The sequence below is a fragment of the Pinus tabuliformis genome, chromosome 2_1 (assembly GCF_031772625.1).
Source record: "Pinus tabuliformis cultivar Carrire ecotype Pingquan chromosome 2_1, CPIR1, whole genome shotgun sequence".
Lineage (NCBI taxonomy): Eukaryota > Viridiplantae > Streptophyta > Pinopsida > Pinales > Pinaceae > Pinus > Pinus tabuliformis.
In genome coordinates this window covers 688,269,113-688,341,201 of record NC_142299.1, presented here as the reverse complement: position 1 = coordinate 688,341,201, position 72,089 = coordinate 688,269,113, and the positions used below count along the sequence as shown (strand labels likewise).

Below are 72,089 nucleotides of genomic sequence, written 5' to 3'. Positions count from 1 at the left end.
GCTTCAGAATTCTTACCTTTTATACCTGTGGTTGCAATGGTTGTTTCATCTCCCGAGTCTGAATCCAAATCTTTCTGAATAGATGCAGCAGTCTTCTTCTTCTTGCCCTCGAACTTCTTAGGTCTCAGCTCTGGATGCAGAATCCAACAATGCTCATCACCATGCCCATCCTTTTTAAAGTGAGTGCATGAAGCTTTGCTTTTCTGTACAGTGTTAGCCTTTCTTGCTTTCCACTTCTACTTTCTTTTCTCCTTGCTCTTGCTTGCAGTGGGTTGGGATGGTCCTCCAATTTTTGGATTCCCATTCTTTCCTCTAGCTTCTAGATGAGTAGCTTGTACAGATACCTCATCTATACTAGTGGAATTAAACATGAGGATGGTATGCCTCATGTAGCTGTGTAGACCACCAATGTACTTCAAAAGAGTCTTTGGTGAGTCTAATGAGATCCCTAGAATCAGTGCTCTCTTTCTAAACTCTTGAGTGTACCCTTGCACACTTTTCCCTTTCAACTGTCGAAGAGTTTGCCAACTCATCATGGCTTGTTGCATGTAGATCAATGGATAGAATTGCTTCTTGATTGCAGAAACAAATTCATTCTAGACAGAGATACTCTTACCATGCCTTTTCATATTAGCTTGGGTTCTTCTTTCCCACCAAACCAAGGCAGTGCCTCTGAGGCGTAGGCTTTCCAAATGAATCTTGCTCTTATCTGAGTCGATGTTTTGTACTTTGCAATACACATCAATTTGTCTAATCCAATTGTCCAAGTTTTCAATATTTAGCTCTCCATCATATATAGGCAAGTCAAATTTAACATCTAGCTTGATCAAAGATGCTTTCTTATTATGCACAGGGCTATTAAGAGGTGTGAGAAAGATTTCCTCTTTCCCTTTTCCCTTAGAGTGGTCATGGAAGTGAGACTCATCTTCTTCTTTATCTTGTTTAGAACGTGAGGAATCTTCATCCTTATGCTTTCTAAAGTCCCTATAGATTTCTTCTACCATAGAGTTTATAGCTAGGAAACTTTCGATGAATTGAGGGTCTGGGCCCACAGAACCTTCCTCTGACATTGTCTTCTAAGGATAGACTCTCCCAATTTCAGGATTAATTTCAACCAACTCTCCTTCTCCTAATTTGAGCTTTGATCTAGTGAGCATTCAACAACTAAAGCAACACAAGCTTGTCTAACCTTACAGCGTAAAGCTCTGATACCACTTGATCTGATAATCACCCTAGGAGTGACCTCAGTTAAAAGATTTATTGAATAAAGGTATTACAGACTCATGTGCTGGTGTGTGTGTCTATGTTATTTAGGGAACGGATCGATCAGATTTTAAATACACAAACACTTGAAATGGAAAGACGACAGAGAAATACAGTAAAAGAATACAAGAACAGAAAAAATTAATAAGGAGTTCACCCTATCCTCCAGGGCTATATCTCTGGTCCAACTCTCAGTGGTGGCCTTATTTTATTGTGTCTTAAGCAGAGAATTACAATGCAGGAGCTCAATATGAGTGTACTGAAATAGATTTGCTTGGCAGGGTGGTTTTTGGATTCCCCAAGCCATTAGAATGCACAAACTCTTTTCCTACTAGCTCTTTGACCTCTCTGGTCTGACAAATCCTCTCGGGGATGGCTTGAATCTCTCAAGCTCTCTGGTGCTTGACGCTGCCTTTGGTCAGCTCGGCCCTCTATCTCCTTTCTGCTTTGTTTCATTATCCTCTTCACTGTCTTCTGTCTTCTTTCTCTGACTTCCTCTCTGTTTGTTTTCTGTTCTTTGTTCATGGCTTTAAGGCCATTCAAGGTCATGGTTGTTCAGTTCCTCTTCCACCTCCGTCGAATTGCCTACCACAGCTGTGATTGGAGTTCCCTATTCGGCGTCATCATCAGGCTCACAGGTAGTGGCCACATGTCCTCTTGTACACTGTGTTAGCCTGCTTTGTCGGTACAATTCTTCGGTTACGTCGTGGAATGAGTCTTCCGCCACCTTGGTGGCAAAGCGGACCTCAAATTCTTCTAAATTATAGCTTGTTCCCTCGTTAAATCCAGTCTTACTTTTGGGCGCGATGTTAACCGTCAGATTTGGATCCCCACAGATCCAACGCCATCCGCTCATTTCACGCGGTTAACTTGCTCGACCGTTAGCGCGCGATGAGCGGCGGTTTTCTCTCTCCTATGTTTGCCATGCGTCGGGCGCTGAGTGGAATCACTCCACTTTCACCAAAATTAATTACCGCCCAAAGATGTCCTTGATCAATACCGTTGGTTTCTGAGTGGGTCTCGCCTTTTAGCATTTAGCCTTTCCCGACGGTTCTCCCATCTGTCCATGCAACCAAGCGCTCGGGGCTTCTCCATTTCGAGGGTTTTTGCCTAGCAATGCACGATTAGTGCTAATCTGGTATCAAAAACTTCCTCCATTTCCTAATCTGGGCCTCCCAGGGACTAATTTTGCCTTCCGCGCAGTCTCCATGGGCCTCAGTTAGCGCGCTTTAACCGAGGTCCTCGTCGTTCCACGCTGGCTGTTAACTGCCACTAGTTTAGAAGTGTTTTTTATCGCTCTTCTGAATTCTTCGATGTTTGTCCCTTCCTGATACAGTCATGGTCCTTTTGATTGTTCTTCATAAATCCAATTCGTATCATGAAATCCTAAGTTTTTAGAAGATAAAATTTAGCTAGAATTTCCACTATTTTTAGGGTTGTGGCCTCATAGAAAGGTCATCCCCTACCGACGTTAGCACTACGTGAGCATGGCGAAGCTTTGAGTACCAGTACATACGTGATAGATTGTCCTATTTTTTTTAAAACCGCAACACTGAAATCCATCACATTTTAGAGTAGGTGAGATGGCTGGAAAATAAGAGTGCATCAGTGGGTATGATTAATTTATTAATGCTATGCATGTGAACAACGATGACGATTGTTGCACGTCGTTGGTATTTTGTGCCTTTGGCATATAGCGGAAAGAGAAAAATCTATAAACAATTTGGACGTCGTCTAGCAATTGTGAAGACTATCGTTGCAAATTTTGGATTTTCACGGCAATCGAGATGGGAAAAATGAAGTCAATGAGTGGGTATCGTTGGTTTATTAATGCTTTGCATGTGTGAACACTCAAGACTCATTAAACATTGGTGCATTTTGCACGTTTTGGCATATGCCGACAAAAGAGAAAATTTTATACCTATAAAAATAGAACGTTGTAACTACTCGGCTTTTGCATATCATGAATTATCATATTTTTTTATTTTGGCAATGCCTCTCATTGTGATTTTAGAATTCCCACTAGACTAAAACCAGCATCTTACAGGCATAGAGCTATAAGTAGGAAAGTTATAAAAAATTAAAATTAATCGTTTTAAAGCACGATGTCTTTGTACTTGTTCAATGTGCGCGGTTGTATTTTAGAAATTGCAATATTAAATTTCCACAGTCATCCTTATCCTATTACAAAGAAATGTATGTCACTGTTCTTGGTTGGATTCCTGCACATTTTTGGAATTTATTACCTCACTGCTATTAGTCAGATTCCAAATATTCATGGAATCTGCGATAATTTTGGCAAATTTGCACTAGGTCCAGTATACCGAAGCTTCTTCTTTAGATGACAAAGAAAGTAAAGTCAAAGTGTGTTATTGTTTGTTCAAAATTGCGACGCTAAATTCCGGATTCTTATCTCGATTCCACATGCCAAATTGAATGCTTCAACGCCTGTCAAGACCAACATTTAAAACTTCATGTACAGAAACCACGACAAACACTGACTACAGTGCCCCACGCGGTTTACAGGTCGAATTTGGAGTAATCTCAGCTCAAATGTAAGTGTTGACCTACAAGCAGGGTTGGAAGAGGCCATTTAGTCCGTTAAATACTTTGAAAATTTTTAAATGACCATCCAGCATAGAAAGGTGCAGAACTTATGTTTGACGGCTTATGATTTTTTGAAAACATTATTAATATATTATTGGAGATGCTGGTACCTTCCCATCTGAAGTTTCGCTTCACTCCCACCTCGGAATGGATGAAATACTATAATAAGTGAAAAATAGTGTCCCCAACAAATAAACATTAATTTCTAATCTTTCCTGGTACGATTTTCTATTACTAAAAAACTTTGAAATTCAAATAGATTTGCTACAACAAAACATAATTTTGAAATTCAAATAGATTGCCTTATCAGGTGTGGTTCGCACTCTAATTTTATATTCAGATTCAAAGAGACACCTGGTTGTTTTAATCTTGCAGTTGTAACATTAATACCTTGTAAAGTTGTGTAATTTTTAAGGCTGCTTCAGTTCTTGATTAAGGGTTTGAAAAGTGTTTCCAGAAGAAAAACAAACATAGGTAGTTTCCGATGATGATTCTGAATGTTTTAAAGGATTAGAAGAGGATAATGGCAGTATCCCCAACTTTATTGCATCATTTTGAATGTTTAAAAGGATTAGATTAGGATAATGAGAGTATCCCCAACATTATTTTACATTAACATTTCGCTGAAATTAAAAGTCATGTGAACCATAAACTCCCTAATTGTGCTTTGGCATGACATTACTTACTGAAAGAGACGATTCATGACGGTCCCACTCTACAGAGTTTGGTTCTAAGTGATGTCGACAGCCAGAGGATTCTCTGTATGTAGACAACTCCGTGATATTCGGCATAAGCCCTTATCAACTTAGCGGTATTCGAATAGAATACAAATCTTGACCCTGAACAAGAAATTGAGGTATGTCCCCATATTGTGAGTGGGCACTGCATTTATCATAGAATGCGGTAGGATAAGATTTGAACTTGAAGCTGAGCTTTCATTATAAATTAATTCCATACTGTGAGTGGGCACTGTGTTTGACCATAGAATGCGGTAGGATAAGATTTGAACTTGAAGCTGAGTTTTCATTATAAATTAATTCCATACTATGAGTGGGCACTGTGTTTGACCATAGAATGTGGTAGGATAAGATTTGAACTTGAAGCTTAGCTTTCATTATAAGTTAATTCCATGTAAATGGATTGTTTTACACTTGCACTTTATAAAAAGTATACAACATTGTTATCAACTTTCATATATTTCAATTGATTTACATGTTAGGAAGTGTAAATAACACTCTTATCATTTTGTGTATGCTCATATTTATTAAAAGAATTAAACCATTCATTAATTGTTATTTTTAAAAGTTGATTTTTTTATTAATTTTATAAAAATGAAACATTTTTTGTTTGAGTTTATATATATATATATATATATATATATTCTTGGTATTTTGTAGTTGTATAGAAGATTTTGTGTATTTTTACTTGTAGGTTTCACATTCTTAGGTTTTCTCTATTTTCTTTTGTGCAATTAGTATTGCAAACTTTTATTTTCCATAAATAAATCTATTTAACCCCCTTTTCACCTTTGACTAATTCCCTTCCTTGTTGAAGCAGCTTGTGGTGCATGTGAGTGGATTAATTGAAAGTGCACATACACACAAGGAAAAACATATAAAGTGGATAGAGATATGTCAAAAAAAACAAATTTGGCTTGGTTTAATTTTTATTTTTTTATATGATGACATCTCATAGTGCTCAATCTAGTAGTATGATTGAATTCTAGTAGGTGTCACCTACACGTTCACTAAGTTCACCTTCGGGAAAAGGGAAAGGTATTTCATACTCCTTGGAAGGAATGCCTTTCAATAACTCACAATTTGTTCATTTGATCAGGGTAAATTGGATTAGAATCCAAATCCAAATAGTTTCCTTGAAATTCAATGAATATGCATCTATCTCTTATGCAAACATTATTAAAGATCCCACTTGAATGAAACAAACAATCAATTCATGAGTGTTCTAGTGCATCATCAAACCTACCTAGCCAAAGGCAAGACACCTCTTCCTTGTCATAATGAATTTGGACCACAATCTTGCTTGTTGTGACTTGCTCTCCCTAAGTGTATTCACCACCCATCCTTATTTGGTTATTTGTGGGGGGGTGTCACAATGTCATTGACTTAGCACTCACCTATATGAAAGTTATCCTATGTCACAGTGTCACCTGTGGAACAATGGAAGTGTATCTTTGCACTAGATCTTTAGTGTCTCAACATATCACTTAAAAGCTCTAGCTCATGAAGAATAACATCTATTGCCACTTATGAAATGTTTGCTTGACTACAAACTCTCCACGGTGGACACCCTCATTGATTCCATGTGATTATGATTGTGGAGAGGACACACATGCTAAACCATCTTATAGTTTTACTTTGTCCCCTTAGTCATATTTTATATATACAAATGCTATGGCATGTCCTGGTCAAGGACATTTGATTTCAGAGTTATGAATATTTTATTGTGAGCGTTCCATACAATTTCAAGCCAAGATTCAAAATTCAATAAGTCATTTGTTTGTTATGGTCATTTTTTTTCTTATCATAAGTATGTGAAAATTTTTAACATAATTCTATTATTGAAAATAGATATTTCAATGAAATCTTTATTGTTAATTTATTATCAAAACATCACTTTGAAAGGGAAAAATTTTAAACATAACATTTCTGAAAGGAAGAATAAAGACCTATAAAGTCCAAAAAGAAATGTATGACAGGTAAAAAAAAATCAGAATTCCAACCCTATTTACTAGTGCCACTAAAGATCTCTTATGATAATATGAATAATACTTATCTTATGAATGTGGAAAAAAATTCAATCATAAATTTAGTAATTAAATTTTTATATAAAATTATTTAAATTAGTTAATTATTAATTAAAATTTTATAAAGCAAACCCATTTCAAATTAAATATAATATACAATTTAATAATAAATTTATAATATTAACATAATCTTAAAAGGTTTTGATAGTCGAGATAATCCAATCTACCGTATGTATTAGACTTGGGATAGCTTATTGTTTAAAAGATGATAAATAAAAATTAAAAAAACAACCTATATATATCATACAATTTCTGGAGAATAAATAAATAAAATATTTATTATAAAATATTAAATGTTTATATATATATAATTGGCCACTAAATGGAGCTTGTACTTCATAACGTAGGCTTGATTTCGATAGCTACAGCTATACATCTAAATGATCGCCTACATGCCCCCACCCACTGCCAACAAAGTTTTCAACAAAAATTTATTAGTGCTACGCATGTGAAGAGTGAAGACTATGGTTGGACATCGTTGGCATTTTGTGCCTTTCGCATGTAGCGGAAACAGAAAAATCTATAAACAATTTGGACGTCAATTTTGGCATCTCACGGCAATCAAGATGCGAAAAATTAAGTCAATGCGTGGGCATCGTTGGTTTCTTAATGCTCTGCATGTGAACACTCAAAACTGTCATTGAACATTGCTGCATTTTGGGCGTTTTGGCGTATGCCGACAAGAGAGAAAAAATTATATATATAAAAATCTGAACGTGGAAACTACTCAGTTTTTGCATATCGTGAAGTATCATATCTTTTTATTTTGGCCGTAACTATTATTGGGTTTCTAGAATTCCCACTTGACTGGGTTTCTTGCAGGTATGTAGCTATCAGTAGGAAAGTTATGAAAAAATTAAATTTTTAATAAAGCGTTATAAAGCACGAACTCTTTGTACTTGTTCAATGTGCGTTGTTTGTTTTTGACAATTGCAATATTAAATTTCCAATGCCATCCTTATCTGTGAAATGTATGTCACTATTATGGGTTGGATACTTCTGGAATTTATTGAACTCACTACTCTTTGTCGGATTCCAAATATTCCATCAATTTGCGATAATTTCAGCAAATTTCCACTTGGTTGAGTATCTCGAGGCTTCAAAAAAGAAATTCAAGTCAAAGTGTTTTATTGTTTTTTCAAAACTGCAACGCTCAAAGAGTGTAGACTACAGTGCTGCGAATTGAACGCTTCGACGCCTGTCAAGACCGACGTTCAAAACTTCATGTACCGAATTTAGTATCTTCCGTGACGAACACTGACTACTGTTCGAATTTGGAATGTAAGTGTTAACCCACGGGTGTCTCTCGCGGTCACTTATAATAAGATGAATAATATTTATCTGGTAAAAATAATGTACTCTGAAGTGTTTTATTTTTAAAGTTAGTCATAGATTTTAGTAATTAAATTCTGATATAATTTTAAAATTTTATATAAAAAAATTTTAAATTTATTAATTAATTATAAATTTGTGAAATAAAAACATTTTAAACTAAATATAATATGTAATTAATCTATAATTTTAACATAATCTTTAAAAGTTTTTGATGTAATAAAAATATACAAGATAATTCCAGTGTGTCATGACACCATGAGGGTGTGCACAACCAGCAAGTTTCATTGTAACGCACATGCACACAATTATTTATTATCAGGCTATGTCTCTAGGGTATGTGTCTCTTAATTATGAGGCTATGTCTCTAGGGTATGTGTCTCTTATTTGAAGCCACTATCAACTTTGCGGAATTAAGTTTTCTAGCAACTTCAAACAAAATAGCCCTTTGTTGTCTTTTATACCCAGACAAATTTTTATCTTAACTTCGTTGACAATCATTCAACTTGCAATATGAATACTTTGATTATAAATAACAATATAACAATACACTTCAACAAAACATGAACATGTAGAATAACATACATGTGAGGGGGAACTTCCAACAACAAATCTCCCCTTCTTTTATTAACTTCAAGCTTCAAGATTTTTTATAATAATTTACCAAGGCATACCTTAGAGCAAGCCCCCGCCAGCTTGCTATCACAAGGAAGTTCGACTTCAAAAAATGCAAGTAGGCCATGAGTAGCTCTAAGGCTCACACCTTGAACAAAATCCAACCAAGGTTTCTGCAGGCCCAAGATCAGTCTCGCACAACCTTCAAAATACTTGCCCAAGAATTGTGCGCAACACGCATAGGGTTCGCACATCTCTTGTTCGCTTACTCCCTCTTGCAGTTCTAACATCTCTTGTTCGCTTGAGCTTTCCATAGTTGAATTGTTTAATGCCTCTCCACCATATTTGTCTCTTATATTTATATATTTATATTTACTTAATTATCGTTGGTACACCACTCAAAAGACATACATATCATGGGTCATTAACTCCTTATTATCATTCATATGAGGTCTAATGAAGGTGGTATGTGATGAAATAATGTATTATTGAATGCTACCATAAATTAAGATTTATATCATTAAGAGATACATAAAACCTCATAGATCTATCACATATATCTAAGTGAATTAAATAAATAAGAAATTTGAAAAGGAAAAAGAAGAATGATGTCATTTTTGGGGATACAATTAATTCACTTACATGATAGGATAGGAGCTTCCACTCCTTAGTCACTTATCAGTGGTATTTGAATTTGATTCTAGAGGAGAAAACAATAATAAGATTTGGAATATGGGTTGTTCGATGTCACATATGTTCTATAGGTATTTGATTTCAAGGAAATTTTTTGTTGTTATACTAGTCAATTTAATCATAAGACCAAAACTATTAAGCTTTCTCTATAGAAGAAGAAAATTGTTATGTTAAATCCTAAGGTTTTTAGAAAGATGTTGAGGCTGTTGGATCCAAATAAATAACTCAAATTGCTCGAACCCTACATGTTCCTCAATTATCAAGGTGGAAGAATGGATATTACCTTGGACTTCATTCTTCAATATGCACATATTCCACCGACCTCTCCTACATTGATATTTCATTATTAGTAGAGCCTTATAAAGACTTATCATTGTTTTCAAGCTATGTCATGTGATGAGAATCGACTTCCCATGTACCAAGGTCATATATGTACATATTGTACTTTTCCTTTAAAAATGATTTTATTTTATACCAAACAGAGGTCATTTCCAATGAAATTTCCTTCTAATTAGTCGATTTCCACAAGACCTGTAGATTTTTCATGATGACCTACCTAGTGATGGCCATTATTTTCTATAATTTATTTGAAGTCACAACCCTTATGAGGAATATGAACCCAAAAATATAAATGGTAAAATTATGGTACCTTGTTCTATGGAGACACAAGACTCTATTTCATTTCTTCCTTGTATGAGATCAAATTTTTAGAGAATTTAGACACATGTTGATAGAAAGTGAGCCCCAAAGGATATCTTTAAACGATTAATAGCTTCTCAAAGGAAAAGAAGTGCATGCTAGAAGAGGAAAATCATGCATATATTAGGCTTTATGGATATGAGGATAGACCATTCTTCCTACATGTGCTTGTTTTAGATAGTATTTTGTTGCATGTGTTTGTAAACAATACCATTCTTGGCCAATTTTGTTTGATAAGAAAAGAAAAATAATTTATTACACTACTATTCATTATTGTGGACATTGCAGTGAAGAATTTTGCACACCTCACAATTTTTTTTTTAATATTAAAGCCTTTCAATTTGATTGAGTTGAACCTACCCAAGGATTCAATCCCAAAGGAATATTCTCAAATAATTTGGTGATTGTATGATATGGAAATTTATTTACAAGTAATATTGAAGAACGTAGAGAAATTGAAGGAGAAACACTAGATGAAAGTGGGATAGAAACACCTAATAATGATATGGCAATTGAAGTGAGCACTAATTATAAGGAAAAGACCAAGAAAGGAGGAAAAATCCTACTACTGCAAAACCCTCTTCATCCTCACAAATTGTCGGATTTCTTCCTCCACCCACAAAAGTCATGAAAAATTTGTAATCTAAGGAGATATTAATTAAATGCGATGTGGGGGGGATGATGGGGAAGAACCACACCCTTGTGTCAGCACAGAAATGTCCCATATCGTTGTTCAATTCATAATTGTACTAAGAAGGGAGGTGAGGTGAATCAATATAATACAATTTTTCCTTATTTAAAACTTTTAAGTACCATAAAACATTAATATCCCGAGCAAAACATGAAGTAAAAGGTATACATGGAAACCCTTCAGGGAGAAAACAAAAAAAAGTATTCTAATTAATGTTCTTTTCAGGAACCAACCTACTATTACAATATTTGTAGGCACCAACCTACATGAGACACCAATCCCTTCTACTTATTTCTAGGCACCAACTTATAGGAGACACCAATTGCTTATGTTTCTTTATAAAAACCAACCTATAAGAGACTTTAATTTATACAGATTTAAACAAGAACACAACAAATTATAGATATAACCATAAATACATAGATACATCAGAAATAATACCTCATTTCATTAATGTAAAATACTGAAATATGCTTACAAACAGAAATAGAAATAAACTAGCTCGAGCGATGGTAGCTTATCTCTGAGGAGAGATGTGGCGGCTACATGCTTATGAATTGTCTTACAATGAGGTTCAAAGGCCTATTTATTGTTTAAGAAATAATGGAAAACCCTAAACATCCAAAACCCTAACCCTAGGAGATGAAGTGCCAAACTATGGGCCCCATTTTGGGTAAATTGGTACATCAATTTCCCGGGGTCGTAACTTAGGCATATGATCTCTATTTGACGTGCATAATACCTCGTTAGAAATATCTATCTGAGGACAACAACTTTGGGATGAGAAACATCAATCTATGGACCCATTTTGCTCACAGTTTTTCCCAAAAATGTCATTTAGGGCCTCAAAACAGCTCCGAAAGTTTAGGACCCGAAAAAATGCCAAAAATAGTAAATTGCGCTACAAATAAGGAGACTGAAAGAAATAATGGTGAGGGTCCAAGTGGAACTAGCGGGTGGCCACCAATATCCACTTGGATCATTCCTCCCCCTTAGGAAGCAATGGTCCCCATTGCGTTGAGTTCCTCCAAGAGATGAGGAAACTTCTGCTGAACTTGGTCCCTGGTGAGCCATTTGCCCTGGTGAAGGAGTTGGCTTGCTTTGACAACTAAATACAGTTGGATCTTCTACAAGTGAGTGTGCTTGATCTACAAATCCATGATCCGATCAGTTACAACTTGTTCCATGCAATCTGGATTTAACTCTGTTGGTGTAAGCTATTCTACAATGTTGGATGTGTCTAGTAATGGTGGAAAGTATGGCCGAAGGCGGTCCACATTGAACACTGGGTGCAGGCCAAGGAATGGGGGAATGTTGAGCTCAAATTCATTGTCTCCCACAACCATGGTAATGGTTTAAGGACCATATCGGAATGGTCTGAGTTCTCGATAGGCTCCGATAAGGTGTTCCTTTTGCAAATGAAACCAAACTTTGTCACCCACCTGAAACTTGTGTGGCACCCGATGTTGATTATGTCACTGCTTGTACTTGGAATTTGATTTCTCCAAAATGTCATGGACCTGTTGGCGGATATGTTGGATGTGCTCAATGAAGCTATTTGCCTTATCTGTTTTAGACTAGACATGAACTGAATCTACCTGAGTAGCTGCAAATGGCATGGTCACTTGAATGGGACATAGTGGCTGGAATCTCAAGCCTACCTGAAAAGCGTTGTGGCTAGTCGAGTTGTGGAGAGCTCAGTTATAGTTGTGTTGAACATAGGGACAACTCTCATCCCATGTGTGTGGATGCTTTGAGTTGTACATGTGTAGAATGTGTATGTTCATCTTGTTGACAACTTCTGTCTGGCCATCAGTTTGGGGATGGAAGGTTATGGACTTAGTGATTTTGGTGTCCAGCATCGACCAAAGACTAGACCAAATGTATTGAGGAACCTGCTGTCCCGATCTCAGATGATAGACTGTGGGATCCCAAAGTGTACCCACACTCGTTCAAAGAAGAGTTTAGCACTGGCTTCTGCTATGATATTCTTCTTACAGGCCACCATAATGGCCATTTTTGAGAACCTTTCGACGACCACAAAAAAACAGTCGTTTCCATGCTTAGTAGAAGGAAAGCCCGATATGTAATCCATGTAGATGGATTCCCAAGATCAACTATGGGTAGGCAGCGGAGTATAGAGGCATTGCTTCTTGATGGCCGGTTTGGCAATGGTGCAGGCAATGCAGGATCTAATGTACTTCCCAACATCCTGTAGAAGATTTGACCAATAGAAATACTTCTGCAGTACTGCCACTGTTTTCTCGACCCCAAAATATCGAGCAGCCCAACTGTAGTGTCCTTCCCAAATCATCTTCGCCCGCTTGCTTGAAGGAACATAAAGGTGACCCAGGTGGCATAACAGGGCATCCTCGAGCTGAAAATCTGGAACATGCTGACCCTCCAACACTGTCTGGTATGTGTGGCCAAATTCTGGGTCGCTTTTGTAGAGAAGTGGCCAATCTGAAGTCTCATGCCCATGAGAGTTGAGCACAGTGGTTAACGCCATGATCAGTGGTTGAATGAGGCAATCTACAACATTATTGGTGTTGCCCTTCTTATACTTGATATTCAAATGGAACTGATGTAGGTATGTGGACCACTTCTGATGGCAATCATTCTGCAACTTCCCTTGCATCTATATGAACTGCAGGGGATGGTGGTCCATGTGGATGACCATTTCCTTCCCCAAAATATAATGCTTCCATTGTCGACAAGCCTGCACAATGGAATACATCTCTTTGTCATAAGTGGGATACTTCCGGATGTGTCTAAAAGTGTCTCACTATGATATGCCACTGGATGCTCGTGTTGAGTAAAGACTTCCCTAATAGCATAGTCAGAGGCATCTGTCAAAATCTCAAATGGTTGTTGCAAGTCTGGTAATGCGAGCACTCGTGCCAAGCAGAGGTGATGTTTCAACTCCGTGAATGCCTTCTGTTGAGGTTCAGACCAAAAGAATTTTGCTTTCTCTGCTCCCTTAGTGACTTGACTCAAGGGCCAAGTGATATGAGAAAATCCCAACAAGAACATGCAGTAGAAGTTGGCAAGGCCCAGAAAGCTATGAAGCTCTATCAAAGTGGTTGGAGATGGCCAATCCCGAATGACTTGGATCTTGGCTGGACCCACATGCACCCCATGTTCATCAATAATGTATCCCAGATACTGAACTTGGGTCATCCCAAAAGTGCATTTCTCCAGATTGGCACATAACATGTGTTTCCGCAGTGTTTGGAGAACCTGTCGGATGTGGTGGAGGTGTTCTTCCTAACTCTGGTTGAAGATCAGGATGTCATCCAAGTATACCACTACAAATGAGTTGGTGTATGGTTGCAATATGTCATCCATTAGCCTCATGACGGTTGCAGGAGCATTCGTCAACCCGAAAGGTATAACCAAACATTCGAAAAGGCCCTCTTGGCTTCTGCATGAGAAATCGAACGACATGAGATTTGAAGTGTCTCAGGTTCTCATGATTGTTAAAGAAAAAGGATTGATGTAGACAAGTAATGTGTGGCAATTCATGAGAGGGAGAGGTGTTGCAAAAATTTATATAAATTGAGTTCCTCATTGGGCAAATAGAGAGAGAGAGAGAGAGAGAGAGAGAGAGAGAGCATTATTTTCATGAAAGTACTTAGTACAGGTTGAAACTGCTAAATGCCAAAAATATGAAGCAGCTATTAGGCAGGGTGTGAAAAGAAGAGTTGAGCTTAAGCTGAATGTGCATATTGGCTAAGATTTGAAGCTAACACGTACTAAAATTGTTGGTTTGTAGTGTTGAATATTTATTTGTTCAAAGAGTTATGTCCATGTATAGATTTATAAGGGGGGTGTTGTGATCTGAAGTAAATCAATTTGAATCAAGGAATCAGAGTTAGTAGGTTCTTGCAAATCACGTGACTATAGTCTCCAATAGGTTGGTTCCTACAAACAATGGGAGTTGATGCTTCCAACAAGTGGGTGCTTGCAAATAAAAGGCGGGTTGTAGCCTCTTGTAGGTTGGTCCTTACATAGCCTTATGTAAATTGAGGTTGGTGAAGATTTGAGGTTTCCTCCCATATGGGTTTCCAAGTAAACATCCTTTTTCCAATTATTTATGTGTTTGATACATTGTTCTATAATTAAATGTGTTTGACCAGCTAAATGGTTGTTAAAATTGTATATAATACTAATTCAAGCCTCTCATTATTCTAGTTTAATATTGTCTAATATAAAATAAATCAAAATTTTATCCAATGTTAGTTATTCTTCAATTCATTTTCTTAACTTCTTTTCCTAAATGATCTAAATAATTATTTTTTGTTGCATAGAGTATTTATCAATATCAGTGGAATGTGATTTGAATTGAGTGATTATGATATGCATGCATGGTTTTAGGGTCATTTTGTTGCAGTTTATCCATTACAATTGTAATAATGATAAAATACATGAGGAAAAAAATAGTGAAAGATGACAGACAATAAGAAGCAGGAAAGAAAGACCGAACATAATAGGCTCCAAGAGTTTGGGGAATTCTATGTTGATTTTCAGCAGCAAAGAAATGAAGAATGCAACAAATAGAATATCTTGGCATCTAGTCATGGGCTATGAAGGTTTCAGTTAGCTATACACACACATGCTAGAAGACATGACGACCATATTTGTTTAGTCTGTGAAGGTATATTACTGAATCTTATGTTAATTGTATCATATTGAAATGATATGTTAATATAATCATTGTATTTTATTAGTAATAAAAATATGTTGATAAAAAACAACATAATTTTAAAGGAATTACAAAGTTTACATAAATCTAATTCTTAATTTCCATAATGAAAAAAATGCACTCTTTAGATATTGTAAATTTTGTTCACATAAGATGTAGTATATTCTGAATGAAAAATGGCGTTGAGACTCCCGTTCAACAACTATGTGTGGAGGTTTGGTTCTCACAAGTCCTATGATCCAAACTAGAACAAGACTATGTAAACTTAAAAATTGCTCCAAATACTATTTCTTCAATTAAAAATAAATAAACACTAATTTACTGATTTAAATATTATATAATCTATCCAAAATATATATATATATATATATATAATCCACAAAAGAGAACAGACATTCAATATACTCTATGAAAGAGAACAGATATTAAAATATTAAACGCGAGCGATCAAATCCAATTAACACAACATTACAACAGATTTTATTGATCAGATTGCACTCGACACGACATGACTCACAAACCATTACGAAAGATTTGATTGGCCCATGGCAAGGTAGACAATTTTAAGGGCGTAATCAATCAAAATCAACCTACATTTCAATTCTGGACGGTTTGCTAGTGTAGACTTAAATGGACAAGTAAAGTCAACACACCATAATAAACTACGCACTACAATTATTGTGACAAATGGGTGGTCTTACCCTGGAATGAGGCAGTGTCTAACCCAACATTACGCACAACGCTAATTAGGAACTTCGATAGGGATTCTGTACTTTTAATTAGGAACTTCGATAGGGATTGTGTTCTTTTGGATAATAAGCATCTTCATAATGCTTCAAGCAATGTTCGCTATCACCCTTGAAATGTCTTTCCATATCCTTGTACGCATCTAGGATGATATCCACACCTTTGTTTTTGGCTTCCATCCATAATGGTACTTTATCTGAATGAATTATTTCCCAAAATGTTCCATGAGATCCTTGCTTCCATGATACACATTCTGGCCATCCACTACTTATACTTTCCCAGATCTTCTCAGATTTTGAGCAACCAACACATTTCATCAGTGACCATAAGTGCATGCAAAGCATTGCATTTGCTTCTCCTGTAAGCTCATAACTTTCTTCTTCTTCAGCCCATTTTTCATTCAGGATCCTTTTCCCCTGAAGAACTTCTAAGTGGAACTTTTTATTGGCAGAGAAGGACTTAATTTGTCCATATGTTCTCAATATTCCACATTTTTGTCTCGGTTCTGGTGCTTCTACCAAAGCAACAAGGCCTGCTCTGGGTGGAATCGCTATTGTTTTGTTTCTGGTTTTATCTATTCTTTTGTCTGTTATTTGCAGTTCTTTGTCCACCATAAATACAGACTCTGAACGATGGAGGATCATCGCTAAGGCTTCAGGAGCGCGTTTCCAGCCGACCAGAAACTCAGATGACGCAGAATCCTTTGGAAAGTTTTCTGTATCAATAATGAACTCCATCATGTTTTTCATTATAACAGCTCTTCCTTTCCGCAAGCATTGTTTATATTTTTCAGATATTATAGCAGGATTTTTCTATAATAAACTCACAGCAGACTCGCATTCCTTATATAAAGTGTTGATTTCAGTTTCACTCCAATGCTTTGTAGGTGCTGGAAGTGTGACCTTTCCATTCGCCGAGGTAACATAAGGAACTAATAGCTTTTTCCTGATCTTAATTTATGTGTCCACTGTAAAAACAGTCTCTAACAGTTGTAAAAACTTTGCCATGAAAGAAGGAGCATCTCTCCAATATAAGCAATACCAGGAATAGAATGGTTGCCTCTTCACATATGTTTCATCAACGATCAACTCTATCATTTTTTCTATTATAACTTCTCTTCCTCTTTCCAACCACAGCCTATATTTTTCAGATTTTATAGGAGACTTTTCAGATAGGATCATCATAGTAGATTGCCAGTTGTTATAAAGTAGTTGGATCTCATCATCACTCCAATTGCCTCTGCCTCTTGGAAGTCCCATTATATTCCTCCCCAAAATATTTCCTTGAAACTACAATTATAACAACTTCAAGGATCCACGAAATTATATATATATATATATATATATAATGCTTCAGCCACTCAAATAACTATGCCATTGGAATGCACCTTCAATACCGTCAAACTATGCCAAGTCCTAACAGTGAGACCCTAAAATATCATACCAGCATTTGGACATAAATCCATTTAACAGAATATATGGTTAAATAAACCACTTTACTGACTCCATAAATACCTGTTACATCGCCACTCTTGTACCATCCCCAGAGGGCGCAGCAACATCGATTCTTCTGAAAGCGAAGTTACGGATCAACAAAACATTACACTTCACAGAAAATTGAACATACTCTTCCTTTCATTATGGCTTGCCATTATATAGGTCTCGGGCGGATTTCAAATCCAGATTAACACACAACATAACTTTTTTGGGGAAATGGTTTTTTTGGGAGATGATTTAAAGAATGGGTGTAATGGTAAAATATAATTTAATTGAAAGTTATTTTTATCCAAGATACCCTTATTGAAAAATTCTCGAAATTTTTTATGATAATAATTCTGCCGATACGCTATAATATAATGTCCCTGGCTAATTTGAAAAAAAATTATAACGTTTCTGAGAAACGTCATCTTATGACGTCATTTTGAAGGTTCTTACAGGCATGTGAAAGAGTAAGATTTTTAAAAACCCGTAACACCAGCGCATGCGAAGACTTGCGTTGCAAAATTTGGCATTTCGCGGCAGGTTTGTTGAAAAAAATAAAAAAAATAGTGAATGAGCGAGTATCATTATTTGTTAATGGTATGGATGTGTACAATCTAGACTATCGTCGCAATTTGGCAATTTGCGCGTTTTGTCACGTAGTGCAAAGAGAAAAGAAAACAAGAAATTTAAAAAGAATAATTAAAACGCCGTATAGCGCATTTGAAGATTATCGTTGCAAATTTTGGCGTTTCGCGGCAGCCGAGATGGGGAAATTTTGGCATTTCATTGATTTATTAATGCTATGCATGTGAACGCTCAATATTGTCAAATCGTTGGTATTTTTCTAGTTTTGGGTTGAGCGACAAAAGTTTAAAAATTATTTATAAAAACTTTAAACGACGTAGGTACTGGTTGAAAGATGCTCTGTATCATTAAGGAGTAAGTATGTGTATCATTTTGGTTTTTGTTGTTGTTGTTTATCAGTATGCCTCTATTAATTTATTTGGGCAATGTTTTCGCTTTTTTAATTTTTAATTTTTATTTTATAATGTTTTAGTCAATCTTATGTTAAATTTGGTAGAAATTTGTTAAGGTATAAGTTTTAGTTGCATGCTCTCTACCATTAATTGTAATGAATCTATCAAGAAAAACCAAAACATAAAACTACTAAACAAAGCCATAATTTTTTTAAATTGTGTTTTTAAAACTCCAACATTAAATTCGCTATTGAGCACACTGACATCTTGCTGGCATACAGCTACAAGGAGAAATATTTATTGAAAATAAAGCGTCGAAAAGCACCAAGTCTTTGTATTTGTTCAATGCGTTTGATATCTTTTTAAAAACACAACACTAAGTCGTCACTTTCTGACACAGCTGCTAACGAATGTAAAGTCAATGTGTTTTATAGGGTTTCTTCCAATTGCAACACTAAATTTCCGCTTGGGTATCTCGATTCTGGAGATTCTTACAGACGTGAAAGGACGCTTCAACTGCCGTCAAGGAAGGCTGAAAATTGGACGCTTCAACTGCCGTCAAGATTTGTTTTCAAGACTTCAGGTAACGAAATTTAATGTCTTCCGCAGCAAACACCGTCTACGCTGCCCCACCAGGTTTACGAGTCGAATTTGCGGTAACATCTCCTAAATACTTGATTTATTTGTCCCACACAAGTTCGCATAGCTAGCCCTTTTTAGGGTTTAGTTTAATTTAGTTATTAAAAAAGGTTTAGTTTAATTTAGTTATTAATTTATTTTGTAGTGTAATGACGTAATTAATTTTTGTTAAAATGTAATTGGTCTAAAAATGGGTTAAAAATATCCATGATATTGTTTTTTCCGTAGAATTTAAAATTTTTATTCATTACTTTAAAATCATTATTTCAAGAATTAGGTAATAGTTTTTGTGGTAGAAACATTAAGATCTTATACAGTAAAGCTTAGTTTAATATCTTATGTGGACTAAGTTGCTTGTATTAAAAGTAGAGGAGTTAATGATAATGGGTTCTTTTACTGAGTATGTTGATCATAGGTGAACCAAGTTGTTAATTATGCTACCAAATCCTCTTACCATTAACCAAAAAAAAGATGCAACCAAAATATATATATTTACATAAAAATTGATTCATTATTTTAAAACTTCCATAATATTTTACATAAAATATTTCACAAAAGTTTTAACAAACAAACAAAAAGTTGAAAATCATCCCAACATAAATTATTTTAATAAAAAATTCAAATAGATTAATTTAGATAAATTAATAAATTTCAATTTTTAGCAGGGGCTTTCACAAAGCTTACTACAGTGTTGCTATAGTGTCGCACGCTCCACACACTATGCTGTTGTCACTCTCTCCTGTCTTGGCCTTGCTATGTCTCTTCGTTTGTCTTCACTGATCGAACTCTGGTGAACTTAGTGCAAACCTACTCGGATCTTTCACGCTCTGCGACCTTACACATGGCTTCCTCGCCTTCTAACGGTCTGGCGTCCCTTCGAACCTTTGGCGAACCCCTAATGAACTTTAAGTGAAGATTATGAGACAACTAGTACACAACAGCACAAATTAAAGCACATAGTACTCGGATGCGGAAAATGAAATAACACTCTTTTATTGAATTTTCAGATATCAATTACACTTGATTTACAGTCTGTTCATACTAGAGATGGACTGTGTTCGCATTTACCAGACTGTTGCTACTCAATACTGAGATAGCTTACTGGAGGCTACCTGGCGATTACACAGACTCTGTCTTTGAACATATACTCAAAACACACATATAGACAGACACACTAACGATCTGGCCACTTTAGGTTCTCACCAGTGCTCTCACACTGATGCGCAGGCTTCTCAGATCACCTAAAGACTTGAGTTCTTCTCATGATGCAAGCAGATCAGACTTAATGTCCGCAGTTGCAGAGTAGGAGAGGCTCTCGACTCTTAACTTCAAAAGACATAATAACTCTAACTCTCGATGCCCTGAATGAGCCTGACTCTCTTCGTTTGATAGGAAGAAGATGGGACAGACATCCGACCATCGAACCAACAAGTTGAGTACGAAAGATTCTTTCAATCACGGAGATGTGGTTCAATATCCACCAAAAGTCGAAGGAGTGCTCTGAGTCTCGTGACTAAAGAATCCTTTTTCTATTACAAGATTACAATCAATCCTACGGAAGGCATATTATCTACAATGTGGATGCCTTTTAACCAGTTAAGGCCCATGAGGAAACTACCCATGAATAGTCCTCATGACTGGACAACATGATTACACAGTGGAGCTTTCTGGATAAACCCACGGAAACCTTTTTATGAAGAAGGATAGGATGATTCACCAAGAGCTATGATTCCCAGGAACCTAGTTTTGGGATAAATGAGGTCGTCCCATGCCTTTGTATAGATCCGCCGAACTATCATAGGTTTATTCAGCACATATTTATGCTTTATTTTAGTCATGACTAGCCATTCGTCATGCCTAGCCATAAATTATTGTAGTATATGGTGATCTGGATAATTTAGCAGATCACTCACTATGGTACAAGGAATATGAAAACATTCAACAGCATTTTTGTGGAAGCATTTGTCACATGACATCTGAAAATAACTTTCATAAAAGATTGGATCTATAGCAGTGTAATTTACTCCAAAATCTTTGCACTAGTCACCTAACCATCCTGAAAATTGATTTCTTTGCATGGTCCTAATTGATCCAAATTTTAATTTTGTATAATGGATTTCTTTCTTTCCATCAACATTTAGGAGATCCCACCATAATTTTTTGTAACCTGCAAAATTAAAGACAGTGTCAGGAAAAATAAGATTAGGATTATTTTGTGGCCATAAGATAGGAGAATTTCTAGTGATTGTCCAATCTATGTTTCTGGTTCTGTTGATGACTAAATATCTGTGATAAATATTTCTTTATCTTCCTCCTTCAAACCAGATTATTGCAATGTCATGGAAATTATTTTGTAATGCCTCTTCTGCTTGATGAGCTGTAGCCATACTGCTAGTATACACCATATCATGTATCCAGCAATTTCCTTTGGGAAATACTCTTCTTTCAGGCACTAGGTGTTAAATATTTGTATGTGGCTGTAGATCCGCATCTAAGACTTTTGTTTGTCTTAGCTGCCAGGTTGGCTTCCAATTCTTCTTGTATTCTTCCTAGCTTTGGTCCTCTCTGATAGTTCTAAGAACTCCTCGTTGATTATCTGTGTCCCATTCAGTAACAATAACAAAAACATGTTCTTGTTCTTGTGACTGGGTTTGTATGTATTCTCGGCTGAGAAAATTAGGTAAACAATTGTCTTCTCCTTTGATGTGTTCCACTTCGAAATCAAAATTGGCAAAAAGGGCTTGCCATCTGGCAAATTTGGCTTCTCCAGGCTTCTTGATATCTTTATTAAGCACCTTCTTAAGGGCAGACGCATCTGTCCTGAGAAGAAATGGTTTATTAACCAGATGGATCTCGAATTTGTCAATGCTATTCCATGCTTCTTTCACCTCTTTTTCTATAGTAGAATATCTTTTCTTAGTGGGGTTCCATGTTCCTGAAGCGAACTGGATAACCTGTTCTTCATTATCTTTTTTCTGTTTTAATATACCCCCCCATCTGATGTTGCTGGCATCGGATTCTACAATCTTATAAGTTGCATCATCAGATATATACAATACGGGAAGGTCTCTAACCTTGGCTTTAATCTTTTGAACTGCTCTAGTATGGAGTGGAGTCCAAGGTTCAGAATTTTTGCACAGCCTCTAATTTAATAAGCTTCCATCCTTGGCGCAGTCTTGACAGAAATTAATTACGTATTTTAAACAACCAAGAAATCTTTGTAGCTGCGTCTTGTCTGTAATGATGTCTGGAAATTTGTTAAAGAATTCCATAGCATGTTTTTGCAAGGAGATTTGGCCATTGAATATTGTATGGCCAAGAAATTTAATGGAAGTCTGAAAGACTTCGATTTTCTTTTTTCATAATACAAGACCATTCCTCTTTATTGTGTTTACAAAGGTCTGTATATGTTTAAAATGATCTTGCAAATTTTTTGAAAAAATAAGTATATCATCTATATACACAATCAGCTAATCGAAGAAGGGTTTAAATATAGAGTCCATCACCTTCTGGAACTTAGATGGTGCATGCTTTAGGCCGAAAGGCATCACATTCCATTTATAATGTCCGACTAGGACACTGAACGTTGTTTTGAATTTATCCTTCTCCGATATAGCAACTTGCCAAAATCCTGATTTCAGATCGAACTTGGAAAATATTTTTGCTCTTGCTATTCTGCTTATCAGATCTCCTTTGTGGGGTATCGGATATGTATTATCTGTTAGTATTGAGTTCAAAGGCTTATAATTGATGACTAGCCTTGGGATGCCAATGATTTGTTCAGCTCTTTTATTTACATAGAACCCATAACAATTCGATGGGCTCTCTAATTCTCTGATCAATTTCTTACTCTACAGATTCTTGATGTCTTTTTTGCAGAGCTCACGATATTCCTTGTTTATCGGAATTGCCTTACTTTTGCATGGCTTACCTATATATTATGTTTTATAGGGCAATTCAACACAATATTGCTTTCTATGCCAAAAAGCATTTGGATCTTCTCCACAACACTCTTTCTCTATTTGTGCCTTTAATTCTGAAATCTTCTTTTGTATTGTTGGTAAGCTTAGCTGTTGTGAGATATGAATGGTGGATTTCAGATATTTTAGATCTGTTAGATTTGATTCAGCTTTCTTTAGCTCTTCCATAGTCTGAACCATTGTCGAGACTCGTGGAGCTGAGACATATGGTAATTTAATTTTTCTTGGGCCATTCGAGGAGGTAGGAAGAGTAATAAAATATCCACCCTTATTAGTTTTTGTTCTAATTGAACCATGTGGTTCAACACCAGCTAAAAATATGTTACCTAAAATACAATCAACAAGGATGTCAGCAACTGCAAATTTTAATTTTATGCAGTGATTATCAAAGCAGATAGATGCGTTGGGAATTTCATACTTCAGCGTTTTGCTTCCCAAGCCAATAACTTTTCTTTCTGTTGTCATCCAATATTTAGCATGGATCACTTTTGTATTTAGAATATTTACGTTTGCTCCAGAATCAATAAGAGCAGTCAAATTGAACATATGTCCTTGTATGCAAATATTTATTTGCACATGACGTTGCTGGTATTCGATGGCGAGTATCCTCATTTCTTGAAAACCTGAAGTAGTATCTTTTCTTCCTTCATAAATCTATACATTTGGATTGTAAAATTCTTCTGTATCAGATTCTTTTATAGGATTTGCTTCATCAATGGATTTGCCTTTTTCTAATCTCACAATCTGAGATTTAAGAATAGAAATTTCAGATTTGAGATTGTGAATTTCATGACTTACCTCCCCCAAGGTAAGCGCGTGAGCCTTATCCTGTTGTTGATGCCTTTGGAATGATTTTGCATTCTTTTCATAAGAGGCGTCAATGAAAAGTGGCTTCTTTGAAGAAGTTATGCTGGAAGATTTCATTTGGTCCATGAAGGCTTCCATAAGGCAATTCTTCATTTCTCCTTCTTCCATAGCTCTTATTTGGGACAAGATTTTTATCTCATCTTCTTATGTCTATGACATAAAAAATTTCTCTTTGTATTTCTATGGCTGTATATCTTCATCAAAAGATTCATTAGAAATTTCATATTCAGAAGAGAAAATACATTTACAATTTTCAAAATCTGAACAATCACAAGCATTTGCATAAAAATTTAATTCTTCAACTTCTTCTTCTGAAGTATAGACAGAACTAGAATTAGAACTTTCACCAGATGAGTCAAAAAACTATTGCTGTTGAATCTAGGGGTGTTCTTTGATCACCATATTGGGGCAATGATCAGTTTTATGATTTCTAGACCCGCATCTCATGCAAAGATACTGAGCCTCTATTTTTGGAGTTTTTAGTTTTTGATTTTGAGGCTAAGATTTCTTGCCTCGATTTCTTTTTGATTCTTCACCTACTGGACATTTATTTGCAGTATGTCCATTTTTGCCACACGGACAACATGTCAATTTATTCCATTTTTCTTGCTTGGCACTATGCAGGTGAATGTCAGATGGTTTATAATAATGTGTCTTAGGGACATATTTGTAATATCCCTTCCTTTTATATTGTCGAAAAGATCAGCCTTTCTTCTTAAAGTCTTTTCTGGTTGATAAATTCTTTTCTTTCTTGGCTCGTTTCTTGAATTTTCTCCTTTTTACTAATGGATCATCAAGAGATAACCCATACTTGCTGCACAATGATTTGTTGTTGGGGAACCTAGACAAATTTTCTAGAGACTTATTAACTTTCGAGCTTGTGCAGAGACCAACCAGAACTTTAGTAATAATTGAGTATATTTGTCCCCATGTGTAAGACTCAAAAGGCATTTGAAAAATGTCTTGCAGTCTGAGATAGTCAACAAACTTAGAAGGAAGTGCTGCAAGATAGACTTGCTTCCATAACAAATTCTTTGAGTCTTTGACTTCATAGATTCTCTGCATCCAATCTCGATGGAAGTCTTCATATTGGGACATTTTATTGCACTTGAGATTCATTAAAATAATCTCATGTTTATCGGCCATTTCTGCCTCAGAACCACACTAGTGCTCAACAATCATGGAAGTCAAGGCTCCAATCATGTTGTTATGTACTGTCCCATTTGAATTATGAATTATATTTCCTTGCTCGTCTTTGAGCAACTTTTCTTCCATCTGTTTTAAATTAAAGCAAGAGAGGATTCTGTTTCCCACCATTTTGATAGTGTGCCTATGAAACACTGGATAATTGTTTTGCAGGCTTCTACCTCAGTTTTTCCTCTTAGACACATAAGTTTATATTATATAAACATAATGTCTACCATTTGTCTTATCTGGCCGACACTGAGGTTATCTATAGTCCATTCCCTATGAGAATCAAGGAAGAAAGTGTGGGTTTCAGGGAGTTTGCCTTTTCCTCTGATATTAGGTGCTGAAAACCTGCTATACTGACTTTCCAAAGGCTCATATATAGGCATAACTTCTGGCTCTTTTTCCTCTTCCTTAAATATACTTGCTATTGAAATATGTTCAGTTGAAGTCTCAACTTTTTTTGGTTCTTGGGATGAAATTTCTTTGGGGAATAGAAAAGGAAACCTGTCAACTGGCTTGACAGGATCCTGAATATGGACACTTGCTTTATGCAAAAAGGAAGAAGGAACTGGTTTTTCTTTTTTGGATATAGATAATTGATTCATATTTTGTACCAGTTCATTTATTTATCCAGATGTAGAACCAATATGTTCCATCATTTTGTCTTCAACATTCTCTAGCTTTATTAGAGATTCTCTAACATATCCTCTAACTACTGAAGTAGAATTTTGAGCATTATTCAAGGAATTATTTATAGAATTTAAAGAAACTTGGACCATATCAAATTTTTCTTTGACCTCTTTGGATTTGGCCATGTTCATCTCAAGACCCTTCATAGTTGTGTTTGTCCAATTCAACTGTTCAAAAGTTTTATGTATTCTGCCATCAGTACCAGATGCACTGTCATCCTTTAATACTAATGGTATTGCTTTGGCAGAATTTTGTCCTTCTCCAAGCACTATGCCTTTGTATGGAGGAAAAGTTGTAGGTGTTTCAACTTTAAGGCCATCTAGTGCTATCCAAGAATGTTGAGATGAAGTGGATACATCAGTCATTAAAATCATTTGTTGCTTTCTCCTTTCTAACCAGACATAGAATGAGATCCATGTGTTAGTATAGTCCATGTGTTTTTTCCATTCCCGAGACAATTTTATTTTCTCAGACATAGAATGACTGAAACCAAATTCTTCTTCTTTAGGATTTGTAAAAAGATCCCAATTCAACATGGCTTTCATCCATTTGGCAGGGACTCTATTTTTTAGACATCCATCCATTAAAGTAAAGAATTTGTGCATCTCCATGACTGTTGGCTTTTTGCAGTCATCTGGAACAGAACCAAATCGGAAATCTGGTATAAGGTCATTAGCTCGCTCAAGATAACCAAGACCATATCTTGGTTTAGTTGGTCTCATTGCTGAAAACATTTGGGTTAACCTCAAATATTCATTTTCCAAAATAGGAATCTCATGCATCATCAAAACATGCTCTGACTCATGAGGAAATGGAATTTTTTATCACTTAGGATTAGGACATGGATTGACAGAAGTTGTAGGTGGGGCTTCACCAGTCCTAGGATGATGATTCTCATGGATTACCAAATCTGCAAGCTGGCTTAAAATAACAGGATACTGACACTCTGGGCATTTAACTTCTAGGGAAGAAAAATTTACCATATGGGTTAATTCAAACAATGAAATATGCTTGCAAGTATTTACAAGAGAACTTGTGCAAGCAGTGTCAACAAGTTTAGGATTTCTGTATAATGGTGAACTCCTGCACATTTGATCTATCCTCTTTCTTTCTATAGTAGATCTATGGGGAAAAGATAAGACGACAGAGGAGGACTCTTCTTTGATATCTACAGAAGTAATTTTCTTGACTGACAGAGGCCTGGGGTTTGAAACCACCCAGTGTTCAGGGAATGTCAAATCTTCCCACCTGATTGTTTGGTGTTCTATTTTTTGATTTCTAGAGTCTGTTAACACCACAACACTAGCTTTAGAATGTTTACTGGGGGCATGCATAACAACAAGATACAGGGTATTTGTGTGCTTGAAGCAACCTCTGGTTTGGATTGCTATATTATGTCTTTTCTTATTCATATCAAATCCAGTTGTCTAGATTTGGAGCTGGAGAATGCTCTCAATAGTTTCATCAAAGATATAAACTGAAAAATTTGGATAACAATCAAAATAAACTGGACCATTTGAAAGAGGTGCAACTATCCCTCCTATCAATGAATCTGTATCTTTGTTATGTGTAAGATCTCGAATAGTAGCTAACACAAAAGTATTCAAACCCTGATGTGTTAATGCATGTATTCCAATTCTGATACAACCCAAATGAAGGTATTGGGTTTTTAGACGCTTAGCCTCAACCTGTAATTGTTTGGGGTTAAGTAAAGGAATAGATTGTATACAGTTAGAATTTTCCTGAATCTGACTGATAGATTCCTTTATACTTATCCTAGTAGCGGCAATTAAATGGAAGGCAGATAGATCTGCATAGACTTCTGAAGCATTAATTAAAGGTAGCTGCCATCTAGCAGAGGGTTCGCTTTCTTCATATTCAAGTTCAGCAGATTTTAAAACCTTACTAGATGCAATAGCGAACATATCTCGAAGGGTATTTTCTTAAGTAAAGGACTCTTGCTTTTCGATATCACGATATGAAATAGACTTTCTAATTGGATCCATTTTATATAGAGTGATGAAAAAATGAGCATTGACCCGACGAACCAAACGTTACTGGTTCTGATACCAATTTTTAGAAGGGGCTTTCACAAAGCTTGCTACAGTGACGTGCACTCCGCGCACTATGCTACCGTCGCTCTCTGTTGTTTTGGCCTTGTTGTGTCTCTTAGTTTGTCTTCACTGATCGACCTCTAGTAAACTTAGTGCGAACCTACTCAAATCCATTATAATTAATATAGTCTTTATGGAAGTTTTTTTTCTAGTTTTGTTTACCAACACATTATTTCTTCTCACCTAACGTATTTAAAGCATAGCTACCAAATTCGGCCGTACTGGTCCGAAAAATTCGAAAATACGACAGTACGACTCGGTTCGGTTGCAAATTCGAAAATTGCAATTCGGTACGGTATTTTTTTTAAATAAATTTTTTATTTTTAATTTTTTTTAATATATATTAAAAAAAATTATAATGAATGGTAAATGGCAGGTTGATATTATAATTAGGATGGAATTAGGTTGATATTATAATTAGGATGGAATTAGGTAATAATTTTTTTTATGTTAAAAAAAATTATAATGAAGTGTAAATTTTAGGTTAAGAATAATATTACAATTATGATGGAATTTGGTAAAGTGTTTTCATTAATATAAAATTTAATATTTAAAAATAGAAATTTTTATATTATTTAATTTTATAAAAAAAATTCTTAATATAAAATTTAATATTTAAATAGAAATTTCTATATTATTCAAAACATTAAAAGCATAAATTTCCGATTAAAAAAAAAATGTAGTTATCATCTAAAATTTGTTAATAAAAAATTTATTACTTAAATAGAAATTTCTACATTACTCAAAACATTAAAAAAGTTACCATCTAATTTCGTAATAATTTTTGTTAATAAAAAATTAAATATTTAAAGATTAAAAATAGAAATTTCTATATTAAAAAAGTATAGTAAATAATAAATGGCATATTTAAAAAATTACAATTGTAAAAAACTATAAATTCTATATTAAAATATTGTAGAAAATAGTAAATTTATACTTGTTAAAAATAATAATTTCTTATAACAAAGAATAATAAATTTTTATTTATAAATATTTATAAAATATATAATCACCATTTTTTTCGATGTGAATTTCATACTTCTCTTCTTTCCCATAGTAAAGAAACTGAAACCATGAATTAAAGTTTGGGTGTGCTTCTATCTACACTCTAAACAACTCTTTGAAAAATGCTTCTATCTACACTCTAAACAACTCTTTGAAAAATCTACAAAGAGACATTTAAGTTGTTTTAGCTATTAATTAATAACATTTTAAAGCTTTATATTAAAATTTAGGATTTGACTAAGTGATTTTTTTTAAATATATTGTAAATATAGATTTTTTTTAAATTTTAAAAATAATTTAATTTTGGAAGATCTATATTTTCGAATTTTTTCCGTACTGTATTTTAGGTAGTCGAATTTTTTCGGTACCGAATCGAATTCGAATTCGAACTTGGTAACTATGATTTAAAGTAATAGTGATATAAATTGTATTGATGTTGTTTGCATTGATGTGGTTCACACATTTGCAAGTTGTCAGTTCATAAATGTCGATGTAAACTGTTCATAGATTGGTATGTACAGAACGTGTCATTCTACAATTCTCTTTGAGCCTTAGCGCAGTCAAGAAAACAACGTTGGAGAGCTCCCGATTTCCGGCCGATTGGGACTCGTTGAGTCTTAGCGCCCTCAAGAAAACAACGTTGGAACAAAGTAGAGAAAAAACCTTTAAATTATAAATATTTTTTTTAATGTTAATTTTAATTTCTTAATAAAATAAAGTAATTTAATAATGTATGTCTAAGTCCCAAGATGTCATTGATGACAATACTTTAATGTTTGTAAATGTAGAAAAGGGTGTATCCCAAGAAATTGTTGGCATACTGTAAGCGTCGTCAAGATAGATTTTCACAACATCCATAGTTTTCATAGCAAGAGATCTCAAAAACGATACAAACTTCGTAACTTAATTAAAGACCGTAACCTGCAAATGGTACAGGGCTGGTGCAAGGTTGGAGTTAGAAGTACAACCTCATACCGACGAATAATCATTACTAAATAGGACTCAGAGACGAATAATCATTACTAAATAGGACTCAGAGCAGAGAAGCCAATTAAATTAATGAAAATTAAAATAAATGATTTAAAAAAAATAGATTAAATTGGTTTCTTAATGTTAAATTTACAAACTATGATTTTATTTGTATTCAAACATGAAACAAATTCACAGTCAACAACCATATATCAAATGTGATATACACTTGCAAGCAGCAGGAATAATAATATGAGTAATAATTAGATTATTAATGTAAAAAATATATAATTATAAGATGTAAATGTTTGGAATATTTTATTTTGAATTTGATAATAAATTTAAAAATTAATTAATTATTTTATTTTAATAAAACTTAAATATTTTAAAATATGTAAATATAAAAAAGTTACAATTAGGCCGATAGGCCTTCCTATGCATCAACAATCGTCAACACTTTTATCCTGGGCCGTTCAATCAGGGGAGACACTTTCAACCGTTGATTTGAAGTGTCACTGCGTTTTCCAAATATAAGTTGAGTTGCCTTCTTTTCACCTTCCGTGGCATGGCAAGATATTTTTACTGCTTTTTCCCATTATTTTATGTCACTCTTGAAGATATTTTTACTGCTTTTTCCCATTCTTTATCACTCTTGCCCTCGGAGTTCATCGTTTCTTTGGCCTGCCACTTGTTATTGCTATGGCCTGCCAGTTGTTATTGCTATGCACGTCGGTACCTCCGTCTGGCCTGCGCCCTCGTCTTCGTCAAATTCATGGAACGCTGCCTCCTCACCCCAACTCCTCACCCCAATCCCGTATACGCCCAAATCTTCCAATTCAAGAACAAACGCGGAATCGAACTCGGGACTGGCTGCGGCGTCGCCGGAATGGGCCTGGCCCTGCTCGGCCTCGACGTGATCTTGACCGACATCCCCCCAGTTTTGCCCGCCCTCAAACGCAACATGAAGAAAAACACGGCTGCGACCTCCCTCGTCTCCGTCGGAAAACCGGGATCCGGCATTGGAAGAGTGAAGATTTCTCAGCTCTATTGGAACAACAAGAAGCAGATTCAGGTACTGAAGCCTCCATTTGATTTCATTGTTGTCATGGATGTTGTTTATTTGGAGAATACTGTGGACCCTTTGATTTCCACCATGAATTCCCTTTCTGGAGCGAATATTGTAATTCTATTAGGTTATCAGATACGATCTACAGAAGCCCATCAGCGTTTCTGGCAGATTTGTCCTAATTATTTCACTGTGGAGAAAGCACCCCATGAGGATTTGCATCCGGAGTATGTGTATGAAGAAACTGATGTGTATATTCTCAGAAAAAAAAATGACAAAAGTGTGGGTAAAACAAGGTTTTAATATTTAATTTCACTGATATTTTTCCCATTTTGCCAATTTGCTGATGACCGAGCCTTTTTTTGCCATGCCAACACTGATTTAAAAACAAATAGCCTTCAAGTTCAAAATAGGATAACCATCAGTATCTTGGATGTCATGGATCAGATGGTCGTTGCTTAGACCAGTAGATTTTGGATATGGCCATGCACATCATATTCTATCTTGCATCCAGATTGAAAGATCTGCAAAAGATGTGTATGGTTTGTAAATTTCACTATTTAATGATACAAAGACGTGCTTTTCATTCTGAGATGCCATGAATGTCGTGAAACTGAAAATGAGACATAATCTGGTATCCACAGGTACAAGGCTACTGGTTTTCCAACCAGTGTTACAATTCACATCTTAGGTTGCAGTTTTGAGCTTCATAAGGTATACAAACCAGTCCTGGTCTCCTTAAATTCTGAAGGATTTTTCTAATCTCAGTACCAATGCATGCAAATACTTGTGTGTTTTTGTGCTGGCAGTTCCCTTTGGTGTCCAGAAGCGGGTATTTCAAAAGGGAGCTCATGGATGCCAAAGAGATTTATTTGAACCCTCCTGGCGGGGCTAGGATTTTTGAGCTAATAGCAGCTTATTGCTACGGCTCTACCATCCTCATGGGACCGTCCACCGTTGCTGCCATACGATGTGCTTCAGAGTTCTTTGAAATGACGGAGGAGCAATACAGAGGGAATCTCTACAGAAGAAGTCAACTGTATTCCAGGACGTTATACTAAAAAACTGGGACGATACCATTGAAGCTCTCTGGAGCTGCGAGGAGCTTCATCCCATAGCCCGGGAGCTAGAAATCGTTAGCGCCTGTGTTGAGGCGCTGGCACTGTTGGCCTGCTCCGAAATCATGAACGAGAAGCAGGGGTCCACATCGATTCCTTTGACACCCATGGAGCTTGGGTTTGATGGGGGTCGTCACATGGAGAATTATGAGAAAGACTGGCTGATCGAAGACCTGTTAACGCTCCCAATCGATTACTTTCGCCAGATAATGGAGTCCATCAGGAGGCAGGGGAATTATGAGGGATTCATCGGCCGAGCTCTGGTTCTGTACGTTGATAGGTGGGTTTATGAGGTGATTAAACCCCACAGTCACATGAAGGGCAAGGACTCTGAAATGAAAAATGTACTAGAATCTATCATTAGGCTGCTTCCCGTGGAGAAAGAAGACACAGTGCCAGTTAGCTTTATGTTTGGGCTACTTCGCTGTGCCTTTGGAATGTGGGAAAAGAGTGCAGGTTCGGGTTCGAAATCAGAATTGCAGGCCAGCTCGATCAGGCTAGGCTTGCAGATTTTTTACTACCATTGATGAAGAAGAATGACAATGGTGATGATAGGGAGACATTTTATGATGGCTATAGAAGCAATTATGAGACCCCATGTGAAGAAGAAATTTATGTTGTGGATACTTCGCCCGAGGTGGACAGCATGCAACATATAGTTTCTCTGTTTATGTCTCTGCAAACGGATGTGGGGGATGATTCTGATTACAGTACCCTTTACAGTGAAGGGAACGCCAGTTCTCGCAGTTCCTCGAGCAGCAACCCCACTGTATGCAATGTTTCCAAAATTTGGGACGAATATCTTACAGAAATTGCAGCCTGTCCATGGATTTCCCCAACTAAATTCTTGGATTTCGTGGAAACTCTGCCATCCTTCAGTAGGCCTGCTCATGATCAGCTCTACAAAGCAATTCACACATACCTCAAGGTTGGCCTAATTAAACTTTTAGCTATTGCTCTTCTTTTAGTAAATATACATACCACATAGTTGATATTTTCGTATTATGTTAAACAGTAGTAATGCAACTTGACATCACTGACTGTAGTAGTGCAGTAGAAGTGTGTGTTTTTGTGCCCTCTCCCTCGAATCACGCCTCCATTAAAGGAAGCATTCGCAGGTCCATCATTGTTCTGTCTCTATACAAGCCTGCACCTTCTTGCAGGCTGCCAGTCTGCTTCATGGCCATTCCAATGAGCCTACTAGAGGTATCAAAACCCTTGCAGAGCAATTAAGCTTGGATTATGCCACTAAGAAGGTTTTAAGATCTACACAGATGAAGAACTTGATGATAGAATATGCTGTGCATGGCCATATCCAAAATCTACTGGTCTAAGCAACTATTCCACAGCATATTCAGAAGAAGGCTAGAAAAAGGGTCACTATCATCTCCTTAATTGGTCATCGTCTTTATTTTCTTGATTTTTCAGATGGCAATGATTGGTTTGCGCAGTCAAGACTGTGCAACACTGGTGTTTATATTTGCTATTTCTTTGCTTTTGAAGGGGGATAATGCTTTGGCATTGCAAAGCTGGGTTTTGCTTTTTGTGGTTCTGTTATAGCTCATGAATGGATGTGTTTATGGATTGAAATTTAAGGAAAATATGGGTTTACTATAGCATAGAATGGGATGCATCCAAGCATTGAAATTTCAGAAGTTGGGTTTATTGTGCATATGAAACGGCATGTGTTCATGCTTTTCAAATTTTACTCAGAGAAAAGAAAAGATGGATTTGCTTTTGAAATTTTACTCAGAGAAAAGAAAAGATGGATTTGGTATTGCATATGAATGAGATGTATTCTTCGTACATGCTTGGCCATCTATAGAAGTTTTTTGATTTTGGGTAATTTACTTAACCTCTTGATTTTGGGTAATTAACTTACTCTAAAATTAAATAAGACATTCAATGTCTTCCTGAAAAGAGGTTTTTTGATTTTGGGTAATTAACTTAACCTCTTGATTTTGGGTAATTAACTTATTGGGTAATTAACTTACTCTAAAATTAAATAAGACATTCAATGTGTTCCTGAAAAGTAATTGCACAATGATCCAGTCCAAAAAAACAATGTTTTCCACAAACCAATTAACTCTTTTAGAAAAATTCAACAATTCTAATTTAATAATCCTATCGGTCTCTCTTTGTACCTTTTGGGACAATTGCTAGTATATCAATTTATTAAAAAAAATTAATTAATATAATTCATTTATATATTCTAAAGCCAAAATTATATTGGAAGTCATTTGTATACCAAGAACCTTAAACAAGAAACTTATCAATATGTTAAACAAGCTATGAAGTGTGTACATTATTTAAAAATTGGGGTTATGAATCAGGTTTATTTTATAATTTTATGTTAAGCACATAATTCAATTTCATTTATTAAAAGTTTAGAATGTACTTGGGATGGTGAATCCAAATAATTCGATGCTTCACTGGTGATTGGTACTGTCCATGTTAGATAATAGCTTTGTTCAGGTCTATATATGGTGCAAATTTGACTAGTTTATATCTCAATTTGGCCATTTAGTGAGAAATGTACTAAGTGTTGGATATGTACTTGGTCTATTTCTATTTTTTGAATTGGAATGTTTATATTGTAACAACAATTAAATTTGGAGATTGGAATGCTTATACTCTTAACAACAATGAAATTTGGAGTTAGGGTATCACATACATCCTAGCCATTTCCTTTCAGATTTGCCTTCTCTAGCTGTTAGACTTGTCTTGATATTGGTACTTTATATGTTTATTTCCTCTTTAGTTCATTCTCTCCATGGAATTTTTAGGAATAGTAGGCATTCTTCAAATTTCTTTGGAATCTATGTGTAGTTATTTTTTTTTCATTTGGGTAATTATACAAGTTGATAGTGTTTTAGTCTAGAGGCCAAACATTAAGAAAATCTTTGCCACTATTTAGAAATCTCAGTGTGATTGTTTGTATTGTACTAGTTTTTGTATTCCGCTAGTTATTCCTCTTGGTTCAATCCCTCCCAAAAAAAATTAATGACAATTGGGCGACTATTAAGGCTTGGAACTATAGTGAAAATTGGTAGAAAATTATCATAGAGGAGACATGTTTGGAACTTGGTTCCAAGTCTAGTGTTTACTTCCCTTCTCTGGTCTCTGTATCAACAACTATGTTTTCTAGACATAGTGGTTTCCTTATTGATGTTTTAGGACTCAACTTTTGGGTTCTCGGAAGTTTTGGTATCTTCCCCTATGCTTATTTGAACAAAAAATATAGTGTTAGTTTAGCCTTTCTACGAAAGATTCACCAAGTTTGTTTTTCAACATGAAAAATGGGGATGTGCAAGAGTTTCAAATAGTTTTGGGAAGACATGAGGAATTCATGCAATCCATTAGAATAACAGTTCTTTTAATATCCAATAAAGTTGTTGAGAATGAGCATCTATGCATCAATTGGCAAGTAAACATCATGAGTCTATTTGTACAATATAGGGAAAATATTGGCTTTGAAGTAGAGTACAACATCCTTCATAATCTATCACTTAATCTTCACAATGAAACATTAACAACGGTATCAAACAATAGGGGTTTAGAGAATTTTAACCCAAATTGAGGTCAAACAAGAAGAGGTAGTCCACTAGCTTTGAGACATGATTTGGACCTTCATTTCAAGGCTAGTATTTACTTACCTTCTAGTCATTTATTTCAATTGCTTCAGAGAAATCAACTTGTATGGTTATTTTAGCGGTAGGTCCTTGTTTGGAAAATTTGGGTTTGAAACGTTCCAGAGTCATTTCAAGGAATCAAATGGCAATTTTAGGGGTTAATAGTTTCTCATTATTTACCAATACCCTTTGATGTTCATCTAGACTTAGAGATGTAACTTGGTAACAACACAAGAATTGTATCACTTAGAGCATGTATACAAAATTTATTCCTCCCACAAGTTGACATATTATATTGAATAACATGGTATGAGAGGATGCCATGTTTGTTGGGTATGTGTTGTATTCTTTGCATTTCTACCTCCATGAATTTTACATTACATCAGGTGTAGGGGAGGGTCATAGGTGGGACAATAACAACCCTAGAAAAAATAAAAATAAAAATAAAGTGAGTGGTTTTTTGCATCAAGTCTTTGTTTCTTTTCGTACTCGAGTACCATGTTTAGTGGTTTTTTAGCACATGATGTTTTATTCCCATGGTTTCATATTTTCGATTAAGGACCTATGATTGTATTCTCATCTAGGGTAAATGGATTGGCAACTTATGGATGTTGTGGGATATACATATTGTATTATAACACTATAATGAAGAGATATCCTAAAAAGCTTTCTATTTTTCCCAGCTTAGGTTTAAGAAAAAATATGTGTTAATATGTGTGTTCCATTGCATCTTTTTCTATTTTTATTAAAAATATTTTTGTAATAGTTAATTGTACATTATTAAAACCTAAAATGTCTACCCCATTACTTATTCATAAAAAAAAAATGTGGATTCTCAAGAGTATTCTAGAAGGTTTGAAAATTGTAACTCTAATTGAGTGTTGAGGAATTCATAAACCTAACTTAAATGGGTATAGATAAATGTTAAATATGAGGCCACTAGGAGGAGAAGGGGTTTCATTCTAAGTCATTGTATTTGTTCCATAGTTGAGTAGAGCATCTTGGAGTAGGAATTTAGAGAGTAGAATAGAGGGGGATATGATTCTATTATAGAATTATAGACCATAGGTCCTAGGTAACATTAAAGAAATTACATGTTCACTTGGGGTAGCTAAATAGGCAATGACTGTGGAAATACCGGACCAAAAGTCTTGGGTTCAAATCTTGCGCTATCCTCCCCCAACCCCCTCGATTCGGGTGAGAAGTTGGACATGATGAAGATGTAGTCCTACCAAGCTTACAAAAAAACATTAAAGAGACTACATATTTATTTATATTTGCATATTTTCTATATTATAAAAGGTTACGAACTTAACAAGAATTCTAGCCCAAAACCACCCTATTTTGTGCAAAAAAAATATGAAAAACACCCTAAAATAAAAACACAGTGATGTTGTATTACCTTTTCTTAGGGTGCAAATTCCAACATTTTTTAGCCATGACATTAAAAATCAAAACCTAATTATTGAAAATAGTAAAATTCCAATAATTTTCAACCATGGCATTAAAAAATAATATATACACCCCCGGATGCGGGTGACAAGGTGGACAGGACGCGCGTTTAATGAAGGACACATGCAGGCCATGCGCTGTCTCAAGGATCAAGCATGCGAGACGACATGTCGCTGGCCGCCAAGGAATAAAAGGATTGGAATTCTTCAGAAGCAATTCAATGCTCTGTCTGGCTCCCTGGTTCGAATGGAGCGAGCAGTAATGGCGGACGGGATTCGAGGTGGCGGTAGGGATGTTAAAAGAGGTGGTGGGTTGGCTCTCTATGCGCCGGTTCACGCTCAGTTCATGGTGCTCTATGTGCAGGTTCTTGCTCGGTCTATGGTTCTTCAGGTTATAGCTCTTGCTGTCAGAGCCATTTCCCTGACTGTTGGGGGCAGTCCTAAGCCTGGACGGTTACTCAATTTCGCGCTGCTCCATACCCCTGGTGTTCCTGCAAATATGGTAAGGCCTCGACAGCGAATGCTCAGCCGTCGAGGTTCTGCCCGGGGCCGGTCTTCGCGTCCTCCAGTTGATGCTTCTCAACCCCATTGCGCCACTGCCATTGACATCGAATCTCTGAGCCAACCCCCTTCAGACTAGCCAATTTCTGGACTCAAGCGCTCTTGATTCTGACCCGGCTTCCACGCCTGCCTTCAGTTCTGCCATTTTCAACTTTATCATTTCTCTGAATAAACCCCGAATCAGTGCCCATGTGTCGGTTCTCTTCCTCGAAGACTCTCCAGATGGTGGCGACGTTCAAGACAGTAGGGGGAAGCATCTTATTGGCAGCTCAGAGGATGTCATGGAGAAGCCTGCGGATGCTCCAGAGAATGTATCTAATCTTCCTCAGGCTCAGGAGGCGACGACCAGCAAAGGGGACAATGTCAACATGGACACCGTTCCCACTGCAGAGGAAGTGGAGAAGTATGGATGGTGTAGGGTGGTCGAGGAGGAGCCGGACGAATAGCCGCTCATCTGTTCGGAATCCCGACCTCCATCGCTGCTCAGGTCTTGTTTTGGTCTTACTGTTCATGTTATGTTGGCTCATAGTCTGTTTATGTTATGTTGGCTCAGGGATGGGTCTGTCTTCCCCGAGAGGGATTATGCTGAAGTTCTGCTGGTGCCCCTGCGGGGGATGCAATGTTTTGGTCCGGCGCCCCTGCGAGGGCTGTTTAGTTTTGGTTTGGCGCCCCTGCGAGGGCTGTTCATTTTTGGTATGGCGCCCCTGCGAGGGTTGTTTATCTCTGATCTGGCGCCCCTGCGAGGGCTGTTCATTTTTGGTATGGCGCCCCTGCGAGGGTTGTTTATCTCTGATCTGGCGCCCCTGCGAGGGCTGTTCTTTTTGGTCACACCTGTTCCAAAGTGCCACAACTGGCCTCTGGTTCTGTTAGTCTTAAAATGATGTAACTGTTTTTCTTGCTACTGTATATAATAGATTAGTTTTAACGAGAAAAAAAAGATAATATATACAAGTTCAAAAAGCCTAAAAATACCAACATTTTTCAAGTATGGAATTAAATCTAAATATTACAATTACAAGAAAAAAAACTTAAAATTCCAATATTTTCTAATTGAAGCATTAAAGACCAACTATCATAACTACAAGAAACTCTAAAAATCAATACCTAAGTCAACTAGTTCTAGCAAGAACAATTTATTTTTGTTAGTTTTAAATTATAAATCAATTAAACAGTTAGTATAAGATGCCTCGACATCTTTTCAATGAGACACTAAAATTGAAATATTTTTTAAACTCTGACCTATAAAATCATTGTTAAATAACACAAAAATTTAAAGTATTTAAGTTAAATAATAATAATAATAATTAAAAAACACATTTTATACACCATTAAAATTTTGTTAAAATCTAAAATTTTAAAGCAATTTTAAAAGCAAATTAACCCAAAAAAATCTTAATTAAAACAATTATATATATATATATATATATATATATATATATATATATATATATATAACTTTGAAATATATATATTAAAAAAAACAAAATTTAATTTTTTTTTTTTTATATAAAACAGTAAAAACAAAAAAATAAAAAATAAATAAAAGATTTAAAAAACAATTAAAACAAAACAAAACAAACACAACAAAACAAAAACCTACCCAATATTATGATAGAAATGTCCGACATCACCTTCTTCCCGCTCCGGCCTCCCTCCCTCATTACTTCCATCTGGCTAACTTTTACCCCAACCCCATATACATATATATTAGGGGTTGCCTCGTGCCATATATTCTAGTCCAAAGAGATGTTCAAGATCACCCCATGTAATTTCAATTTTTTTATTAATTGGGTTTATTTATTTTATAATTTTTAAAATTAAAATTAAAATTTTATTTTTTAATTTTTTTTTAAAAGTTACGTATTAAATTTTTTAAAATATTTTAGTTTTTTTGAAAAAATTCTCAAGTGTTTTATTGGAATTTTTTTGATATTTTAATGTTTTTTTTTTAAATAAAAAAAAAAATAAAAACATTTTTTAAGATAAAAGGGTGGATTTTTTTCTTCTAAATATAAATTATTAAAAAATAATTAAGTAATAATTAAATGAAACTTATGTAATGTAACTTTGAGATTTATAGTTGTCTTAATTTCTAGTAGTGGCAATTGTGAAAGGTATTATGTCCATTAATTGATAATTTTAACCCAAAAACAAAATAAAAATTTGAAAAACTCTTAAAAGCAATGTTTAAAAAAAAACAAGTTTAGATGAATATTAGGCACTAATTTTTAAGATTTTTCTTAGCGATGATATTGGTCTTTAATTCCATTGTTAAAAATTGTTTGAAATTTAGCCCTAAAAAAGAGGTGATATTGCATCACCAATTTTGTATTTATACATGTGTTTTCATGCCTTTCATAATCATGATAGTTGAATTTTAATTTCATGTTTGAATTTTAACCCCACAAAAATAGAAGATTCTACATTTTCACTTTTGCATTTTGGTGTAGATGATTCTGCATTTCCACTTTTGCATATTGGTGTGGCTCTTTCTATATCGTAATATTTGGTTTTTAATGTCATAGTTGAAAAATGTTGGAATTTAATAATGAAATTAAAAAAGGGTGATGTTGCATCTCTTATTCAAATCAACATGAAAATCATGATTCGATGCAGCCCCCCAAAAAATGAGAATTTAGTCAAGTTCACGTTAAGGTTGTAACTTTGTTACTACAGAAAAGGAGACTTGCCTCACCTTCTAGACATAGAAAATTTTAGGGGCCAAATTTCGTGCATGGGAAAAATTAGGGGATTATTTATTTTGTTTGGGCAATTTTTTTACAAATAGGAGTTTGAATATGCATCGCTCAATATTTATTTTAAAAAATAGTTATAAATCATCAGTCCATGGGAATTTGATGGGGAGAGTTAAAAAAATTATTTTGCCTTGCAAAATTCAAACTACATTCTCCCATTCGCCCTATTTTTATGGTAATTGTAAGTATCAAGATATATTTCACCCTTTTTTTAAGCGAATACCAATTACCAATTACTCCTTGGGGAGTTTATTTTCACTCTATTATATTTTTCTATAAACCCAGAATTATTGGAATTTGTTTGTTTTCTGAAGTAAAAATCAAACTACATTCTCCTATTCGCCCTATTTTTATGGTAATGGCAAGTATCAAGATATATTTCACCCTATTTTTATTGGAATACCAATTATTTGGATTTGTTTCTCCTCATGGAATTTACTTTGACTCTATTATATTTTTCTATCTCGCACTTCATGGAATGTGGAATCATGGGTTTATAAGAATTGGGGGTTTATATGAAAGTCACTCCATCACTATTTAAAAAACCATTGCATTGGAGATATCAATTTGTCAATTCTTCCTTGTTGATTTGACATTTAATGGATACAATTTGTGTTTTAATTTTGTAAGCGTTCACCCAGATCCGTGTTCTTTAAATGGTCAAATGAAGAAACTATCTGACATAAAAATATGAATATGATTATTAAAATTTTACTTTTTATTTTATTTTACCTAGATAAACTATTATAAATTTTTCCTATTGTAATAGTAGAGGCTATGAATAAAGCTCTCTATAAATAGTAGAGGATGTATTATTTTTTTATATGTTTATGTAATGCCACCTCCCACATTTACCCACTTTCAGTAGCCTATCGGGGTAAACATGAGCGAAGTGTTACTATGACATGACTCAACTCTAAGTATAGTTAAGAAAGTGGAATCAATAACCTGAAACTTTACTGACTTCCCTTGGGTGCTACATGACACCCAGGAGCTAAACAACCACTCCAGGTGCCCAAACCCTGAGTTAAATTTCCTTTTTAGTGATCTGGACTCTCAGTCATTTGCACAACAAGGCAAGCTAGTGTCTGTAACCCTCCAGTCGCATGGATAACCCTACCTTCTAGAGACTACAGTCTAAATGGCTCAGTTCTATGTATGCGACGCTGAAATCTGAGCTACATTTTTAGGGCTAGGATCCAGACCTCTGCCCAAAACATGATATAAATTCCAGAAATGATAAATGACACAAGGAAAAAGCCTTTAACACAAAACTTAGACAAGGAATTGGCATAAAAAGGTCTAACCATGAAAGTCATTCCGTCAAACACATTGTGAACATGCAATCTACAGGTCATGAATGCATATATGAACATAGAGATGAAACTTAACTGAGAATCATCAAGGAGGCCTAATTCCCTCTCACAGTGGCTGCAATAACATCTATCAGGTCATGCATTCAATAACCATCCATTTACCAATCAAACATTATAATAGGCATAAATTGAATCTGTCATAAATCCATGCTTATAACCAGCATAAACCAAGACAATAACAATGATAGAACAACCATTAAAGCCACATATTAACAAGTACATTTACTCATAAAATACGAGGGGAACTTAGCTCGTATTAACATATGCAAAATCCAACCAAGTCAGGGACTTCCACATACCACTCGACCATGGATTGGGCTAAACCAAATCTTTCTTCCTGTCAATCATCCCCGTTCCATTATCCAAGCATGAATGTTGGATCTCATGGGATAAACCAATCCATAAACAACCAAGGGAATCCATAGGTTAAACCACCTCCACCCTCACCCTACCGCAATCTCACCTAAACCAGTCCCAAGATCACAAAACCAAACCAATCTTGGATGCCTGAGTATTCCTTCAACATTCCTTGAATAATTTCCTGTCTTCACCCACCTATTGAGGGCTTCCTGAAGAAAACTATCTCCACCCCCAACCTTTGGGATTCTCCTGAGACCTCCTCACTTAGATCCAAAACCTTTCGGAAATCCAAAGCTCAACCAAGAATGAATCCCATCACACCACGACTATCCATAAATGAAGAGGAAAAGCTTAAAAAATTGTCGAACTCGACAAAACCCATGCCAATGACAGCAAATGAACCAAATACACACATGCATGTACCATACATGCCAAAACCAACTAGGAAATCATACATGCAACCTATTACCTACAAGTATTCATGTTGAAGCTTCTTGATCATGCTCTTCCTTGCTTGATCCTTTCTTTCCTTTCTTTCCTATCCTTCCTTTTCTTTTTGGCTTGCTTCCTCCACTTCATTCTCTTCTCCTCTCTAAAACCAATTCCAAAATTGAATTGACAAAAATGCCCCAAACTAATGCATTGATGTCTTTTTATTATTGATACCTCTATTTTCTTCGTTTTTCCTGTTTTCCTTCAATATCATCCTCACATGCAACTGTGACCCTTCACCTCCATTTTCTCCTAATTTCATTTATTTTCGTAAATAAAATGCCAATAATGTCATTTTGACTTTTTATAGAATTTTCCAATGCCTTTGCCATTTTCCTTAGCCATAATAAACAACAAGTGATGCCCAATAGGATTCTTCACCCAACATTCAGCTTGGAATACATGTCCCTTGACATTAGTCTTATTTTGCTTTTATTAAATTTATTACATGAACTTTTAACTTGGGGTCATTACAAACCCCTCCCCCTTAGGAGAACATTGTCCTTGGTGTTCTATGACACCTATGACTAGCAAGGCTGCTGAAAAGGAAAACATAATGCCCATGGAGGTTTGTAACTTAGCTCGTTGTAGTATTTACAATGAACAACATGCTCAAAAGGAAAACCATCATGACAAACATGAGAACATGAGAACCATACCACTTATTGGAGCTTTATAACACAACTCGTTGTAGTATTTACAATAACAACCATACTTAAATATGTACATATACCAAAAACACATTTTCCTCCACTAGAAAATAATGAAGGATACATAGCTTGCATCTGGTCATCCATCTCCAATGTAGTTTCATGAGGACCAAAGTGCTTCCACTGCACTTTAACTTGCTCAATTGCTCTGTTCTGGAGCATGAGTTGTTTCTACTACAATATGCACTAAGGTTCCAACTAGAATTCTCCTTATGGATCCACCTGCAATACAGACCAATCAATAACATGATCAACATATTTCACATATCTTTCAAGTAATTAAACATGGAAAACACCATGTAGTTTCATTGTCGGAGGCAGTGCAAGTATGTAGGCCACTGGTGCAATCCTCTCAAGGTTCTTGACAAACTTGCAATATCGAGGTGCCAACTTCGCACATGACCAAATCCTCAAGGAGCTCTTTTCGGGTTTGATACACAAGTGCACATGCTCCCCAACCTGAAACTCCTTAAATGCCTTGTGATGATCTGAATAACTTTTATGCCTCTCCTATGCTGCCTTTAAATTTTTCTTGATAACCTACATTTCTTGATTCATCTCTGCCAACATGTCCAGTCTTATCAACACCTTATTCATTCGATTACTCTAGCTGATGGGATTACTACAAATCCACCTATAAAGTGCCTCAAATGGACTCATCCTTAGTGACTCTTGATACTCATTGTTGTAAGGAAACTCTACTATTGTAACATACTCCTCCCACTTCCGATATTGATGCATAAAATACATTCTCAACATGTCCTCCAAAATCTTGTTGACCCTCTGTGCCTTTCCATCTGTTTATGGATGATAAGTTGTACTGAAGGCCAACTCTGTACCCAAACCTACAAATAACTCCTTCCAAAACCTGGAAGTGAACTTGGCATCTATGTCTGACATAATATTCTTTATAACATTGTGCAACCTCACTATCTCCTTGATGAAAACCTGTGGTACCTCACTAGCTGAATAAGTACTCTTCACTCAAATGAAGTGAGCTACTTTTCTCAACCTATCAAACACAACCATGATGGATTCATGCTAATTCGACGTCCTCGGAAGAATTGTAATGAAATACATATAAATTACCTCCCATTTCCACTCCAAAATCGAAATAGGTTATAACAAACCAGCTGGGTGCTTAGACTCAGCTTTCACCTATTGATAGTCCAAGCAGCTAGCAACAAAATTTGCCACTTCCTTCTTCAGATGCAGCCAATAGTAGAACTTCAAATTTGTCAAATTATTTTCATATCTCAGGTGACCTGAATATGGATTGACATGAAACTCCCACTAGATAAGCTTCTTGAGCTCACTTTCATCTAACACATATATCTTGTCTCTAAATCTCACCAAGACATCTTCCATGAGATGATAATCCACATCCTATTCACTTGTACCTTGTTGTAACCTGTGCCTAAGCTCCATGTACCTATCATCCTGTTGTATTGCCTATAAGATCTGATCCTGTAAATCTGTCCCATAAGATTTCACAGCTGCAACATGGTTTACCTTCACTCTCCTACTAAGAGCATCTACAAACCAAGTTCTCCTTTCCTTTAATGTATCTGATCTCAAAGTCAAAATCATTAAGAGTAACAACCATCTAGCTTTCCTGAAATTTAGGTTAGGTTGGTCAAATAGATAACTCGGTCCACTATGGTCATTCATCGAAATAAACCTCATGCCAATAAGATAATTCCTCCACATCTTTAGGGCATGAATAATAGCTTCCAACTCAAGATCATGAGTCACATAGTTCTGCTTGTGCTCATTCAGTTTCCTTGACTCGTAGCGCACCACCTGTCCCTCTTGCATTAGGAATCCACCAATTTCTATCTTACAAGCATCCGTGCACACCACAAACTCTTTATCTGGATTTACAATTTTGAGAACTGGAGCTGTTGATTATACAACAAGAAAATTTGGTTTTGACTTTGCCTTTCTCAAACTAGATTAAAATTCGAATTTCAATTTCAGTAAAATACTTGGAGGTAGTTAACTAAGGTAACATGGCACTTTTCACTCAATTAAATTAGTTAATTTGAGTTAGAGACACTGGAGTTCAATTTAGTATGATTTCTTGCTAATTTCTAGCAATATATTTCAGTTAATTTGAGTTATTGTGAGTTTAACTAGTTCTAACTGTTAGAGAACTAGTGGAGGGTCCTGAGTAATGGGGTGTGTACCTCAGTGATCAATAAGCTAACTAATCAATCAACCTAGAATAATTGATTCATATAGATAACTCGAGTTACCCAGTTGAGATTGGAGTTCAAGGGAAGTGTACTATCAATTATAGACTTTTCCAAGTTGTACAGGTGGTGCATGTAGTCAGAGAAGGGCCTAGAGGAATTGTGCAATTCTCAATGAGAAATTTTCCTAAATAATAGGGGTTAATTCCTAAAGTAACAACATAAGGAAATAGGAGCTTGGAAGGCATGAAAATTGGTTAATTATTGGCCATAGTCAGTCTATGAGGTAGTGAGATAGATTATACTAGTGTAGAGGTTACTCAGGCTTGAGCAAACATTGTATCTCTTCTTTATTTTCTGATTAATTCAATATAGATAGGAAGGAGTTTTGATTAGTGTTATAGACATATTTGGGCACTAAAACCCCAATATTATATGTCGATAAACCAAGGTCTCTTTAACCCCTAAAAGTTTTGTTTCATACCCTAAAGGATCATGGTCAACTGATTACATCATTCCCCAAAAGTTCCACCTGAAAAACCACTCAAAACTGGCCAAAACTAGACCATACTGGCTGCTCCACTGTTAGGGTGCGATGCATACTGACTCCTACACTAGCCAGGTGTGATGCATACTGAAGAAGCCTTCTGTGGGGTGCGATGAGCGAGAATGGACAAATGTCCAAGACAGTTTCCTAAGTGGATGCTCATGGAATCTTCTAGAAACTTCTCCTATGACACATGCCTCTCTGAATTTGCCCAGGGATGAGTAAGAGATCCAAGAAATATCCAAGTGGAACCAAGAAAAACAAGTGGAATGACACTAATAAAAAACCCAAAGATGACTCACACCCTTGCATACATCTATAAATGGATCCCTCATCTAAGAGATCTAGAGGCTGGAATTTTGTAATTTGTAAGGAAGTGTTGATAGTTTGTATTTGAGAAAGAGCATTGTATTGTTGGGTGATCTTGCTTTCCATGAGGTGAAGAGGGCTTTGATGCTGGATCAGACAGCTGGGTTGTAATTCTCCCTTCTATTTTAATAAAGTTCTTTGACTTTTCCTCCATAAAATCGTGTATTTGTGAATCTTGTTATTTGTGAATGTTATTGTATGTTTAATGTATTTCTGATTCTGCATTGTTTATGATATAATAGATCAAGATGCTTTGATGGTGTTTTGTTACTTCATTTCTATAGGTATTCTCTAAGCGGGACAAGTAGGAGAGGAATTGCAAGCTTTATCAAGGGGGAGAGAAATCAAGGAAGGAATCAAGTGGAAGATCTAGGTTGGTCCCTTTGCTTCTCTCTTATCTATCATACATAGAAGAATCACAAATTGCTTTGATTGTTTGTTTCTACGATAGCCGCCAATCCTAGTGGGACTAGCAGATCGAAAAGACACTAGTTTTCCCGGAAACAATTAGTTTCTTTCCCTTAGCTAAATCTTTGTGTATGTGTGTTGAATCATGTTGCATGTTATGTTGTGATTTCTCCATCATAAATTTCTTTCCGCATATGAGTAGATTAGATTCAAGTTTTATGTTTTAGTAAATTACATGAGAAATTTTGAATATACAAGGAATTTCTACATGGTATCAGAGCAGGAATCATGGTAGAGAAGAGATTTTGAATTTGTCTTTGCAGGAGTATTGAATTTACAAGATACATTCTTCAGAGCTAGCAGGATGGATTTATATGGACTGAGACTCAAGTATGCCCTTGATGGTAGCTCAAATCATGTTGCTTGGAAGGATAGGATGGAGGCGGTGTTGGAAGATAATGGGCTAAAGAAATTCGTAGATAATGATATCCTGAATCCTCCAACAACTAATGCTCAAGATCTAGCAGAATGGAAGAAGTGTGTAGAAAAGGTGAGGAGAATCATATTGGAGGGAGTTTGAAATCATATTTTCTCGAATCTCCACATGAAAGAGACTCCATATGCAATGTGGAAATATTTGACATATTTTTTCCAGAATAGAAGTGATCACGGGAAGCTGGCACTAAATGACAAGATTCAGAATATCAAGATGCAGAAAGGCGACACAATACCACAATACCAGAGAAGGGTCACATAATGTCATGATGAACTTGGGAGTCAACGTTGGTGTTACGGTTGTAGAAGATGATCTGGTAAGCCTAACACTTCTAGGCCTTCCCAAGCGCTAGAATAACTATTAGGATTCGGTAAATGGGAGGGAGGAACTACCAAATTGGGAATGATTGTGGTATGATTTGGTGCAAGAAGAAATAAGGTGGAAGACCAAAGACAAAATCTCATCTAAGTGTGATGATGAGGAGAATCGTTCCTTGACTAGAAAGGAAAATAAAGGGAAAGGGACGAAATCCTAATTCAAAACAGAATTTGGTTTGGCGGGCAAGAAGAAATACTTGTCCAAAATCAAGTGCTTTCACTTTCATGAACTGGAACACTATGCCATGAAGTGTCCACATAAGAAGGCGAGATGAAATCCCTCAGGAGGAGTGACTAGTGAATATTTGTCTTCACAATTTGAGTTAGAAATCACCCTCATTGCTTGCATGGAAATAAAAATGATGGGTAGTGTGTGGTATCTAGATAGTGGTGTCTCATTCCACATGACATGTAACAATGAATTTTTCAGTGACTTGGAGGATAAATATCTCCAAGTGCACATTGATATAGGATATGATGGAAGGTATAGCGTGATCAGTATTGGTACAGTTACTTTTCAGAGGGAGTCTATCTCCCCTCTCAGGTTCAAGGATGTAATGTTTGTACCAGGTCTCAAGACGAATCTGTAGCAGTGTTGGAAGACTGTGGCTATGATGTGATATTCAAAAAAGGGAAAATTTCCCTGATACATATCGCCATGGGACAAATGAAGCAGATCAGGATTCGAGTGAAGAACCTCTACAAATTATATGTGCAAGTCTATGTAGCATTGAGCATAAAAGCAGAGAAGGTGTAGAGGCAACACATCGGTGAATTATGGTATAGAATACTTCGCCATTTACACCATGGCACTTTGAAGATCATGCAACATATTTCCACAAGCCTTACCAAAGGTGCACTAGAGAAACAAGATACATGCAAAGGGTGTACATTAGGAAAGTACACAAAATCCACCTTCAATGATTAGGACAGTAAAGTGCAAGAAGTCCTTGAAAGGATTCACTCGGATGTGTGTGGACAGTTGTCATCAACCTCCACCCCCAATAATAGATATTATGTTATATTTGTCGATGATTTCTCATAGAAGTGATAGATTGTCTTCATGTAGAAGAAAGAGCAGATATTCTCTATGTTTGTTGAATTTAAAGCACTTGTTGAGAAATAAACTGGCAGGAGAGTGAAGGTTCTTAGGAGCAATAATGGTGGAGAATATATGTCGAATGACTTTAAAAACTTATATGCAAAGGAAGGCATTCAACCGGAGTTGACAACACCCCACAACCCAAAACATAATGGGGTGGCTTAAAGGAAGAACATAAGTATTGTGGGAGTTGCACGAGCGATGTTTCATGACCAAAGCCTACCACTGCGCTTGTGGGCTTAAGCATGCAAGACAACTATTTATTTGAAAAATATGAGTCCTCATTGGATTCTTGGGATGAGTACACCAAAGAAAGATTTTTCAGGGAAGAAAATAGATGTGTCAGACTTCAGGATCTTTGGATCATTAGTTTACTTTCATGTTTCCAAGGATGGAAGGAAAAATCTAGAGCCTACAGTTGAGTTGGACATATTTGTGAGGTACACAGAAACACTTCAAAACTATTGTGTGTACTTGCCATCTATCAGGATGACAATTGTTAGGAGAGATGTGAAGTTTGATGAGGATAAGGAAATGAGGTGTTCCCTTGAGAGGGAGGTTCATTTGCATTCAGATCAGGAGCTTTTTGCTCCAAAGGAAGAACCTCAAGAAGTTGTGCAACAACCACAAGTAGAGGAATAAAGAGTGGAAACATCCACTCAAGCATAAACATCTAGAGATGGAAGAAAGTGAACCAAGGAAGTTGGTATGTTATTGCATGATGTTAGAGATAATGTGGGAGCACCCACATCACAACTCGGGCAAAGGAGGTCACCATATCGGTAGACTGGCTACATGGCTTTGTTGAGTGAGCTTGTAGAGATTGATCCATCCTCATTCAAGGAAGGAGTGAAACAACCCATATGGGTTGATGCTATGGTAGAGGAATATGATTCCATTATCAGAAACAATGTTTGGGAAGTGGCCCCAAGACTAGAGGACAAATCAGTGGTAGGTTCTAGATGGATCTACAAAGTGAAGCAAGCAATAGATGGAAGCATCGAGAAACATAAGGAAAAATGTTTGGCCGAGGGGTTCTCTTAGGTGGAGGGAATTGAATATTAGGATACCTTTTCTCCAGTGGCAAGATACTCTTCAATCAGATCAATTCTATCACTTGCAATGCATATGGGATGGAAGATCTATCATATGGATGTGAAGACAAAATTCTTCAATGGAGTGATTGAGGAGGAGGTGTAGATTGAGAAATTGGAAGGATTTGAGATCTTCAATAGAGAGTCACATGTGTGAAGACTCAAGAGAGCGATGTATGGATTGAAGAAAGCACCTTGTGCTTGGTACACCAGGATCAAAAGCTATCTCACCGTGGTTGGCTTCACCAAAATGAAGTAGATGCAAACCATTACCATATTTTTGTTGAAGGTAAATTATTGATTATAGTATTATATGTCGATGATTTAATTTTAACCGGTGATGTGAAGTTGATTAAATCTTGCAAAGATGATCTTACAAGAGAATTCGAGATGAAGGATATGCGACTCATGCATTACTTCCTCAATTTGGAAGTATGGAAAGGAGATGGAGAATTGTTTATCTCTCAGGGAAATTATGCCAACGAGATACTGAAGAAGTTCCACGTGGAGAGTAGCAAACCCATATAGACTCCTCTAGCAGGGAATTAGAGGAATGATGATGATACTTCAGGTGAAGTAGTAAAGGCTACCATTTATAGGAAACTTGTGGGTTCACTTACGTATTTGGTGAACACACGACCATACATGTGTTATGTAGTAAACTAGCTTGGTCAAGCTATGGTTAAGCCAACCAAACTATTTTGGAGGGCAGCAAAGAATGTGTTGAGATACCTCAGAGGGACTACTTAGTTTTGTCTTTGGTATAAAGAGACTGAGGGAGTGAAGATACAAGGCTTCACAGATGCAGATTGGGCGGGGAGTCCATCTAACAGGAAGAGCATATCAGGAGGAATTTTTAGTGTTTGGTCAACAGAGGTTTCTTGGTACAATAAGAAACAAGTATTTATTGCACTCAATTGAGCAGAAGCAAAGTACATGGTTGCAATTCAAGCAACATGTGAGGTTATATGGATGAGAAAGATTCTTGCTGGGTTATTTGGTCAGGTGATGGATCCTACTGTGATTTACTGTGACAAGCATAGTTTTATCAAACTCTTTGAGAATCCAGTATTTTATAATCGATCCAAGCATATTGACATCCGCTATCACCATCTACGAGAATGTGTGCAAAGGTGCATCATGTTATTGGAATACATTTCTACAGAGGAACAAGATGCAAATATTTTGGCAAAGGCTTTGTCAAGAGGTAAATTTTATTTCCATAGAGGCAAGATTGAGGTATCAGATAATCCCTTTCTTTTTGAGAGGGAGTGTTGAAAATGCAGCAAGAAAATCTAGTTTTGACTTTTCCTTGTTCAAACTAGATTAAAAAACGAATTTCAATTTTAGTAAAATACTTGGACGTAGTTAAATTAGGTGACATGTGAAACTTTTCACTCAGTTAACTCAGTTAATTTGAGTTGGAGACACTTGAGTTCAGTTTAGTATGATTTCTTGCTAATTTCTTGCAATCATTTTAGTTAATTTGAGTTATTGTGAGTTTAACTAGTTCTAACTGTTAGAGAACTAGTGGAGGGTCTTGTAGTGGGTGTGTAACCTAGTGATCAACCAATTAACTCATCAATTAGCCCAAAATAATTGATGCATGTAGATAACTCGAGTTACCCAGTTCAGATTGGAGTTCAAGGGAAGTGTACTATTAGTTGTAGATTATTCCAAGTTGCACAGGTGGTAATTCCTCAAGGAAAAGCACAAGGAAATAGGATTTTGGAAGGCATGACAATTGGTTAAGTATTGGCCATAGTCAGTCTATGAGGTAGTGAGATAGATTATCCTAGTGCAAAGGTTGCTTGGGCTTGAGCAAGCATTGTATTTCTTCTCTATTTTATGATCAATGCAATACATATAGGAAGGGGTTTTGAGCAGTTGATTTCCCTTAGATAAATAACTATGTATGTGTGTTAAATATTTTCGCATGTTATGTTGTGATTTCTCGATCATAAATTACTTTCTACGGATGAGTAGAGTAGATTCAAGTTTTATGTTTTAGTAAATTACATGAACAATTTTGAATCTACAAGGAATTTCTATAGGATAATTTGTAGTCAACTACTTCAAATACTCAAAACTTGTTGTACATTCCTCTACCCATTCAAATTTATTTCCTTTCCTCTACAATGATGTAATAGGATATGTAATCCGTGAGAAGTTCCTCATTAACCGCTTGTAGTAACCTGCTAGCCCCATGAATGATCTGACCTCTTCCACATTCCTAGGAGCTTCCCACTCCATGATATCTCTTATCTTTTCCAGCTCCACTTCTATGTCTTTCTTGGAGACAACATGTCCCAAGTAATGTATCTCTATCTGAAAGAAGCTGCATTTACTAATCTTGGTGTACAATTAATGTTCTCTTAGTAATATTAACACTACTGCCAGGTGTTTTGCATGCTCTTCCTCTTTCTTAGAATATATTAATATATCATCAATGAATACAATCATAAACTTTTCTAGATAAGGATTCAACACATTATTCATGAAGCATATGAAACTAGATGGACTAGTAGTCAAACCGAAAAAAACCACAATAAACTCATAATGCCCATACCTCGTCCAAAAATTAGTCTTGTAGATATCCTCTTCTTTGATGTGTACCTAATGATATCCTAATCTCAAATTGATCTTCGAGAACACAATTTCTCCCTGCAATTGATAAAACAAGTCATCAATCCTTAGCAATGGGTACTTATTGTTGATCATCACCTTGCTCAACTGCCTGTAATCAATGCACGATCTAAGAGCACCATCCTTCTTCTTCACGAACAACACTGGTGCACCCTAAGGTGATACACTTGGCCTAATATATCCCTTGTTAAGAGTTTACTTCAACTAAAACCTCAATTCCACTAGTTATGGAATACTCATACTATAAGGTGACTTTGATGCTGGTGCTGCTCGTGGTACCGACTCAATAGAAAAGTCCACTTCCATGTGGGGAGGAAACTCTGAAATATCTGTTGTAAATACATCCTGAAACTGCTACAAGACAGGGTACCCCTTGAGTAATTCCATATCCTCAACATCCTTCCCCTTGTCACTGGAAATATGAACTGAAAATAATACACACCCCTTCCTGCAACTACGCTTAGCCTACATAGTTGTAACCATCCTCATTGATGTAGGCTTCTTATTTCCTTCAAAAATCGTCTTTTCCCCATTATCATCTAGACACTCAATAGCCTTCTCATAAAAATATACTTTGGTCCCATGGAGGTACAACTAATCCATACCCAGAAGCATGTTATATGATCCCAATAGAAGCACATTTAGATTTTCTATTGTAGTATCTGTAGCTAATTGCACCAACCAAGACTTTGCATGCACTTCTTTTCTCAAACCACACTTATCCACCAAGTCAGTATTAACATAACAATAATTGGATCTAGGGTCAATAAAAATAGAAACAACTCAATCACAAAGCTTACCTTCCATTACAATAATGGATGCCTAGTGATCTACTTGGTTGCTATCCACAATTTCATAAATCCTAGGAATGTTATGACCAACATCCCCAACTGTCTGCACCTCCTGAGCACTATAGATCTGTGGCCTTCCACTCTGTTACAATGGGCAATCCTTCTTGTGATGATCTTTGAAACAAATCCAAGACTACAACGGTCCCTTACCGTCACCTCTATTTTGTTGCGACCCGTGTCCCTTCTCAACTATATTAAACTTCTTGTAAGGAACAACATTCTATTTCTTACCTACATCCTTAGGTATTCCATGCTTCAGTTTCCATTTCCCTTAAAATTTCTCACTACCCTTCAATCATGCTTAGGCTGAGCTTTACACTTTGATTGCTCATAATAATGCTTAATTTTCCTAATGGATTCCTCTAATGACTAAGGCTCATCAAACTCAATCTGGTCTTTATATCCTACTACCAACCCACTGATGAACCTTTGAATATTTTTCTTTTCATACTTGAGGTAAGTCACTTACCTCAAAAACTCTAGGTTCCTTATAATATACTCATCATCTATCATAGAACCAATATGTAGCTCATAAAACACCTTAGCTATGTCGTAATAGTATATTTCAGATAGGTACTTATTCTTGAAGAGTCTCTCAAACTCATTCAAAATCAACTCTTCTTCTCGCATGCCTCTGACATTCTTCACATCTTCTCACCATATATATGCTTTCCCTTTAATACTAATGGTGGCTATTTTGGTTTTCATGTCCTTTTAATAGTTATGAAATCTAAATAATTTCATCATCCCAAGCAACCATCCCTCTGCATCTTCTGAGTTCTTCATCTCTCCATCAAATGCAGGAAGCTTTACTTTCTTGAACTCGTCTTACAAGTACTCATTCCTCTTATAAGGATGACATCGATGATGATGGTGATGATGTCTCCTGGGCGAGGAACTAGAATGAATCCCATGCATACCAATCTGACTGCCAGGTATGCCCATTGATCTACCACCTTTAACTATGTCCCCTCTATCTGACCTGTATCTTGACCAAGACCTGATACCATATGCCCCATTAGCCTTATCTTCTTGTTCTTGACTAAGCCTCAGATGTCCCTGTCTCTACAAGTCTAAAAAACACTAAAGGATGACTGCATTAGCCTCTTCCTGCTTTTCCTAAGAGCTTACAAGTATTTCCTAAGCCTCAGCCAACCTGTCATCGTCTTCTTTGCAACTTTTGATCTCTACTCTCAAACTCCTCAATGTGTCTATTATATCAGGAGAATACTCGTCTCCTTATTGTGTAACTGATATGTAGGGAGAGTCACATGAACTATAGTCCACCATTTTTCTCTCATCTTTGATTCACTTCTTCCTGCAAGTATACCATGTCAGATAAACCAAATATACACCATAATACAAATAATTCCTCAATGATGTTTAGGGGAGGCTTATCTCATCTTCAAAATCAATCCACATTAGCATGATACATGTATGGCCATAATCATATCAATATTCCAACATCATGCACGAAAATACCAACTACATACCATGGCCTCATGCATGACAACCATACCCATGATAATGCATGCATAACAACATGTATCTATCCATATGGGTCTAATAGGCTAACCATAACCATATCCAGTCCAAGCATTTGAACCATGCTCTGATACCACTCTGTTATGCCACCTCCAACATTTACCTACTTTCATAGGCCTGCTGGGGTAAACATGAGCGCAAGGCTACTATGACATGAATCAACTCCCTAAGTGCAATTAAGGAAGTGGAATTAACAGCTTGAAATTTAACTGACTTCCCTCAGGTGCTACAAGACCCCCAGGAGCTAAAAAAACACTCCAGGTGCCCAAACCCTGAGTTAACTTAATTTTTCAGTGATCCGGACTCCCACTCGCTTGCACAACAAGGCAAGAAAATAACTGTAACCCTCCAGTCGCATGGATAACCATGCCTCCCAATGACTATAGTATAAATCACTCAATTTTTTGCATGAAACCATGAAATTTGAGCCACATTTTCAGGGCTAGGATCCATACAACTGCTCAGAACTTCATAGAACTTCAAAACATGATAAATGACATAAGGGAAAATCCTTTAACACAAAACTAAGAGAAGGAATTGACCTAACCAGGTCTAAACATGAAATTAATTTCGTCAAACACATCATGAACATGAAATCGATAGGTCATAAATGCATATATGAACATAGAGATGTGAAACATATCGAAGAATCATCAAGAAGGTCTAATTTCCTCTCACAATAGATGCAATAAAATTTATTAGGTCACACATTCAATAACCATTCATTTACTAATAAAAAATGATAAGAGCATGTTGACGGTGTTGGAAATACATGAAGCAAGGGGTCTCCTCGACGTGAAATCCCAATTATACCTCACACCATTTGGTGTAGGAGCTCCATCAAGAATATCGACTCAGTTGCCATATATCTCAAATATATGCCTTGACTCTAACTCTCAACATGAGAGAGGGATGAAATGGTGTCTTCGAAAAGCGAGAAGGTGTGCTTAGTGAGTGTTCAGTTGTAAATGTGTTAAGGTTCTTCTACTACGGAAAGGGGAGAAAAGTGAGTGTCTAAGTAAGAGGTAGTAGTACCACTCAAGAAGATACACACATGAACCGAAAGGATCCGTATAACATTCAACGGAGTAGTCCACAAAGGATTCGATGGTCTTTACAACCAAAAAATGAAGAATTATCTTTCTAATATCCTGCAAAATAGTCCACAAGGATGGGTCAACAATAAAAATCATTACAACACATTCTCAATAAGATAAGTACTAAAATAACCGAAATATTTCAATTGTCTTAGCACATGTGAAAGCAAACATGAAATACAAACATCCACATAATAGTCTTACAAACATTCATAATCCATTCACGAAGAATGTGCTAGCCTTGAAAGATTTTGTTATTAAGTAAAAGCTCCAAGACACATGTTTACAATGTACATCACTAGGTACAGTAGTGGAACATTAGAACCACTCCTTGCTCCTCAAATAACTAGCTTATCTCTCTAATGCCTTACAGGAGGAGCCAACGTGAAAAGTCCTTTCCTCATACAATTAGGGAGCATATGTAACCAAGGAGTGTTTTTTCCCCTCTTTGTGACTCTTTGAATACCCTCATGAATGTTTGACTTCCTATGACTTTTCAACTTACATGACTCTCCATACTACATATGTGCCCTTTGGACTTCCACTTTAGAATGAATACAATATACATGGTCCACAATGATGATGTGGCATATGACAACTCATGAAAAGACATGACATGGAACTGTTGATATGAAATACTTGAATGATGTGGAAATTCCAAGCCATTGTTTCTGTTGTGAATGATGTCTACTTGAGAATGCTCTTGTCTTCCACCCCCTCATTGCTTGGTGATAGGAATCTTCAAGGATCTCAAGTCTTGAGTTGTGGTTGTAAGTTGGTGTCCCTTTGCTTTGCCTTAATAGATTAGTTTGCATTCTTAGCTATAGAAATGTATTTTGATTGTCATCCTCATTCATCCCATTCTTCATAATCCCACCATCGTATGATGAGATACATGTATCTACAATTTACTCATGACGAGGTGACATCAGCCCAAAAACCCTCCTAGCCTAAGATGATGCATGTTGATTGATGGACTGAGACGAAACTAGGTAGCAGGGTGGAAAGAGGGGCTTAGTGACTATGCATTGTGTAGCTCCAACAGCCAGGGCTGAGGCTTGGGGCCTGAGACTGCACAATGCATAGTTCAAGCTGGGCTGAGGGACAATGTCTACGCAGTTTTGGTAGTCAGTGGGTCAGGTTGAAGGGATGACCACTGCGAGATATTTTTTCATAGTTCTAAGAGGGAATGGAGGATGGTCCATTATGATATTGCACATTCTAGGAGCTCAGGGAGGGAGCTTGAGGCTTGTACTTGCGCAACGTGTAGTTAAGGCCAGGTTGTCTGAGAGGATTGCACGATTCTAGAGGCAAAGGTTGGGCCTTGGGTTCAAGAATTGCAGATTGCAACAATCCTAGGGTAGGAACCATGCATTGCACAAATTTAGGAGTCAAGGTCACCATTAGAGGATTGGAACTACACAATGTGCAATCCAGGCAATCTGGGTGAAGTCAAGTTGAAGGGTCGGGAAGCCTCTTCGGAAATGGTTAAGTGCTAGACCAGTTAGACTGATATGTCAAGTTTTAAGGCTTCGACTATGATCTAACACTTGGAATATTTGAAAAATCAACAAAATCAATCACCCATGACTCATGATCAATATATCTGCCTTTGTGTGATTGCTTTATGACCAATTACGACAAGTATGACACCTAAGATATGCTTTACGATGATTGTGCCAACACTTGTGTGATATTGCTCAAAACTTTGTGAATGAGTGCGAAAGGTGTTTACATAGTCAAGACAACTCATAAACATAAAGATGGACCCTTGAAACCACGAAAATGATCTTTTAAACTTGATATGACAACCTACATGTGAAAATACGAAATTTTTGCTAAGTAGAAAATGGACCAAAACACTTCATAAGGATAAATGAAATGAGTCTTAGTGTTTGCGAAAACAATGTAAAAGACCAAGGAAGGCTATGAAATTGAGCATAGGCCAAAATTTTGGAAGGTGTTGCAGCCACTACAACACTTGGCGACACATTAGTAGAATTCCAGCTTCTTTGTTTTGGTCAACTCTTTCATGCAGGGCCTTGGTGCTTCGGAGAGTATTGATACATCGTGGAGATTAATTTTACCTTTGCACTTACCCCATGACTAGACATGGTCCCCTCTGTACCCTATTGGTTGAATACAACAAAATATTTAGTGATATCACAATATTTTGAGTTGGGAAGTGTAGTGTAGCTCATGAGCTTAAGTTTTTTAGAGCATAATTTTTCAGCTTTGGTGTTTTTGCACTGCCAGTAGGCCTGGACAATACCCCAGTGGTGTCACAAATGAAAACAAGCATTGTGCTGCTACAAGCAAGCTTGGATAATACCCTGACAGAGTTGCTTGCTTCACCTCTCTACATAGGAAGCCTTTCTCTTCTTTCGCCTTTATTTGTTTATTTGTTAAGGAAGACTGTGGATTGGGACTTATTCAATTTGAGCGGAAGAGGTATCAGAACTTATTGAGATCATAAGAGGTTGTTTCTTCAGAGAAGTATATGAATACCTCTGATTTAGGTTTGCTCGTTTAGATTTTTCCCCTTCTCCTTCTCTACTAATTGGATAGGCATGAAAAAACAGAACATAAGAACTGACTGTAGATATAAGGTTTCCTGGATAGACATAGGTTCATGGTTGGACCAAAAATCTCCTGACGGACAGATCATATTTTCCTTCAGAAATTCATTGACTAAAAGAAAAAACCAACACAAAGAAGACAGGTTGGGGGTTCAACCAAATGTTAAAGTGTCACAAGATGCTTTAAACTTCAGCCAGACACATACTAAGAAGCCAAAATAGGTCTAGGCACAACACTTATTCACACGATGAAAACAAAAGGGAAATCTCAAGAAGAAATTAAAAAAAAAAAAGACGAAAGGAAAGACAACACACAACAAGGACAGAAAAATAGAAGCCAAGAAAAAGGAAACTAAACCAAAGGATAATGGTAGATAAAAGCGAGAAAAGACAAGAGAGGCTTAAGAAAACAAAAGGTATGAGTGTAGGAGAAAAACTGGAATGCAACTAATCCTACTCCTAACCTAATAGCTAGTAGGTCAGGGACACCTGTAATGAATTTTCAAATGAAGCCAACATAGTTTCTCCTGACCGACATCCACAAAGATGGAAAGAATTAAAATGGATATAAAGTAATTTGCAATAGAAAAGATGAGATCTTGAATAACTTGCATAAAATTTTGAAGGCCTTTCTTGTGGGTGGAAAGATGTATCAAAACCACTACTTTCATCCAATTTGCATTCTTACCTTTTCAATGAATACCATATTTCAACAAACCTTGGAAGTTTCTCACGGATGTGTCTCCATCTGCATTGAACATCTTAGCAAGCATGAGGAAATATTGCAACTTGTTATTTGAGATGGAGCTAGCCAAGTAAGACCATTTGAACCATTCAACGATTGGATCATACAATTCATGATGGTCCTCTTGAAAACCCTGCAATCTTGGAAAAGGTGAATTTTCAATTTTAGTCGTTTACGATGAGAAGCTTGTGAGGAAAATAAGATCTGATCATATTCAATCATTATGTCGATACAGTGAGGACCTGATATAACCATCAGTGAAGGCTGACATGCCTCAATCGCTCAACAAAAGTCTGAATAGTAAGATGTTGAATGATGAAGATCGAAGGATGTAAAACAACTGTCATTGGATATATTGGTAAGAAAATGATAAAATAAATGATGGTCATCAAAGACAGAATAATGATCAGGTGAGTTGATTAAAGCATCAAATCTCCAGCTTGTAATTAACAAAGGTAAATTAATTGGAACAATTTCATAAATTATCTACATAGTAGAATCGTCTTCCTCATGTGATGAGTGTAACAAACCATTTTCTTGTGATTGGTTGCACACTATACTAGCATCGTAATCATCAAGATAAGTGAACAAGAATGCTAGTATGAAAAACACACTAAACCCGTGAGGGTAAAACAAGTGAAGAAGAATTTGATTCATCAAATAATCAATGCATCAACTGATGCTCCTCAAGGAAATGATGAAAAGTAAGTTTCTCATACAATGAGGGAGTATATGTAACCAAGGGGTGATGATTCCCCTTCTTGTGACTCATTGACTACCCTCATGACTGTTTCAATTCCTATGAATTTTCAGCTTACATGACTCTCCGTATTACATATGTGTCCTTTGGACTTCCATTATCGCAAGTTGGATGCTTAACACTAGTTGATCCTCATGATCAAAAGAAGGATTCAAAATAGGTGAACACAAAAATTTTCATCCAAAGGATCAAAGGAACAAAATGATGGAGGACAAGGAGATAACACCATCACAACCATTAAGTTTGAAGTCCAAACCTGCGTTGAAATTATGAGTATGTGGGGTGGGAGAAGATGGTGGTAGATTAATAGATGAATTCTAAAATTCTCCCACCTCAGCCTGTGGAATTGGAGCCATTTGATGAGAAGGGGAGGGAGGGTCACTTGGAACAATAACCTTTAGAAGCTCTAATACTAAGGTATGTTGGTAGAGGTTCGAAAGATTCAAGATTGCACGGATTATCTGAAATGTGAACAAGATATAGGAATATGTCAACCAAGAAAGATCAACTAACATCATCTTTTATAAATTCAATGAAAAAATGAATAAAACGATCGTGAAAATCTTGAACAGATTCACCAGGTGTTTTTCACAAATCAACTCTTTGACAAGGTGTTCGAAAGAGTGTATGGAGTAATTAGGAAATTTGTTACACCATTCTCGTACGCGTCCTTCGAACGTGAGAATGAACAATCTACAACCAACATCGTCACAGTGGATGTCATGCTTTATGCAAAAATCAATAAAATGTGCGATGTGCTCAAATAAGGTTGTTTCATCCTCATCATTGAATTTCAAATTGGTTAAGTCATCAATAATTCTCATCGACACTTTCAAATTTGTGTGTCTAGAAAAACATGTCGGGGTTATGATTTGGGAAGAATTTGTTAAATGAGTGAAGAAATTCAAAGCAGACTTCAAGGGCTCAGCTTGTCATCTCACCCTCCTTCTAGCACTATAAATGTTGATGGTGTTGCACCCGCTAACATTTAGGGGATCTCCCCGATGTGAAGTCACAAATAGACCTCACACTATTTGGAGTAGGAGTCCCAATAGTGGGTGGTAATGTTATAACTTGACTAAGAAAATGCCAGAGTGAAGTACGGTAAATTTGGTGAGAGAAAGTGTGTGACCCTATAGAAAGTCAAGTGCAATGCATGAAGGTTCCAACACACGAAGGGAAAATAAAGTGCACCCTTTGGAAGCCTGTAATAATATGCAGCTTGAAAGGAACACATGAGTGTAATGCCATCACAAGCTAAGATGAATAATAGTCCACAAGGTAAAGTGATGAATTAATACAACAACATGCATTCAACAAGATTCATACAAATTCAAATGAAATATTTCATAAGCATAAGCACAAGTTAAATAACATACATTGCAAATACAACAAGAATAGTCCTACTATATTTACAACATATGCATGAAAGCGTGTCGACTCTAATTTTTATTATAAGTGAAATTTCCATTCATGAATACACCATTGAAGGACCATTAGCCCCTGTTATCACTCAGATTTTCCTTAGAAGTTATTTGAAAGAAGGAAAGGATCCAAGGTAACTACAAACCAATCTTTTAAGTATAGATCCTAGCCAATCTACACTCAGAGAGGGCTCTCTCTTTATGATTTAGTGTTGTTTTGATATGATATTAGGCTAGCTATTAATGCTTAAGGGATTTGTTTTGATTTGTTTGGTGGAATTAAGGAAACAGATGGGTAGAGTAGGTATTCAGGCCATTGGGCTATGGAGTCAAGTTGGAAAAGTCTAACAGGATTTGATTAATCACTGAGGTAAGAGTTCACAAGGCAAGCTAGCACAACAAGGACAAATCTGAAAGTCTTAATGAATGGAAATCTTAACCAGGGCCAAGGGCAATGAAGAATCCTTAGTAGGGATCAAGATGAAGAAGGGAAGTTTGGCAAATAGCAAGGGCAATTAGGAATCCTATACTAGGGGCCAATAGAAGGAATGAATTACAAAAGTGAGGGGGCAATTAAAAATTTCCGGACTTAAGTAATTTAGTAGAAAACATTAAATAAGCAAACAGTTAAAACAGAGAGCACTTAAGCTAATTCTGATGATATTATTCCTCATTTACTTTTAAGAATTATAATAAAACACATATGATATTTCATAACATAAAGGAAAACAATATTCAAACTCAGAGAAATGATACTTATTTGTTTCCCACAGTGAACATGAATTGAGTGAAATGTCCTGAGCTTTATTTAATCTAGTAAACTAGTCCAACCTTGATTACAGTAGCTCCTTTAGCTCAAAACAAAGTCTATAGAAATTCTTTTTAATCCACCCTAATTACTTCAATTTGTGAAGTATCTATACAAAATTTGATATAAAATATCTTATAACTGCATGAGAATTAATCTAGGAAACAAAAAATATCTTCAACACGAAGATAGAGACAGATGGAAAATAGATTGTTTGCTATCCCTTTATTTGTGAATGTGATGGCTACTCGAACTCGGAGTTGCCTCTTGCAGTTGCGTTGGTAGTTATGTGCTGGATTTCACTCTTATATTCACCTACTGATACTCTTTACCTGTGTTGATACTCTTTACCTGTGTTGTTTCATCCTTTCATCCTGTATTACTAGAATTTACCATAGTAAACATTTTTTACTCCAATAAGTTAGTCAAATTGGTCCACATTTCGTTATTTGGCAATTTCACCCTGATCATCTTCCTGTGAACTTCATCAGCTTCTATGTACTTAGCAAAATTGGGTTGCCTGGTGAATAGATGTTTTATTTCATGCTCTATGTAGAATAGATTCTCCAGACCATCATAAAGTACCTTTCCTATAGGTAATTCTTTTACTACTAAAGAACTTGCTTGACTCTTGGCCTGTTTCTCTAATTTCTCGATATAGTCATCCTGTGTCATTAAATTGTCATGTATAACCATTGGGCTAGGAAGGCCTTTCTCTCTTAAAATTCCATATTTCAACATGAAGCTATCTATATATGCCTGAATACTCTGACACCTTTTCTCTAAGTGAAGCAAAAAGTTCCTTTTAGTAAGAACTTTCTTTATTTAAATGATAGTAGTTGTTCTGTCTTCAATATCCAACTCATCTAGTTGGTACCTGTTCCTGCTGTTCAAAAAATCAATTAACTGATTTGCCTCTTCGGGCTTATCTCCCAGTTCTTCTTTAGTCTTCTGTATAGCTTCTACAACCATTTTTATTAATTCAGTCTGTTCAAAAATTACATGGATAGAAGGTCAAATATGATTGATGGAATCAATGATATTGGCCTACAATATATTTCTCATGTCTCCTAGTGGTTTTTCTAATGTCAAGTCCTTCTCCAAGACTCTGATTCTTTCCTCCATCCTTTTTTTTTTCCTTTCTTCTTCTTTGTTTTGAATCTATGCTAGCTGGCAGTTTGTATCCAAACTTGATATTTGTTCTTTGAGCTTTTTCAATTTTGTGGCCTGGATACTCATTTTTTTCCATGGCTTTGATCACTTCATCTGTTTTTTTTGTTGTTGTCCCTGCATTGGTTGATGTACCTATAGTTAGAGTAGTCTTTGCTATTGGCAATGTTCTCACTAGTGGAAGTGTTGGTGCTAAAAAAGCTGCCAGAGTGGATGGTATTGTTGTAGAAATGGTGGGTATGATAGCCTGACGAGTGGTGGCCAGCTCACTCTGCTTAAAATGTATTTCTTTTTCCAATTCCTTTTCAGTTTCTTTCAACTGATCATTTAACTTAAGGACTAGGTACATAAGTTCTTCCTCCATTTTTTCTCTATGAACTCTGCAGTTTGAGAATGGTGGAGAGGAGGGATCTTGAGCTGCTTCTTTAGTGCAGCGATATCATCATTCTTCTTTTTAATCAATTGTTCAGCTACTTTGACATCTTTGGGATCATGTCCCAATTCTATCACCAAGTCTTCTACAATTTTTATCTTGGTGTCCTTAGCCTGAGAGGAGGCCTTTTCCAGTTGCAGCTGTGTAGTGGTATTATGTAATGAGTTTTGCAATTGATATGCTGGGATGGCCTTATTAGTCAATGTAGAATAGACCATTTCACCAGTCTGCTTGTGCAGTTCTATTTGGTCAATAGGATGGATATCCTTTGCCAAAACTTCAAAATCAGTCTTTAAATAATCAGCCATGGATCTTGGTTGTTGCATAGTTGGCTTGAGGTAGCTCATCAACATTTTCCCTTCCTTTATGTCAAAAGCTGACATAAGCCTGGTCTGGTTAGTTGGAGCCATTTTGAGGTAGTGAGCATAGGTTTGAGCTTTTAGTTTCTCATTCCTCGCTTTAATTTCTTTGTACTTTCCTTTAATGTCCAGACTTTGTTCAGAGGGAGCTCTAAAAGAAGATACTTCTTTGCTCTGCTACCTTTCTAATGCTTGTATCTATAAGAAAGATGGTATGCCTCCCATTGGAATGGTTGGCCTACTATCACTCCTTTCGACTGTTGAGTTACTTGTTGTTTCCTCACTGTACTCCTCCTCTACATATGGGTTTAACCTTTTCCTTTTAACAAAAGTTTGATCAATAGGCATAGTAGAAGGAGTGGCTTCATCTCGGCTTCTCTTTAAAATTTTCTCCTCATTTAGAGGAGTCTACAAAACAAGAGGTTTGCTCATGATTTGTTCAGGTTGAGCAAGCTCCTCTGAGATTTCAGGTTGCTCTGACTCTTCTTGTTGTTCTGAATCTTTTGCTTGTTCTGAGGTTCCTTGTTGCTCTGATGGTTGTGTGATGTGTTCCTGTGACTGCTTTCATGATGAAATTTCTCCAAACACCTATACAAACGAATCTTCATCAAAATTTCTTTTCTAATTCCACCATTACATTGTTAACTTCAACTTGTGTGCTATCTTGATCTATCAAAGTGCCTTCCACCCATTCTAATTGATTGGCATATTGTTCAATTTCTGGGATCCTATGGTGGATATAAGGAGATAGCTTATGTTTCTGCCTTCTGTTACAAATGAATCCATGGGGGTCGTAGGCCCAGATGAAATTGTGTTTTAAACTCAATCTTTGGAGGATTTCATCTGCCTCCTTTCCTACTTATCTGTTATTGCAAATAAATGGGCCTAGATAATCCTTTATTCTTAGATGGGCCTTCTTCTTGGTTTTGACAAAGTGAATCTCATCAGAATTGATCATTTGCATGTAGTACTCCAGAGCAAATAATCGCATGGGGAGATATCTAGGTAACTTGTAACAAGGAAGCTCACACCCATAAATTCTGATTTCAGTATGGTTTTGGTACAAGTACCAATCCCCTACTTTGTATTTTTTGGACAACTGGAGAACCCTCTTAATTTCTACACTAATTCTGGGAGGGGGACTTCCTAATAACATTGTAGTCAGTGGATGTACAAATAGGTCAATAAAATCTGTGTATGGATGGTGAGAATAACAAGACCTATGAAATAGAGCAGTATAGAAGATGACAAATCTAGGATTACCTCTAGTATCAAGCTTTTGAATAGCGAAGGGAAACTTATCAGTTTGGTAGTAGAGAAACAAATGATACAGGACTAATGAATACTTGAACACCCTCTCACTTTCAAGTCTCATAAACCGATCATGCATTTTATCTGCGATGAATTTTGCATAATCAAACTTGACTACATGAGGTTGACCGGGGGTAAAAATAGACATGCTGGCAAAAATAATCTCATCTACAAATTCATTAGTGGTATAACCTAAAATGCATGATAGCATTGTTGTGATATCTTGCCTAGATCATAAAAGAAGGATGACATGTACGGAGGAGGGTCCTTTGGCATGTGCTTTTCTTCAGAAATGAAAGTCTGGAGGATTTGAGTACTTATGGAACTAGACAGCTTGGAGAATATTTCAAGCAAATCAACAATGGATAGGGGGGTGAGGTCTTGACAAGGTTGCAACTATAACATCTCGTTTATGGACTCATCTGTAATGGTGAATAGGATTTTCTGGTCTAGGGACATTACAGCTTTCATAATAGGGTCATAGTTTGCATGGCAGTAATGAATAATTTCCGAGAAGACATGAACAATGGGGAATTGATTACTTAGGCGGGTTTGATTCCCAGAGACCTATCTTATCTGCATGGTTCAAGTAGATATCTCGGTATTTGCAATGAAATTTCAAAGGGGTTTCGTCAAAGGTGAGGTATTTTATCTGGAAGTCTTTGTGGGACAAGGGAAGATGGTCTAAATCTCTGTGAGGAGTGGTAACTAACATGAAATTTAAGGTGACCGGGGCATCCATCCTTGGTTATTGTGGATTCAAGGATGGGGGCAGGGAATGTTATGAAACCAGCTTAAGAAAAGATAGAGAAGATAGATCAACACCTTAGAATTCAGCCTCTTCGAGGGGGAAACCTCCTTTACAATACATAAGTGAACAATTCTTGGATGATTCAAATGACAAAACCTCCTTTCTATATATAGGAGTCTAAGGAGTCACAATATAACCCAGCTGACCTAACAAAAATAATATAAATCCACAAAAATAACAATAGAGGGATTCTATGGGGCACAGTAATAACAATATGGGGGCAATAGGGGCACAACAATATTAATAAGGGGTATAACTACAATAGTAATGGGGTAATCACTAGTATTATAGGGACCCAACATGCCCCTCTCCTTCAAAAAAGTGTTGTCCTCAATGCTTGAGTAGTTCTGGATACTTTTGTATAAAATTCTCATCCTCCCATGTGGAATCTTCAACGGATAAGTTCTTCCACTTGATAAGATACTCCGAAATTGATCGATTTCGTAGCTGTCGAGTTCTTGTTTCTGTGACTGCTTCTGGTTCCAATATAATTTTTCCTTCCTCGTCAAGTTCTAGCAATATTGTTTGAACCAGGAGCTTGTCGCCTATAACCTTCTTTAAACATGAAACATGGAAAACTGGGTGCAATCGAGAAGCTGCAGGAAGCTCCAATTTGTATGCCATAGTACCAATCTTTTGCAACACCTTGTACGGACCATAATACTTTGGTGATAATTTATTATCCTTCTTAGCTTGCTTGAGGGACATTTGCTTATATGGTTGTAGCCGTAGGAATACCCATCACCTACATCAAAACTTCTTTCACTGCGATGTTGATCTGCCTGTTGTTTCATTCTATTTTGTGCCAACATGAGGTTATCCTTTAAGAGTTGGAGGACTTGTTGTTGATGTTCGATGTGATGTTCCACTGCCTAAACCTTAGAATTTTCTCTTAAATATGATGTGATGGATGGTGGTTGATACCCATAAAGTGCCATAAATGGGGTCATTTTTGTTGTTGTATGGAAGGAAGTGTTATACCACCATTCAGCCAGAGGCAACCATTTGACCCATTGTGTCTGTTTATCAGATACAAAGCAACGAAGATATCCTTCCAAACATTTGTTTACTATCTCAGTTTTCCCATCAGATTGAGGATGATAAGATGAGCTATGAGCTAACTGAGTACCAAGACAAGAAAATAATTTTGTCCAAAAATTTCCAGTGAAAATGGGATCTCTGTCACTTACAATAATCTTTGGGTTTCCATGTAGCTTTTGAATTGTTTCCATAAATGCAGTAGAAACTGTACTGGCTTAAATGGATGTGATAATGCACAAAAGTGTGCATACTTGGTAAGTCTGTCAACTACCACCATGATGACACTCTTTCCCTCAGACTTGGGTAAACCTGTGATAAAATCCATTGAAACCTCCTCCCAACATTGGCTTGGAATGGATAAAGGTTGTAATAGACCCGGTGTCTTAATTGTTTCAACTTTATTTTGTTGGCAAACAAACATTCTGCCACAAAATTTTGAATATCTGATTTAAGGCCATCCCAAAAAAATTCCTTCTTAACCCTGTGGTAAGTTTTTAAAAATCCTGAGTGCCCTCCTAAGGGAGAAGTGTGCAATTCCATAAGAATCTTTTGTTTTAGCTTGGAATTCTTACAGAGGTATAAGCGATCTTTGTACCATAACGAATCATTTTGCCAGCTAAATGTATCAGATGTACTGGAATCTTGTTGTAACTTTCGAATAAGTGCCCACACTTCTTCGTCATTCTTCCATTCCTCCCTTGCTTCGTTTATCCAATCTGGTTGGATAATAGAAATGGTGCACAACAATGCTTCCACATCCTCATCCTTTCTTGAGAGTGCATCTGCCACCACATTTTGCTTCCCTTTTTTGTAGATGATTTCAAAGTCATAACCCAACATCTTTGTGACCCACTTTTGTTGCTCTTCAGAGGATAATCTTTGTTCTAAAAAGTATTTAAGGCTATCATGATCTGTTTTTACCTTGAAGTGTCTTCCCATTAGGTAGGGTCGCCATTTCTTAAGTGCATGGAGTATTGCCAACATTTCCTTCTCATAAATAGCTTTGCTTAAAAACTTTCCCTTGATTGGACGACTTTCAAAAGCAATGGGTCTTTCATCTTGCATTAGAACAGCACCAATTCCATTTCCTGAAGCATCACATTCCACAATAAAGGTTTTTGTGAAGTCCGGTGTAGCTAAGACCGGTGCTTGGCACATTGCCTCTTTAAGATGTTCAAAGGCCTTTGTTGCTTCTGGAGTCCATGAAAATGCATCTTTCTTCAATAATGTTGTTAGAGGTGCTGCTATTCTCCCATAATTCTTAACAAACTTGCGATAATACCCTGTCAACCCAAGAAATCCTCGCAGATGCTTTATGGATGTGGGGATTTTCCATTCCTTAATGGCTTTAATTTTGCTAGGGTCTACCTTAACTCCTTCATGAGATACAATATGACCCAGATATTCCACCTCCTGGACTCCAAAGAAACATTTGGATCTTTTTGCATATAATTGTTTCTCCTCCAATAGTTGTAGCACCCTGTCAACATGTTCAACATGATCCTTCCAAGACTTGCTGTAGATTAGTATATCATCAAAAAATACTAACACAAATTTTCTAAGGAATGGTTTGAAAATTGAATTCATCAAACCTTGAAATGTTGAAGGTGCATTGGTAAGGCCAAAAGGCATGACCAAAAATTCATAATGACCCTCATGAGTTCTAAATGCTGTTTTCGGAATGTCTTCAATCTTCATTCTGATTTGATGATATCCTGAACGAAGATCCAACTTGGTGAAGTAAATTGATCCATGCAATTCATCCAGTAATTCATCAATGACAGGAATGGGGAACTTATCTTTAATAGTGAGCTTGTTGAGCTCCCTATAATCCGGACACATGCGCCATGATCCATCCTTCTTGTGCACCAATACTACTGGAGCAGAGAAAGAACTTTGACTTGGTTGAATTATACCAGCCTCTAGCATTTCTGCAACCATACGTTCAATTTCACTCTTTTGGACATAGGGATATCTGTACGGCCTGATGTTTGGAGGAACACTTCCTGGAATCAGATGAATAGCATGATCATGATCACGCATAGGTGGGAGACCTTTGGGAGTCTCAAATACCTTGGAATGATTGTCCAGGACTTTTTGGAGATCTGGAGAAATAGATGATTTCGATGTGGAAACATCTAGCGAACATAATTGTGCAATTACACCTCTTTGTTCCTTTTTTAGAAGCTTTGTCATACCATTAGAGCTGATTATCTTTCCTGGTTTCCCTGCAATACCCCTTAATTCAACTTCCTTTCCTTTCATAGAAAATTTGATGAAAAGTTCTTGAAAATTAAAAGCTATTGTACCCAAGGATTGTAGCCATTGGACTCCTAGTACAACATCAACACCTCCCATTGGAATGGAAAGCATTGGGCTAGTCAATACATATTCTCCCATGGATAGCTTGATATTATGGCACTTTCCAGAGCAATTTATTGTTCCTCCATTTGCAATCATCACTTGACACTCTGGTGCTGGATATAGGAAGCAATTCAATTCTTTTGCTACCTTACAATGAATAAAATTGTGGGTGCTTCCTGAATCAATCAACACTATTACCTTTTTCTTCTTGATTTGTCCTTCTATCTTGATGGTTTGAGGAGTGGTAATTCCCACCAATGCATTACAAGATATGGTCGGATTTATTTGTTCTTCATCTAGGCTTTGTTCCTGGAGTATATCCTCTTCTTTTGACCTTTCTTGCTCCTTTTCTTCTTCCTCTTCACAATCTATGTAGAATAATTTCTTCTCAGCACACTTATGACCTTTAGTGTATTTGCTATCACAACTGTAACAAAGCCCTTTTGCTCTTTTTTCTTCCAATTGTTGTGGTGTCAACCTTATAGGTTGTGGAAGACTAGGGCAACAACACTTCCGTCTTTATAGTTGTGAGTGGTATGCTTCCTGGTTGCCATAATTTTGCTTTCCATTTTTCTTGCTAACCTGAATGCCTTCTCTAATGAATCAGGTTCCCAAAGGCGAACATCATGTTGGATATTATCCTTTAAAGACCCTATGAACACATCAATCCTATGCTCCTCTGGAATATCTTTTACCCTTATGTTCAATTTTTGGAACTCCTCAATGTGCTCCATTATTGAACCCTTTTGTTTGAGACTTATCAATTGGCTAAAAAAAGTGTTGCTTTTTGTATCCTCATAATGTGCTATCAATTCTTTCGTAAAAATTGCCCAAGTGATAAATTGTTTACGAGAGCAAAGCCATTGATACCATACAAACTGATTTGGTTCCAAATATAAAGTTGCCATACGTACCTTTTGTGTGTTTTGCACATTATTGAGATCGAAGAATTGCTCCATCTGTAATATCCATGTGGCGGGATCCTTGCCATCAAACTTCCTCATATCGATTTTTGGAATATGGTGAGTCTTCGATCCAACATTAGAGTCTATGGAATCATGATTAACATTTATTTTTTTCTCATCATGAGTTTCCTTTAGTACCCTTTCCCCATTAGTGACCATTTCTTGTAGCAACTTATTCATATTTATCTTCAATTCTTCCATCTTATCATCCATGCCATCAATTTTAGTGTCCATGCCATTCACCTTAGCTTCCATGCCATCCATCTTAGCTTCTACACCTTTCTTTAAACAATCCATCTTAGCTTCTACACCTTTCTTTAAACCATCCATCTTAGCTTCTACATCTTTCCTTAAACCATTCATCTTAGATTTTGTTGCTTTTTGTGCAAGTGACACTTGTTGCACTTGTTCTTGTAATTTTGATATATCATATAGCATTTCTTCTTCTTTTTCATGAGTCATGCTAGAGCTTTCAGGTTCCTTACTAGGTGTTTGTGTTTTCTTTCCTCGAGGCATCAATTACCGATAATAATGCTCTACTAGCCCTTTGAATTCCTTCAAAATAAATTTTCAAACCACTCTTAAGGAAAAATTTAAAAGAATCTACACACCTTTTTTTCACTTTGTAGGAGCTCGATATTGCCTCTGATGTATCTCTGTACTTTCAGATAATCTAGTTCTGAAATTGCAACCTGTGGTAGCCCTATGTGTCCTCTTTCCAATGCCACCAGTTTGATCCAATTTGGATTCTCCAAGGAAGAGTTATGCGAAATCTCCCACAGTGACCTAATTATAGACTAGTTCAGTAGAGCGAACTTGTACGACGTGCCACGAGTCACAGTTTCATCCTTTGGATCTAAAAAATATATACAAGAAACTACAGTTCGTCCTCTTTCTGCACCTTCTTATGAAATTTCAATCCAATGCTCAGGGAAAAAGTTATGTTGATTTTCCCCAGGTCACCTGTTTGGAATGTAATTC

General features: G+C 36.4%; 2 pseudogenes; both read left to right on the top strand.

The window, feature by feature from the left end:
• Nucleotides 1–30,811: 30,811 nt before the first annotated feature.
• On the top strand, nucleotides 30,812–31,458 carry LOC149202469 (uncharacterized; annotated as a pseudogene).
• A 130-nt stretch (nucleotides 31,459–31,588) lies between these two features.
• On the top strand, nucleotides 31,589–33,833 carry LOC149202468 (BTB/POZ domain-containing protein At5g48800-like; annotated as a pseudogene).
• Nucleotides 33,834–72,089: the final 38,256 nt, after the last annotated feature.